At 42.8% G+C, this 70,628-nt stretch overlaps 6 protein-coding genes and 1 long non-coding RNA gene across 7 annotated transcripts in view; 5 read left to right on the top strand and 2 right to left on the bottom strand.

The window, feature by feature from the left end:
• Positions 1-30,110, top strand: part of LOC138966995 (uncharacterized) — a 36,771-nt gene extending 6,661 nt beyond the window's left edge. The window contains exons 4-22 of the mRNA XM_070339412.1: positions 1-114; positions 711-819; positions 2,422-2,582; positions 7,182-7,319; positions 8,186-8,306; positions 10,746-11,011; positions 12,315-12,401; positions 13,174-13,297; positions 13,711-13,884; positions 14,982-15,088; positions 15,679-15,790; positions 16,201-16,364; positions 16,852-16,921; positions 18,132-18,365; positions 25,394-25,636; positions 26,464-26,703; positions 27,148-27,186; positions 29,272-29,307; positions 29,758-30,110. The exon at positions 1-114 is cut by the window's left edge and continues 29 nt beyond it. Of these exons, the coding sequence (XP_070195513.1) occupies positions 1-114; positions 711-819; positions 2,422-2,582; positions 7,182-7,319; positions 8,186-8,306; positions 10,746-11,011; positions 12,315-12,401; positions 13,174-13,297; positions 13,711-13,884; positions 14,982-15,088; positions 15,679-15,790; positions 16,201-16,364; positions 16,852-16,921; positions 18,132-18,365; positions 25,394-25,636; positions 26,464-26,703; positions 27,148-27,186; positions 29,272-29,307; positions 29,758-29,909 (2,691 nt within the window). The 3' untranslated portion in view covers positions 29,910-30,110. The remainder of the gene's footprint in view (positions 115-710; positions 820-2,421; positions 2,583-7,181; positions 7,320-8,185; positions 8,307-10,745; positions 11,012-12,314; positions 12,402-13,173; positions 13,298-13,710; positions 13,885-14,981; positions 15,089-15,678; positions 15,791-16,200; positions 16,365-16,851; positions 16,922-18,131; positions 18,366-25,393; positions 25,637-26,463; positions 26,704-27,147; positions 27,187-29,271; positions 29,308-29,757) is intronic.
• LOC138966994 (uncharacterized) lies at positions 4,603-6,629 on the top strand. Its single transcript, XR_011455816.1, has 2 exons — positions 4,603-4,759; positions 5,240-6,629. It is a non-coding gene; the product is annotated as an uncharacterized lncRNA (long non-coding RNA).
• Positions 30,111-32,566: 2,456 nt separating the features above from the next.
• On the top strand, positions 32,567-49,150 carry LOC138966993 (large ribosomal subunit protein uL13m-like). The gene is made up of 7 exons (XM_070339411.1): positions 32,567-32,723; positions 41,934-42,057; positions 42,617-42,710; positions 43,366-43,426; positions 47,360-47,446; positions 47,769-47,890; positions 48,452-49,150. The coding sequence occupies exons 1-7, from the start codon at positions 32,703-32,705 to the stop codon at positions 48,525-48,527; spliced, it is 585 nt and encodes a 194-aa protein (XP_070195512.1). The 5' UTR covers positions 32,567-32,702; the 3' UTR covers positions 48,528-49,150.
• LOC138966992 (uncharacterized) lies at positions 33,111-38,959 on the top strand. Its single transcript, XM_070339409.1, has 4 exons — positions 33,111-34,572; positions 36,405-37,172; positions 37,709-37,789; positions 37,946-38,959. Exons 1-4 carry the CDS (start codon positions 33,801-33,803, stop codon positions 38,788-38,790), a joined length of 2,466 nt encoding a protein of 821 aa, XP_070195510.1. The 5' UTR covers positions 33,111-33,800; the 3' UTR covers positions 38,791-38,959.
• A 649-nt stretch (positions 49,151-49,799) lies between the features above and the next one.
• Positions 49,800-64,074, top strand: LOC138967749 (ATP-dependent DNA helicase pif1-like). Its single transcript, XM_070340405.1, has 5 exons — positions 49,800-50,410; positions 57,787-58,110; positions 60,658-60,763; positions 62,139-62,336; positions 63,972-64,074. The coding sequence occupies exons 2-5, from the start codon at positions 57,975-57,977 to the stop codon at positions 64,072-64,074; spliced, it is 543 nt and encodes a 180-aa protein (XP_070196506.1). The 5' UTR covers positions 49,800-50,410; positions 57,787-57,974.
• On the bottom strand, positions 52,696-57,024 carry LOC138966991 (uncharacterized). The gene is made up of 3 exons (XM_070339408.1): positions 56,570-57,024; positions 55,439-55,805; positions 52,696-53,119 (listed from the first exon to the last, which is right to left on the bottom strand). Exons 2-3 carry the CDS (start codon positions 55,697-55,699, stop codon positions 53,030-53,032), a joined length of 351 nt encoding a protein of 116 aa, XP_070195509.1. The 5' UTR covers positions 55,700-55,805; positions 56,570-57,024; the 3' UTR covers positions 52,696-53,029.
• A 1,209-nt stretch (positions 64,075-65,283) lies between the features above and the next one.
• Positions 65,284-66,357, bottom strand: LOC138967748 (uncharacterized; the record flags this gene model as incomplete). Its single annotated transcript, XM_070340404.1, has 1 exon — positions 65,284-66,357. A coding segment is annotated over one exon (1,074 nt), but the record flags the coding sequence as incomplete, so codon positions are not given.
• Between the last annotated feature and the right edge of the window lie 4,271 nt (positions 66,358-70,628).

The following is a 70,628-nucleotide window of genomic DNA, read 5'->3' as shown; positions in this document are numbered from 1 at the left end:
ACAACCGATGACAACACTCAGCTCTTTGGAATGAGCGCGGGCAGCTCGGCCCCCGGCTCCCAGCAACATTTGTTCTCCACCAACAAAATCCTCAACTTCATCAACGGGACTGAGGTATGTTTGATGTAGGCGCTCATAATTATAAGCTCACAGACCTTGACATGGTACGCCAATTATTTTTTACCCAGTATCTTGTTAACCCCAAAGTGTAACTAGGTACTCTTTGATCTTCTTCTTACAAAGTAACTGCATGGTTGGAGAACGATAATCCGATAAAACGCGTAAAAGCTATGCCATTTTTAATATTATGCTGACCATATATAAGAAAATTGCTTATTTTAGCATGTTGTTTGCATTGCAACTTTATTACTGTGAGCTACAATAAAAGGGTATCAGGCACCAGCGTAGAACTTTCAACTGTTTGCAACAGCTTTTCTTTGTAAGAACGCCTTGAGCAATTAAGAACAGCAAACGAAGATCATTACGGGTCGACAGTTTTGGACTTTGGATAGAAGGAAAAAAATCAAAATCGCTCTTCTGTAATGCCTCGATCGGTTGTTTTCAAACAATACTCTGATTCACAATAAAATAATTCATTAAGCTTATAGCCCTAATCGTGAATCCTTGATGTAGCAATATGACGTCATTTTGGCTTCCCACTGGTCTGACTCTTGTTCTTTGTTGATTTGTGTACGCTTTGTGGTGTTCAGGTGTACAAGGGGCAGGTAAAAATCGGAGGAATCCCGGCTAACAGGTTTTCCAGTTGTGTCTACTGGCCTCAGCTCAACGCCAATTTCACTCTTGAATACTATTTCACGCGTGAGTTTATTAAAATCAACAAAGAAGCGAGAATTCATTGAACTTAGCACATTTTATTTAAGCACATTATTAAAGAAATGCGATTTGTTCACTCACGTACTGCACAGTACATTCTGTCCGGTTAACACATTTGTGGAACAGTCTTTTTCTTTATACTTTCAATTTTTTCAATTTATGTTGTATATGAAGTGTCGTGTCTCACCATGTTTGTGTTTGTGTGTGCGTTGTGAGTATGTATTATTGTCCTCGAAAATAGGCTGACTTTGTTGTTTAGAGCGCAAACATAAAGCTGACAAAGTGTTCCCATTCGTTCGCGTTTTTATATTTAGTCAAGTTTTGACTAAATATTTTAACATCGAGGGGGAATCGAAACGAGGGTCGTGGTGTATGTGCGTGTGTGTGTGCGTGCGTGCGTGTGTGTGTGTGTGTGTAGAGCGATTCAGACTAAACTACTGGACCGATCTTTATGAAATTTGACATGAGAGTTCCTGGGTATGAAATCCCCGAACGTTTTTTTTCATTTTTTTGATAAATGTCTTTGATGACGTCATATCCGGATTTTCGTGAAAGTTGAGGCGGCACTGTCACGCCCTCATTTTTCAACCAAATTGGTTGAAATTTTGGTCAAGTAATCTTCGACGAAGCCCGGGGTTCGGTATTGCATTTCAGCTTGGTGGCTTAAAAATTAATTAATGACTTTGGTCATTAAAAATCTGAAAATTGTAAAAAAAAATAAAAATTTATAAAACGATCCAAATTTACCTTTATCTTATTCTCCATCATTTGCTGATTCCAAAAACATATAAATATGTTATATTCGGATTAAAAACAAGCTCTGAAAATTAAATATATAAAAATTATTATCAAAATTAAATTGTCCAAATAAATTTAAAAACACTTTCATCTTATTCCTTGTCGGTTCCTGATTCCAAAAACATATAGATATGATATGTTTGGATTAAAAACACGCTCAGCAAGTTAAAACAAAGAGAGGTACAGAAAAGCGTGCTATCCTTCTTAGCGCAACTACTACCCCGCTCTTCTTGTCAATTTCACTGCCTTTGCCATGAGCGGTGGACTGACGATGCTACGAGTATATACGGTCTTGCTGAAAAATGGCAGCTACTTGACTAAATATTGTATTTTCGCCTTACGCGACTTGTTTATGACTGCCCTCGAGAGATCGGCTTACTGATTTATTCTTTTCCTATTTGTTCGTGTATCCGTTTGTTCTGGTCATTGCTCTGATTTGCAATCAATTTGACTCAGTTTGCAGCGCTTCTTGGAAAGCTTGGAAAGCAATATTTCCTTTTCGGAATCAATCAATCAATCAATCAATTAATCAATCACTCAATCAATCACTCAATCAATTGATCGATCGACCGACCGACCAAACAACAACCAACCAACTATCCATCCATCCATCCATCCATCCATCCATCCATCCATCAATCAATCAATCAATCAATCAATCAATCAATCAATCAATCAATCAATCAATCAATCAATCAACAAATTAATCAATGAATTACTGTTGAATAACTTCCCAGTAAAACCACAGCCAGTTCCCGGTTGTTGAGATTGTCGCGTTGTTTTCACCAGTTCCGGGGTGGCAGACACCAAGCGGGCTGGATCAGATCCCGATCCGAGCTGAAATCACGGGCATCAGCCACAACAAGACCGGCTCCACCAGCATCTTTCATCACATCTACGAGTACGTCAACTTTGAGCCCTACGTCAACGACCCAGAGACCATCTTTGAGGTGAACAAATACAGAAATACAGCAAAGAACAAGTCGCGTAAGGCGAAAATACAACATTTAGTCAAGTAGCTGTCGAACTCACAGAATGAAACTGAACGCAACGCAACGCAGCAAGACCGTATACTCGTAGCATCGTCAGTCCACCGCTCATGGCAAAGGCAGTGAAATTGACAAGAAGAGCGGGGTAGTAGTTGCGCTGAGAAGGATAGCACGCTTTTCTGTACCTCTCTTCGTTTTAACTTTCTGAGCGTGTTTTCAATCCAAACATATCATATCTATATGTTTTTGGAATCAGGAACCGACAAGGAATAAGATGAAAGTGTTTTAAAATTTATTTAGAAAATTTAATTTTGATCATAATTTTTATATTTTTAATTTTCAGAGCTTGTTTTTAATCCAAATATAACATATGTATATGTTTTTGGAATCAGCAAATGATGGAGAATAAGATGAACGTAAATTTGGATCGTTTTATAAATTTTTATTTTTTTTTACAATTTTCAGATTTTTAATTACCAAAGTCATTAATTAATTTTTAAGCCACCAAGCTGAAATGCAATACCGAAGTCCGGGCTTCGTCGGAGATTATTTGACCACAATTTCAACCAATTTGGTTGAAAAATGAGAGCGTGACAGTGCCGCCTCAACTTTCACGAAAAGCCGGATATGACGTCATCAAAGACAATTATAAAAAAAATGAAAAAAAATCTGAGGATATCATACCCAGGAACTCTCATGTCAAATTTCATAAAGATCGGTCCAGTAGTTTAGTCTGAATCGCTCTACACACACACACACAGACAGACAGACAGACACACACACACACACACATACACCACGACCCTCGTCTCGATTCCCCCCTCTACGTTAAAACATTTAGTCAAAACTTGACTAAATGTAAAAAGGAAAGAAAGTACGACTCGAGAGCAAAAAAGTGAACCGGCAGACGGACAGTCAGTGCAAGCTCGCACGCACGCACGCTCGCACGCACGCACGCACGCACACACATACACACACACACACACACACACACACACACACACGCACACGCACGCACGCACTCACAGACAGTCTCCCTTGCGTAGGACTAACTTGTGCATCCTGAACTCAGGTCAAAATGAGTTCGGCTCATTTTCTCCCTGACAGGATGCCTTGAGTTTCCTTGTCTGGCAAGGAAACCGATTATTTTTTTTTTTTTTTTTTTTTTTTTTACATATTTAGAGCTTTTTGTAATGTAATATTGATATAAGCAGATTTGCGATCGTCGATAATGATTTTTCAGGGTGTTTTGTAATTTTTAAATTACAAAGGAATTGATAATGTAAGACAGTTTTAGGCGAGCTATTTTTCGCGGCTGTATTTACTGTGCAAACAACTCTAAATATGGCAAAAGTGTCACGTGATAATTAACCGTTTGGTTTCGGCGCTCACTGGAGCAGACGATTTTTTTTCTGTAACCATAAGTGATGAAACCATAATACGTATTACGGTCTCCTTCCGGCAGCAGTCCCAAAATTTCGACTTGTTTTGACCTTAGAACGATGTCTTTATCATAACTGTGAAGAACAGAACGGAGATCACTGTCGAAGTCGGCCAATCTGCAATCATTTTCGTCTCGCGAACACTGATCTCAAATTTAGATCAGTGCGCGCGAAAAACATATGGGAGATAACTCTGTATTCTTATTTTGATAGATTCGCGTAGGACTGTAGCGTCCGGTCAGAGAGACAACTGGCAATAGCCGTGGAGCGATACTTATCAGAATGTAACTTGTGTTGATAACATTAATTAGACCATTCTCCCAGACCTGCTCCCGCCAGATTTGTTCCCCGGAGTTCTTCTGACTACAGCAACCAATTCTGTCCGCGATGTGGGTCATCTCGATGAGATTTTGATAGCGAACAGATAGACAGACAGACAGACAGACGGACGGACGGACATATAATCTACGTTTTTCATATATGAATAGATTCCAATATGTATTTTTTTCTTAACAAGTACCGACCTTTATTACGTAGGGGAAAGTCCCCAAATACCGAACGGTTCCTAATACCGAACAGCTGATTTCTCGAAAACCAGAGGTGACTACTCAAATTGGACTGCACGAGGTGATAGAGTACCGTCCCTGATTATCCTGCACCAAAAATCATGGCGGATAAAGGCGGCAAAAAAAACCGGTGAGTGATTTTATGATTTTATGACTCTCAATGCTATTTCGACCCACAGCAGACTAGGATCATAGTATGAATTTGAGTTGCTTTTTGTGAAAAGTTATGGTTGAAATTAACAGTGTGATCTATCTGCTTGCCAAATATGTCTGTTTGAAAGCATTCGTCTTAGATCTTGCCTGAGCGCCCCGTGGTTTTAAAATAGTTAGGTAGATTTCAATTACCGAACACTCCATGTTTCAAATACCGAACAGTGTTCGGTATTTGAACTTGTGTGTTCGGATTTTGACTCTCTCTCTCTCTCTCTCTCTCTCTCTCTCTCTCTCTCTCTCTCTCTCTCTCTCTCTCTCTCTCTCTCTCTCTCTCTCTCTCTCTCTCTCTCTCTTCTCTTCTCTTTTTATTTTCTGTGCATGTGTATGCCAGAAGTAGATCTAGTTAGTACAGAGTGATGAGAGTTGTTAATACTTGGTGTACCGGTATATTGTGCAGGGCTACATGGTCAACGCAGTCACTGGCAACAGCCATGGCAGCTGTCATAGACAAGAGGCTTGGACTTCGAGCAGCTGCAAGAGCGTATGGAATCCCACCCACAACACTTAAAGATCATCTTGATGGAAAATACGAACATGCCATGGGTGATACAAAACATTTGGGGAGGCCGTCCATTCTTCCCCCAGCAATAGAAAAAGAATTGGTTGACCATATCATTAAATGTGAGAGGATGTTTTTTGGCCTGACCAGAAAAGACGTTATGTCACTTGCATACGAAATAGCGAGCAGAAATGGAATTCAACATATTTTCAATGAAGACAAAAAATCCTCCGAGCCAGCAGGTTCCTCATCTGAAGAAGCAGGACCCCCCTCTGAACCACCAAGACCCTCCGCTGAGCCTGTAGAACCCCCCCTCTGAACCAATAGGACCCCCCTCTGAACAAGCAGGACCCCCCTCTGAACCAGCAAGACCCCTCTCTGGGCGAACTGGACATCCAGTAGACCCACTTTCTGAGCCACCTAGCCCATGCTCTGAGTAAGACATAGGCCTATTTTTGGCACTTCCAAACAAAACAGTTATCCAAACCAATCCCGATGGACGCTGCTTTTTTAGATCCATTGTCATCAGCAACACTCCTGCGTTCCAAACTGCAGAAAGGGACGGTAATGGGTTACCTTCAGAGTGTCACACGAAAATACAAGAACAGATCCAAGCTGATGCTCTAAGACAAAAGATGACCAGTCACATGCTCAGCAACATTGAAGGCTTCCGCGAAGTGTCAGCTGCAATAAACTTTGACATGCCATCATCTTTCGCTTTTTTCTCCCTAGAAGAAAAGATTCTTCACATGGCTCATTCAACTGCTTCAGTGGGAGACATGGACATTTCTGCTACAAGTGAGGTGTTGCAGCAGCCCATCCACATCATCAATGCAGAGTCTGGGAACGTTCTCAAATACAACGATGACTCTTTGGCTCAACCAGTGACTCTCCTTTACTCACCTCATTTGTTTGTATATTTCGCTGCGAGTCCAGTATATTAGGTATTACTCTTAGTTTATCATCTCGCATGCAGTCACTCCCTGTTTACTCCACCTCATTGGGACAATGCAGGACACTATGACTGCGTCCTTGAGTCAGCTGTTTCAGTGGCGCTGATTTCTCAACATCTCAGTGTTTCACAACAGAAATTAGCGGCGAAACGAAAACCCACAAAAACAGAAGCTGAACTTTTCACGTCAAGTCCATACAAACGTAAACTTGAAGAGTGGCAGGCAAAACAAAAACCAACAAAGAAAACAAGCAAATCAAAGCCAAACACAGAGAACACAGAGAAACAGAAAGCTAGAAACAAGAAAACAAGCGTCAGTCATCAGCAGGAAGCTAGCTGGTTCTGTTTTTTTGTGCCGAGAATGCACCTGTGAGGACATGATTCAGTGTTTGGTGTGCTCAGAATGGGTACATGTGGATTGCGCTGGAACAACAGAAAGCCAAAGAGAGTACTTTTGCGATGTTTGTCAGTCAAAGTAACATTGGTTTTTGCTGTTCGGATTTTGAACCTCTGTGTTCGGAGTTAGGGAACAGGTGTTGTAATTCCGAACATATTCTAAAAAAAATAAATTTAAGATAACTTTCTTTTATGTTGATTTCTGTCCACAAAAAGTGGTATGAATGTTGCTGATCAATTACTTTATTAAAATTCACATTCAAAAACGGTCTGTCTTCTGTTGTTTTTGAGATGATGGCAGATTTGCTTAAGTGTTCGGTATTTGGGGACTTTCCCCTACACTTGTACTATTCTTTCCCAACAGAAATATCAGTCAATTCTTGTTTTTCTTTTTTAAGAACAACAAGTGAGCTATACGTTTGTCATATAATATTATTTATGGCATGTGAAAAAAACACCTTTTGCAAACATTCAATATTTTTCTTATTTCAGACTCCGCCCGGTGTTTACTGCCTGTTCCGAAAGCCGACAAGAAAACCACCAATGATCAACAACCATTTCTACTACAGAGAAGAGATCTCCAATCCTGGAAATGATGACGGAGATTTTCCGATGATCTCCGAGTCTGACGTCAGTATCTGAATTTATCTTCTGTACAGGAGTCAAATAATGTTATTTCTTGTGTTTTGTTCACGAGTGCATGTGTTAATCTTGCTTATTTATTTTTTTTGTAATGATGGGGCAAACATGAAATGACGTTAAAAGTTAAAGAAACCTACAACAAGAGGCGAAGCCTTCAAGGCTCACGTAAGAAATAGACAAACAGTAACACAAACTCAATCACTCCGTCACACATACACACCCACACACACAGTAAGCTTAGGTGACACTGTGCAAGAAAGAGAGACACTAGATCTAGATCTGTCTGTGTCTGCATGTAGCCTACTTACAGGGACACGACTGCCAAATAGTCTCGGCCCGCTCAAAATAACAATGACCGAGACCACACACACCACGCGAGAGAGAAAGACTACAGGGAGGCATGCCGTCATGATGCATTAATTGACGTCAAACACTTTTGACCGTGACGTAATCTTATGCGAGCTTTATCCATAGTCTTGGATAACCACTCACACATAGACTCGGAAATGTTAAAGTTTCTACAACAGACATACACACACACACACGCACACACGCACACACGCACGCACAAACGCACAGACAGACAAAGTTACGATCGCATAGGCTACACTTCGTGAGCCAAATTAGTAAAATAAAATAAAATTGAAGTAAACCGAACAAGTATACAATAATTCCCAAAAACAATAAACAGCCGCAGCTATACGTACATGACGTACATGTACTTCACACACGTGAACAACGAACGATTTCTCTAAAATTATAAAAAATAATACATTAGTCGATTAAGCCTCTGTGAGGATTTTGGTTAACCTATTATCTCTGACTTTTGTTAATTGTGTGGGTCGTTGCTACAGATCTGGTATGACTATGACCTTCAACTGGTGCGGTTTGACGAGAGGACGGTGCCAGCAGGAGTGTCCGCTGACTTTAGTATGTCCAGCGGTCCTTTCCGCGTCATTCATGACTATGGAGTTGGTAAGATATTTTCATAATTCGCTTTTAACATACGATGAAATAGTTGCCATCAAATTGAATGTTTGAATAATTATTTACGTATGCGTTCACAGGGGCGGATCTAGGGGGGTTTCCGGGGTTTCCGGAACCCCCCCCCCCCCCCTCCCCAGCCGAAAAAAAAGAAAAACAAGTCGCGTAAAGCGAAAATACAATATTTAGTCAAGTAGCTGTCGAACTCACAGAATGAAACTGAACGCAATGCAACGCAGCAAGACCGTATACTCGTGGTCCACCGCTCACGGCATAGGCAGTGAAATTGACAAGAAGAGCGGGGTAGTGGTTACGCTATGCTGCATAGCACGCTTTTCTGTACCTCTCTTCGTTTTAACTTTCTGAGCGTGTTTTTAATCCAAACATATCATATCTATATATTTTTTGAATCAGGAACCGACAAGGAATAAGATGAAAGTGTTTTTAAATTGATTTCGAAAAAAAAATTTTGATAATAATTTTTATATATTTAATTTTCAGAGCTTGTTTTTAATCCGAATATAACATATTTATATGTTTTTGGAATCAGCAAATGATGGAGAATAAGATAAACGTAAATTTGGATCGTTTTATAAATTTTTATTTGTTTTTACAATTTTCAGATTTTTAATGACCAAAGTCATTAATTAATTTTTAAGCCACCAAGCTGAAATGCAATACCGAACCCCGGGCTTCGTCGAAGAGTACTTGACCAAAATTTGAACCAATTTGGTTGAAAAATGAGGGCGTGACAGTGCCGCCTCAACTTTCACGAAAAGCCGGATATGACGTCATCAAAGACATTTATCAAAAAAATGAAAAAAACGTTCGGGGATTTCATACCCAGGAACTCTCATGTCAAATTTCATAAAGATCGGTCCAGTAGTTTAGTCTGAATCGCTCTACACACACACACACACAGACACACAGACACACGCACATACACCACGACCCTCGTTTCGATTCCCCCTCGATGTTAAAATATTTAGTCAAAACTTGACTAAATATAAACAAGTCGCGTAAGGCGAAAATACAATATTTAGTCAAGTAGCTGTCGAACTCACAGAATGAAACTGAACGCAATGCCATTTTTCAGCAAGACCGTATACTCGTAGCATCGTCAGTCCACCGCTCATGGCAAAGGCAGTGAAATTGACAAGAAGAGCGGGGTAGTAGTTGCGCTAAGAAGGATAGCACGCTTTTCTGTACCTCTCTTTGTTTTAACTTTCTGAGCGTGTTTTTAATCCAAACATATCATATCTATATGTTTTTGGAATCAGGAACCGACAAGGAATAAGATGAAAGTGTTTTTAAATTGATTTGGACAATTTAATTTTGATAATAATTTTTATATATTTAATTTTCAGAGCTTGTTTTTAATCCGAATATAACATATTTATATGTTTTTGGAATCAGCAAATGATGGAGAATAAGATAAACGTAAATTTGGATCGTTTTATAAATTTTTATTTTTTTTTACAATTTTCAGATTTTTAATGACCAAAGTCATTAATTAATTTTTAAGCCACCAAGCTGAAATGCAATACCAAAGTCCGGGCTTCGTCGAAGATTACTTGACCAAAATTTGAACCAATTTGGTTGAAAAATGAGGGCGTGACAGTGCCGCCTCAACTTTCACGAAAAGCCGGATATGACGTCATCAAAGACATTTATCAAAAAAATGAAAAAAACGTTCGGGGATTTCATACCCAGGAACTCTCATGTCAAATTTCATAAAGATCGGTCCAGTAGTTTAGTCTGAATCGCTCTACACACACACAAAGACAGACAGACAGACACACACACACACACACATACACCACGACCCTCGTTTCGATTCCCCCTCGATGTTAAAATATTTAGTCAAAACTTGACTAAATATAAAAAGGACAAATAAATAAATTTGAAAACAAAGAAAAACTGATGGCTCAGATTGCACCAGATTGCTCCATTTTCCTTGATTTTTATCAACATTTTCATGTAGTAGGTTCGAACGCTTCACGCCCTCTATTAAACGCTTCGCGTCGTCAAATTGTCCCTAAAAGAAATGTGCCCCCCTTAAAAATGATGTGATCCGCCCCTGGACGGTTCAACTCAATTAAGTAAATTGACGAATTCCCTGAACATTTCATGTCGTGTATAACCGTCGGAGACAGTTCATGTATTTTCTGACGGGTTCTTGAGATCCACGTGTATACTGTTTGACTTCTTGGAATGACTGTAACTAAACATAAAACTTACAGGTTGGTCTGGTCATCGCTCTGATTTGCAATTAATTTTTACACCACTCAGTTTGCACCGCTTCTTGGAACTTTGCTGGGAAAGCATGCTGACGCCGTCTTCATGATTAAAATGGACGATATAGCATTAGGCTTTTCCATGCACGGGAAACTCACTGAACATTTCTGTCTTGTGTGGTGGCGTGTCCAGGCGTACAATACACGATAGCCGTGGACATGAACGAATGCTCAGTGGACCCCATTCCTCTCGACTCCAAAGGGTTCGACGCCGTCTACAACATCACGCGCCAAACGCTGGGCATGCGCAAACCCATGCAGTTCTTCAACCTGAACGAGACGACTTACCTTTACGCCGGACAGAGGTTGGCTCGCGGTCAGCAGTGTGACGTTTTTCAGGCCGTGCTGACCAACATACCTGGACACGGAATCGTCGTCTACGAGGTCTACTTCCTTTCGGTGAGTATAGAGAGTGTGAATTGTCGTCTTTGAAGTCTACTTCCTTCAGTTAGTGGACATTTCTGTTTGAAACTGCTCAGACTTTTTTTTTTTCGTCTTTACCTGTTCCTTGTCCCGTTGTGCTCTCACACCGCCCCGTCTCTGCTTCGTTCCGCTGCCAGACATGTCGATTTTACAGACGCTCCGGGGGAGGGGGGATGTCGGGTCGCTGCGATGGGCTACCCTCGGAAGATGACACTGCACTTCTGCTGAGTCACTTCAACGGTGTTCAGTAGTGGGTCTGTCCCGAGCTAACGGACGCAGCCCACTACCTACTATGCCCCCTACTGACAACATTGACTGTTTAGTCGCGGAGCCAGACTGAGTGAGCGTCCCCTCCAGAGAGCAGACCGCCACCACGTCCCTCCGTCGACCCCCCAGAACGTCACATGTGGAAGACTGACAGCAGAACTACTATTCAGGGAAGGGTCGACCAGGAACACTGAGACCAAGGTCACCATGAGAACTCTGGGCATGAAGGGTCACAAGAGCAAGGACAATTTATATTTTGGATGATTAATGAGATGAGGATGATTATAATGATGATGCTTTGGATTTCCAATTCGCTTTGAGACTACGTGACAGGGCAGCACTCTACGCTTACTGTCATAATATATCCTGGCGTCAACCAGGCCCGAGAACTGCCGCACCTGCGGTGTTGGTCAGGTATACAGAACCTGAGCACCCTCAAAGTCGCATTCGTTAAGTGAATGACACTCGGCTGTGTGATCCCAGCCTTCCCATAGGAACCATATCACTTCCACCCTGATGGGATTCGAACCCACGACCTCCCGGCCCGCAGCCCGATGCGCTAACCACTGCGCTACGGGGGCCGGTTGAAACTGCTCAGACTTCGATGGTTTGCTTGGCATGCATACATGACGCAAGTCTGGTTAATCTTCGTTCAATTTCAAGGTCACATTAGGGTCGAGTTCGTGTCAAAAAGTAGGAAATATAATGTCCTTGACCGGTTCCAGAGTTTGGTCACCTCCAGGCATTACGCAAAACCTGGTTGACGCCAGTAGAATTTCAACGACACAGCAGAGTCGAGGTTTGGGAAAATAATGAAAAAATGTATGATTGTCTGGAACATTTTTCAAGCAGGTATACGCGTTGAAACTGTTCACACTCCCAAAATTTAGTGACTTCCATCTCTTCTCAATCTTTAAATCAAGCGGGGTCAAATTTGGGTCATGTAATGTCTGAATCGTATTACATACGACGAAAGTGAGTCGTTTGATCATTTGCCTTTCTTGTTCAACAGGGTGCGGATGACATCACAGACAGAGGGTCTGACAGCGACTACAATAGTATCAAAGCCATTCCGATGAGGATCATGATGTGGGAAACCGTTAGTAATCATTGTCCGTGTTGAGACGCTGGTTTTTGTGTGTCTACAAACGAATTGTGATCCTCGATCGAAATTTTCTATCTCATTATCTGTTTATGTCTCCGTTTTTTTGTGTCTGTATGTTCATGTCTGACCTTCTGTCTCTCCCAATGCGTGTGTGTGTGTGTGTGCGTGTGTGTGTGTTTGTGTGTGTGTTTGTGTGTGTGTGTGTATGTGTGTGTATGTGTGTGTGTGTTTGTGTGTGTGTGTGTGTGTGTGTGTGTGTTTGCAAGTGCGTGTGTGGGTGTGAGTGAGTGTGTATGTGTGCGTGCGTGTATGTGCGTGTGTGTGTGTGTGTGTGCAGGGGCGGACGAGGGGGGGGGGGTTTGGGGTATTAATCAGTGACAAAATCTGCTGCCTGAAACTGGTAATGATCATCCTCAGAATGCACCAGAATGCACCATTTTGCATCATTTATTTTTAAATTTTCCGGGGGGGCATGCCCCCGGACCCCCCAAGCAAGCTAGACGCTCTGCGCCGTCGGCTAGGCACTTCGCGCCGTCGGATCGGCGCTTCGCGCCTTCACACCCATATCTTCACAATATACTTTTGGAAACCCCTCCCCATAAAATGAACTGATCTGCCCCTGGTGTGTGTGTGTGTGTGTGTGTGTGTGTGCGCGTGTGTGCCGTAAACGCTATTGAAATGTATGTACATTTCAGGTTAGTTTAGTCCAACAGACCCTTCACACACATAAACACGATCAATGCAAACTGTATACACATTTATGCAGGGAACTCTGGACCAGCAGTATGAGATTCACGACTTCGATCAGGATTCTGCGCAAGCTAACGCCTTCGACGTGACGCCATGCTTCCCAGGACAATCTTCCATCGACTTTGAAATCGCCCTGAAAGGTCAGAGTCTTCCCTTGCTACTTTCCTCTGAGTGTAAGGGTACAATGCTTCATTACTTGACATGTAAGGGGCCGATGTGTTTTACTCATCGATGGACAGACCGAGCTCGGCCGAAAGCGGAGGTGCAGGACCCATGCGGTACCTGACTGCTGCACCACGTACCAAACGCTTCATGACAGTGAGCGAACGAGAAGAAGAAGACTTGATATGTGCATGCAAGGCTTGTACAACTGTTAAATTTGTTTCATTATTAGAAAGACTTCAAAACTGCAGCTCTGCACAGGGAACAAAAATCGGAGTGTGTTAGAATCAAATCCCTTCTTCTTTCCTTCCTCCTTCCTTTTCCTTTTGTTTGTTTTTCTCCCTGAGCTTTTCTAATAATCCTGCACGGACTGTCATTTTCTCCTGACCAGTGAAAGACACAAACCTGATGCCGCAGCTGGCCCCCTACGTCGGTCAGCTGATGCAGCTACAGGTGTCGATCGACGCGGGTATCACGCCCGTGCGCGTGCAGAGGACACGCCTCCACTGGACCAACTATAATGTCTACTTTGAGGGAACGTTGCTGGGGGCTGCACCTTCACTCGGTAAGGCCATGCCATAGGCAGATAATAAAAAACGTTTTGTTTTGTCAATAAATAAACGTTCCAACAACATACCTTTTATGTGTTGTTTTAAAAATAATGGCAAGGTAATAAAGTACAGGGGTTGCGTTTTGCGCCGGCAGTTGGCAAAACGCCATTGCCGCAAACATATATTTCAAATCGACGAAAACTTTGCCGTCATGTCAGCAAATCTGGTGAAACTTTCTTTAGGGCGGGGGAAAGGGGACGCCACGAACTCTATAAGTTGCACAAATTGACGAGACTTTAGTGGCCATTTCGGCAAATTTGTGAAAGACAAGAAATACTGTTCGCACTGATGATATTGTAACTGATGTGAGATCCTTTCCATAATAGGTTACCTTGAAATAGCTAGTGGACAGCTGCTCTGTTTACCTTTGCCATAATTATACCAAGACATTATTTCCGTCTTCGTCGTCGTTTTGGTCACTTTTTATGAAGTTTCTCAACTGTATGCACGTCTGTTATGATACCTATTATCTTTTACAAGCAACATTTCCATTTTCTTTTGAGTATTTCAGCTTGCTTGTGTTCTCTTGTTCTCCCCTTGCTATCTTTTGAGTGGAGAAAGTTCAGTTAATTTGTAACATCTAAACCCCTGGCATTTGCTGGTTCTTAACTTAATTCACAATTGTTCCTGTCTGTGCAAGGTAACGTTGAGACATCACTAACTCTCTGTTATGACATTAGATTATAATAATGTGGGCGATACATTTTGTGGGCATTTTCAGAAGTGTGCTTGGTAGCGCATAAAACAGTCCTTTTTTGACAGATTTTTGGCAGTTTCAGGACTGTGTCTCAAACAGTTTTATACAGCCTTTTGGTAGATTGTTTTTTAAATCTGTATTTTTGTTGTATGTTTTGTAAGCCCTTGTTATTTTTCTTGTAAAATTCTTTCAGTTGTAATTAAAAAAGAAAATTGTGCAAATCCCGACTGTTTTGCTTGTGAAATCGTTTTTCCTTGATTCATTTTCAAACGTTATTGTGACTTTTGTCTTATTTGTACAAAACGTGGTTATTTTTCTTGTGAATTTTTGTTAATTCCTTTTTAACAATTTCAGCCAAGTACGAGATATCGCCGGCTTCAGCCATGTCAGGCGTTGCCAGCAAAGCGTTGCAAAATATTGCGGACGCTATGACATGTGCCCAGCAGTGCGACAACCTCGATGTAAGCTGTTTCATTTCAGTTTCATTTCATTTGATTCCATTTCATTTCATACTCTGTCATTCCATTGCTGGAATTTCTGGGTACTTTCTTCCTGCACAGGATAGCTAGTTGATGGGTCTTTCTTCCTGTATGCAGAAGTTACTTGTTTTCCCCTATTCTGATTTTGTTGTCGAAGTTTATATGTCGCATCAATTGTGTGGGTACCCTCATTTGAGTAGCTATAACTTGACACATTTTCAAGACATTTAAAACAAATAAAATATAATGTATATAAAAAACTGTGCGAGATTCCCAATTGCCATTTAAGCTGATTGACTGACTGCCTGACTAAATTACTTAATCTAACTAACGAATTCACAAACTGTAAGCTATACAGGAGGAATCATTCTTCCGTTCAGTGTCTGTCAAACACGTCAAAACGTAACGCTGAATAACTATTTTGTGCATTTAGTTATCATACTGATGATATGTTATGTGTTTGCAGAAAACATGAAAAGGAACTAATGTCAGTTTTCGCCATCGTACGGCGATATTTCTGATATGATCAAGGTGTATTAAACGCTACCTTCGTGTCACTCTCTTGTATTCAGGAATGGAATTGCGTCCAGTTCGACTACTGTGGGACCAGCATGGTCTGCACTTTGGCCAAAGTCAGCAACCCTGCTACACTAACCAACACCTCCCAGTGTGACCACTACCAACGTCAGTATTAAGTGTACAAGCGTGTATACCGATTCACGAAAGAAATGCAAAGTTTGCTCATCGTTTGTGATTGTGTGTGTGTGTGTGTGTGTGTGTGTGTGTGTGTGTGTGTGTGTGTGTGTGTGTGTGTGTTAGTGCTGTGCGTATGTGTGTGGTACGTGCGTGTGTGTGTGTATGTTAGTGTGTGTGTGTGTGTGTGTGTGTGTGTGTGTGTGTGTGTGTGTGTGTGCGTGCTTGTGTGTGCGCGTGCGACAGTAACACTTCTTTATGTCTTGGGAGAAAAAAGTGGTACCTTCTCTCAACAGGCTTTGAAAGGACAATGGTAACGGACATTCTTAAAGAACCGCCGCATTCGTTGTAATTGTATGCAGCTACCTACATTAAGTGTTCTTGTTTCCTTGTAATCTCAGGTGTGCTTGGAGGAGGGTTTGACCAGCAGGCCCAACTAGACCAGGTGTGGACGAGTCTAAAGAATCGTGTGTATGGTGGTCAGCTGGTCATCAGTCTGCCTCTGCCTGATTCCAGTGGAAAAGTGGATCTCAGCATTGATACGACTACGTTGGACGATACGAAGGTGTGTTGCCGTCTTCGAAATAAGTTGGGGGTGAGGGGTGGTATAGGGTTGGGATTGGGGGAGGAGTTTAGAAATGGGGACATAATCTGCGAGCTGTGTGTGTGTATGTGTGTGTTTGTGTGTGTGAGTGTGTGTGTGGGTGTGTGTGTGTGTGTGTTTGTGTGTGTGTGTGAATGTGTGTGTGTGTGTGTGTGTCTGCGTGTGTGTTTGTGTGTGTGTGTGTGTGGATGTGTGTGTAAATATATATATATATATATATATGTGTGTGTGTGTGTGTGTGTGTGTGTGTGTGTGTGTGTGTGTGTGTGTGTTCGTGTGTGCGTGACGAGCTTGCTATGATATAACCAAACTCTCGCCGGGGGGGGGGGGGGGGGGGATGGGGACAGACAGATAGACAGACAGACAGACAGACAGACAGAGATAGGCAGAGACAGACAGAGAGAGAGACACATTTTACATGTGTGAAGTTTCGTTGTTTGTTTGCCAGAAAATTATTCTGACGGCCATCACGATCACGAACCAGGTTGTTTCCAATGTGAACAGAGACGGAACATCAAGTGAGTTTAAGCACACATATTGTGTTCATTGTGTACATATCATTGCCCTTTTGCCAAAGCGCACAACCGCTCGGACACACAGACACAGACAGACGCAGACAAACCGGCATACGGACATACCGACAATCAATCAATCAATCAATGAGGCTTATATCGCGCATATTCCGTGGGTACAGTTCTAGGCGCTCTGCAGTGATGCCGTGTGAGATGAAATTTTATACGGCCAGTAATTGCAGCCATTTCGGCGCATATTTACCTTTCACGGCCTATTATTCCAAGTCACACGGGTATAGGTAGACAATTATTAACTGTGCCTAAGCAATTTTGCCAGGAAAGACCCTTTTGTCAATCGTGGGATCTTTAACGTGCACACCCAATGTAGTGTACACGGGGAGGGGGGGAGTTCTGACACCGAAGAGAGTCTGCACACAAAGTTGACTCTGAAATAAATTTCCGCCGAACCTGGGATCGAACTCACGCTGACAGCGGCCAACTGAATACAAATCCAGCGCGCTAATATCCCCGCCCCACCGACAGACAGACAGATTGACACAGACAGGCAGACAGACAGATTGACACAGACAGGCAGACAGACAGATTGACACAGACACACACACACACACACACGCACACACACACACACACGCACACACACACACACACACACACACACGCGCACACACACACACACACACAATCGCACCTAAAAGACCCTGGTCACATTTTGTCAGAAATGCAGGTGGCTGATTTGTTCAGTGTGCTGTAGATAGAGACTTGTATTCTTTGTACAAGCTGTTGTGGAGGAAGCAATCCAACTGTCCTAGGTCTCCTAGCAATGGGGTTATAAGGTGTGATAATGAAAAACAAATGCTACTGAATCTTCGATTTTTTTTTAATGTGCTGCGGGTAAAAATCTTGTATTTTTTGTACATTCTTATGCAAATGAAACAACCCGAATTTGTTAGCAACGGGATGAAAAAGTACAAAAGAACAAGAAGAACAAGAACAAGAACAAGAATTCAATCCGGCATATAGCATAAAAGCCATTGGTATTTGTCCTGGTGTGGAAACAATTCATACATCCATACACTCCTTGAATCTACGATACAATCATATAATATAAAGAAAAAAATATATAAAAAAAAAGAAAAAAAAGAAAAGGGAACACATTGAAATGAAATGACAACCAGTCTCCATTCTTCGTTTGCAGCAGATGTCATGAGCCAGTTTCAGACCATCCCACAGAAGGCTGGCAAAGGGTATAAGACTATGCTGCCGGGTCTGTCGGTGGATGAATGTGCCTCCAACTGTGTTGGGGAAGAGACTTACAACTGTCAATCATTCCACTACTGCTGGGAAGCCGGCGCGTGCTTCCTGTCTAGACTCCATCCCGATGAGCGCCCTAACATGCTGAAGGACAACCCCAATTGTGATCTCTATATCAGTGAGTATCTTAGCTGGGTTTTTCCCCCTCAAATAATTGTAACAATCCGTAGAACGCTTGCTGTTCTACCCTGTCCCGAGAAGAGACACACACACACAGAAAAAAAAAGAGAAAAAAAAAGGAAAAGAAAAAAAGGTCCGACACTAACTGAAGGACAACGCGGTTTGTGCTCTGTATATTATATTCGTGAATATATACACAAAGAAAAAAGCCAAGCACCCCCCGAATGAATTTGTGATAATAATTGAGTCAAATTTGTTTTACCATTTTTTTTCTTCGTAATGACATACATGGGTTTCCATAATAAGGTTGGGAAGTTCACGCGTCAAGATTGTGTCGCCACTGCCTGTGAGAAGCACGTGCAGCATGCAACCCATGAATGTTAAAAAAGGCAGTATGCTCACGCTGCAAATTTCTGTATTTAACACTGGGCGACGACAATTTGCAAACATTCTCTGTGAACATGGCGAGAAGACGATTATCAGAGGCGATCCGATGGCAGATTATAGGAATGCATGCTACAGGAGCATCCTTCAAAGCGATTGGTCGTCAACTTGGCTACCACTACACCGTCATCAGCCGTTTGGTACGCAAACATCGTCAGACTGGTGCTGTGAAGGACCATCCACAGTCAGGGCGACCCGGTGTGACGTCAGAACGTGAAGACCGAGCACTTCTCCGAATAATTCGGCGTGAGCCATTTTCAACGAGTACTGTCCTGAAACGAGCATGGCTTCCAAATCGACATCTGTCAACCAGGACCGTACGAAACCGCTTGAAAGCTGCAGGAATGGCAGCCCGAAGACAGATGACCACAAGAGAAGACGCTTGGCACGGCAAAGATGGAACCTGAGAACGTGGAGGAGGATCCACTGGTCGGACGAAAGCAGATTCCTTCTCCATGTCACTGACGGCCGACTGAGGGTATGGAGGCACAAGAACACGGTCTATACACCCAGGAACATCAGACAAACTGTTCCATTCGGTGGCGGGTCAGTCATGGTTTGGGGTTGTATTTCCCATGACTGCAAGCTAGACCTTGTCACCATACGTGGCAACCTCACGGGTGATCAGTATATGCGACATGTCCTGGAACCTGTTGTCGTTACTCATTTTGACAACCACCCACTTGCCACAAGACCCGTGTACATGGATGATAACGCCAGGTCTCAGATCATCGATCCAGGGCAGTAGTGGACTACCTCCAGAACAACGCTGTAACAACACTCCCATGGCCGGCAATGAGTCCAGATCTTAATCCGCTGGAGCATGTTTGGGACATCCTGGGGCGTCGTATACAAGCTCTGCAGCCTCCTGTGCAGACATTACGTGAATTGGAGGCAGCTTTGCATCGTGAGTGGTTGCAAGTGACCCGTGAACAGATCCGACGTTTGACTGGAGGGATGAGACGCAGGGTTGACGCCGTCATCCGGGCACGCGGGGGTTTCACTCGATATTGAACTTTTGAATCGCGTATGCCATCTGAGCACTCTCAATTACATTTTTTTCATGACACATTTACCTAAACCTGTCTTTTTCAGCTTGCAGCTCCATACTTATCAGGGGTACTGTTTTAGGGTTAAAACGTCACTTTTTGGCAAGGTACCAAATCACGATTAAAACCAATCAAAACTGGAGTTTTCTTGTGTGATGTTATTTCCAAAGAGTTGCTCTTGTCGATAACATTTGTCAAACCGAGCTCCTGAACTTACTGTTTCCATACCAGAACTTTAAAAATCAGTCAGTGCGAAATTGAAGGGGGGTGCTTGGCTTTTTTCTTTGTGTATAGTTGACTAGAACTTTGGGTGTCCTGTTCATATTACAAGAGTCTACAGAAGTGTGAGTGCCCTTGTGTGTATTGTAGGAAACTACAGTAGTTTGAGTGTCCTGTGTACATGATATTGCAGGAGACTACAGGTTTGAGAGTCATGTGAACCATGGAGGGACAGTTTGACTGTCGTGTTTTCTTCGCAAGAGACTACAGAAGTTTGACTGTGGTGTGTACTTTGTAGGAGACTAATTTTGAGTGTCGTGTTTACTGCGCAAGAGACTGCAGAAGTTTGACTGTGGTGTGTACTTTGTAGGAGACTAATTTTGAGTGTCGTGTTTACTGCGCAAGAGACTACAGAAGTTTGACTGTGGTGTGTACTTTGTAGGAGACTAATTTTGAGTGTCGTGTTTACTGCGCAGGAGACTGCAGAAGTTTGACTGTGGTGTCACAGTAATTTGTAGGAGACTAATTTTGAGTGTCCTGTTTACGTCACAGGAGACTGCAGAAGTGTGACTGTCGTGTACGTACTTTGCAGGAGACTAATTTTGACTGTCCTGTCTATGTAGAATCAGGTGGTCAAGTGGTTTGAGTGGATGGATGGTGGTGTGTGTATAAGAACTAGATTTTAGCATTCACACGAGTAGGACAAATAACAGGAACACCATGTGGCCATTACAGGAAGTGTCTATTTACCCAAAACTCCATAGTCTTAATATAGTACACAAACCAAATAACACTACATCTCCCCTAATTAAGAATGGACAAAACTCAGCACAAAAACGCTTTGACTAGAATAAAACTCGAATCGAATATGAAACTAAATAGACGACGCGAAAACGAACGCGGAACCGAAAACGAACGCGAAACCAAAATCGAACAGTTTGCACTTCACGGAAGTCCATGTGCATATCTGTTTTCAAAGATCGAGTCTTTCTCGTGGCTTCACAATGCGTCCGGATCTTGTTCGGGCAGCGTCTCCTCCAAAGGCTGGTGTGTGGTCCAGTGGCTCTTGGTCTGGGATGCGTTCCAGGGAGAGTGGCAGATGACCTTGGGACGTCACTCTGGTGTTGTTGCTGGCGACTACGGCGACGAAGCTGGTGGCGGTTCCGTCTGGTCATTGTACCGGCACTTGTCTTCACAGGGTAAGAACGGGTTGGTGTTGAAGGTGTTGTCACTTCAGCTGGACAAGGCCTTGGGTGTTTGATCCAGACTTGCTGACCCGGTGGTAGTGGCGACAGGGACCTTGCACGATGACGTCTGTCAAAGTTGGCCTTCTGCTGCATTTTCTGGTGATAGTCAGCTTCACGGAACTTCGTTTGATCCAGGGGTTTCGGTATGTACCGAGAAGGATGTGTTGGGATCCTAGTCCTAAGTTGCCTGCCGTTTAATAGTTCAGCCGGACTTAAGCCTTGTGCCAACGGTGTCGCTCTGTAGTTCATCAGGGCAATGTACGGATCTTTAGCTTTCTTCAGAAGGTTTTTGACAGTCTGTACAGCTCTCTCTGCTTCTCCATTCCCCTCAGGGTGGTAGGGACTGCTCGTCAGATGGGTGAAGCCGTACTCCTGGGAGAAGAGTCTGAACTCCCTGGAGTCATACTGAGGGCCATTGTCGGAAACAACGCACTCAGGGATCCCTTGACGAGCAAAGATGGATTTCATATGCTCTATTGTGGCTTGTGATGATGTCTTCTTCAGATGAGCGATTTCGACCCATCTTGAGAAATAGTCCACAATGGCAAGGTACTGGTGTCCGTTCAGTTCAAACAGGTCTGTTCCAATACGTTGCCATGGGTAGTCAGGAGTTGGTGTTGGTTTTAGAGGTTCAGGGTGAAGTGTTTTCCCCTTTTCACATGTTGCACAGTTTTTCACCTTGCTTTCATCAATTGACTTCGAAAGTCCAGGCCACCAGACACTGATCTTGGCGAGAGCCCGGCACTTGACTATTCCTTGATGACCTTGATGAAGTCGCTGCAGGATGTCTGACTGGAGCTTTTTAGGTATGACCACTCTACTCTGGAACATCAGCAAACCCTGTTGGACGGTGAGGTCATGCCGAGCTGTCCAGTATGCTCTCAGTTGTTGATCTTTCCTTGCTGACTCTGGCCATTTGTCGGTCTTGCAGCAGTTGGCTATCTTGCTGCAGATCTCATCTTTGTTTTGCTCCGCCCTTATCTCCTCCATTCTCTTATCTGTAGCAGGAATCGACTCAATGACTGACTGGACGAACATTATTGTCTCGACCTCCATTTGACGATCCTGTTCAGCAGGAACACCACCAGGAGCCCGAGACAGTGCGTCCGCAGTCACCAGGTTCTTTCCCGCTGTGTAGATAATGTCGTATGAGAAACACATTGTTCTCATACGAAAGCGTTGGAGGCGAGGAGTGAGCTCATCAAGCCTTTTTGTCTTCATGATAGCCAGGAGAGGTTTGTGGTCTGTTTCAATCGTGAAACGTGGGAGTCCCCGAAGAAAATCAGTGAACTTCTCACAGCACCAAGTCATGGCAAGAGCTTCCTTTTCAACCTGAGCATATCTTTGCTCTGTGCTTGTGAGTGACCTTGAGGCATAGAAAACAGGCTTCCAATTCTCTCCTTCCTTCTGTAGGAGCACACCTCCCGGGCCGAACGATGAAGCATCTGCAGAGATCTTCAGTGGCCTCTTTGGGTTGTAGTGTGTGAGTACTGGCGCGGAGCTCAGCGACACTTTGAGATCTTGGAAGGCTTTCTCTTGAGGTGCTCCCCATATCCAGTCATTCTCCGACTTGAGAAGTTCTCGTAGTGGCTTTGTGTTTTCTGCAAGGTTGGAGGTGAACTTGCCAACATGATTAATCATTCCCAAAAATCGACGTAACTCAGGAACGTTCTCTGGTCTTGGGAAGTTGTTGATGGCGTCAACCTTGTCAGGGTCAATCCTGATTCCTTCAACTGAGACAATGTGTCCAAGGAACTTCATCTCTTTTGTTGAAAAGACACATTTGTCATTGAGGGTGACACCGGCTTTCTGAAGTCTTTCCAGGACTGTGTGGAGTCGACTGTCGTGCTCCAGCTTGTCTTTCCCGCTGATGAGTACATCATCGATGTCCACTATGATCCCTGGAATCCCTGCTAGGATGTGTGTCATCTCACGGTGGAATATTTCAGGTCCGGAGTTGATTCCGAATGGCAGTCGTTTGTAGCAGTACCTCCCGAATGGGGTAATAAACGTGGTCAGCTATTGGGACTCATCTGCCAGTGGTATTTGATGGAAACCACTGTTGCAGTCCAGCTTGCTGAATAACGTGGCTCCTGCCAGCTGTGAGAGGAGTTCATCTGTGGTGGGAAGAGGAAAGTTTTCCCGTCGCACTGACTCGTTGAGTTTGGTAAGGTCAACGCAAACTCGTACTTTCTCATTGGCCTTTGGTACGACCACAATGGGTGCACACCATTCTGTTGGTGTAGTGACAGGCCTTATTACGTCCAGTTCCTCAAGTCGCTTCAGCTAATCTTTTACCTTCTGTTGCATTGGCAGGGGGATGCGTCTGGGTGCAGAGACTGCATAAGGTATAGCGTTTTCCTTCATTGCGATCTTGTATGTGTGCCCAAGTTTTCCAAGACCCTCAAACAGCTTTGGGAAGTCATCTTTAATGGATGTCTTGGGTGTTTCCACAGTGTTGATTCTCTCAAGGAGTTGAAGAGCTTCAATCGCTGGTCTCCCCAGTAAAGGTTCCTTGAGGTTTTCAATGACGTACATATCTTGTACTGTGTTGGTCTTCTTTGTTGACAGAGTAGCCGTGAACTGTCCAACAACGTTTATCTTTGTCTGTCCTGGGCCGAAAAGTTTCTTGCTTGTTTTGGACACAGCTGTAGAATCTTTTCTGAAGTAGCGCTCTGGGACGACTGATACATCTGCTCCTGTATCGACACGGAACTTGACACGTTGTCCATTGACTTCAATGTCGGCATGCCAAAGATCTTCCTTCAAACTGTTGACTGTGGCTGTCTCATTGGATGTTATGGATCCAAGAATGACGTCATCATCGTCTTCTTCCACCTGTCGAACAGAGTTTTTCGAACGGCATACAACGGCATAATGTCTTCGTTTTGAACATACTCTACATTATGCTTCTCGTGCGGCGCAGTCTTTCCGGTTGTGCTTTGGTGACTTTCCACATCTGTCACACTTGTTCCCGTTCGACTGAGGTTTGCTGCTGTTGCTTTGATATGGTTGGTGACTACGACTCTGACCCTGCTGGCCTTTGTCCTTTTTGGGGAATCTTCTTCCTCCTTGTAGTCTCTGGACTTGCGCAGAATCAGCACCTGACATGGACTGCATCTGTTGTTGCGATGTCTCATGTGCCCTGCCGATCTCCAAGCAGTCACTCAGTGAGAGTTTCTTTCTTTCAAGTAGCTTCTCTCTGAGTTTGTCTTCTCTGACACCAACGACGATCTGATCTCGAATCATTCTGTCTGTTTGTGCCTCGAAATTGCAACTCTTGGCAAGCTGGCGTAAGCAGGCAATGTAGGCTTCAATAGTCTCCCCTTGCTCTTGCTTTCGTGAATGGAATTTGTATGACTCATACGCCTCATGAGCTTCCCCCACGCAGAAATCTTCAAACTTCTTCAAGACAACTGCGAGGTCCTGTCTGTGGCCTTCTTCCTCAAAGTGGAGTCCATCAAAAATGTCCATAGCATCTTCACCGATAGTGGCGAGAAAGACAGCACACTGGAACGCGTTTTCCTCCTTAGACAGACGACTGGCAATAGCATAATTTTCCCACTGCCGTCTAAACTTCTTCCAGTTGTGTGACAAATTTGATCCAACTTCCAGCTTGGTAGGGGCTGGTACACTAGCTGTGAACTGTTTCACTGGTGCTTGTTCCTGTGGCATGTTGCTTCAGTGTTTGTTACAACTGAGTCAGTCAATTACTTCTCATGCCAAAACGAAAACTCTACTCACGCAAATCTTCTTGTTGTTTACTGTCTGACACCATGTAGAATCAGGTGGTCAAGTGGTTTGAGTGGATGGATGGTGGTGTGTGTATAAGAACTAGATTTTAGCATTCACACGAGTAGGACAAATAACAGGAACACCATGTGGCCATTACAGGAAGTGTCTATTTACCCAAAACTCCATAGTCTTAATATAGTACACAAACCAAATAACACTACAGTTTACTTCGCAGGTGGCTACATGAGTTTGACCGTCGTGTATACAGATATTTCCTGTCTAGTTTACTTTGCAGGAGACTGCAGTAACTTAACGGTCGTGTTGTTTTGCAGGAGACTATACGAGCAACTTTGATAAGTTTGACGGGCAGACGGTGCTCTCCGGGTCCAACACTATCTACCAGAACGTGATGTCGGCCAGCGAGTGCGCCAAGCTGTGCACCTACTATAACACCTTCCACTGCGAGTCCTTCGACTTCTGCACAGACGTCAACACCTGTTTCCTTGGCCAGACCCACTACTACGACGCCCCCAAGGGCAACATCAAACAGGCTCCCTCGTGTGCCCATTACTCGCGTAAGTTGCTTGGTCAAGGGATTGTACAGTGGAACCCCCCTTTTAAGACCTCCAAACATTTAAGAAAATCAGGTCTTAAAAAGGAGGGGGTCTTAAAATGGGGGTAAATTTACAGAGGTTCTGAACAGAAAGTCTGATCTGAGAAAACAAGGTCTTAAAAGAAGGGAGTCTTAATTTGGGGGGGGGGGGGGGGGTCTTAACAGGGAGGTTCCACTATTGATTACAATTGACAGTGGAATTTACTTTTTGTCAAATTTGTGCATGGGAAAGAGAGGGATTTCACTGTCAAGGAACTACCACAATAAGCGAGTTTAGAACAGGGATAGTAGAAATGTACAGTGCACTGTGGAATTCGCGTATTAATTGTGACATTCTTTTATAAGAAAGACGGGACATTTTATTTTAAGCAGACTACCATAATGACACTAAGCAAAACAACACAAAATAAAACAGGGGCCGCTCTGACTTTGAGTAATTTGCGTAGATTTACGCAAAACAAGACCTATTTTGTTAAGCGATATACTGACTAAAATACGTATATGACACCTGAAAAATGCCAAATGTACTCAACACGAGTTTGCCACAATGAGCGCGGCGACCGCTGCAAAACACAACACACGAAAACAAACCGAAAGTTCAAACAAAACAAAAGAAGTATGTGAAAACTGCTTACGTTTTCAATCTTCACAAATGTCACAACGGCATCAGTTCTTCATGGGCTGAAACTCCCACGGTCTTTACCCATATGACCGTTTTACCCTGCCATTTAGGCAGCCATACGTCGCTTTCGGGAGACTGCTTCATTACATTACTCCATTCTATACTAGGTGCCTACCTTCAAGACTTCGTGGCCAAGTCTCACAAGCAGGTGCGGTTGCGTGATAACCGCGTGATCCAGGGCGTGAATCCACAGCAGTGCGCTAAGCTTTGCGTGGAGGAGGGTAGTTTCACGTGCAACAGTTTCGACTACTGTGGCAACTATTCTGAGTGTCGCCTCAGTGACGCGTCTGTCTCCAACACAGGACAGGTCACTTTAGAGTCCAGTGCTTCCTGTGACGTCTATAGTCGTGAGTATAGTGACGTGTGTTTGGGGTGGTGGTGGTGGTGGTGGTGGTTGTGTGTATGTGTGTGTGTGTGTGTGTGTGTGTGTGTGTGTGTGTTTGAGAGACGTGGATGCGTTGCTACGAGCATGCCGTGACGTGATGTGTGTGTGTGTGTGTCAGTGTGTGTGTGTGTGTCTGTGTGTGTCTGTGTGCCTGCGTGTCTGTGTGTATGTATGTCTGTGTCTGTCAGTGTCTGCATGTGTCTGTGTGCTTCCAGTGTTGCTGTTGTTTCTTTGAAACAAAAGAAGTTATAATGAAGTCTTGAACACCATCACGGTTGTGCCCTGACTGTCTTGATCTGTGTCATTTATTGTGGGCCGGAGCGTTACGTTTTTAGCACTATGTGTTGCTGTCATTTTGGGAATACAAAAAGGGTTGTTGACACAAGTAACTGCTTCTGTTCAATAGGTCAGTATTCATCTGGTCAAACCGCAGCACAGACATCGGGTAAGTGAGAGAGAGAGAGAGAGAGAGAGAGAGAGAGAGAGAGAGAGAGAGAGAGAGAAGAGAGAGAGAGTGAGAGAGAGAGAATTGAATTGAATTGAATTTGAATTGAAATTTATTTTACGAGGGTGACAGAATAAGCAATGTATACATGCTTTTTTTCATCCGGCCCTCGCCCATTGAGGGGTAACAAACAAGAAGAAATAAAAGATAAGTTTAACTATAGTACAAATGACATATTTACCATAATTAACATGTCAAGCAACCAATAAGACATTTTAAGATGCATTAGGATTCTTTAGCAATGCTTGAAAATTATATATAACAGAGAAATATGTGTTTGTATATAAAATAAATTAAAAAATCCTTCATGAATTATATATAATCATGTTTTTCAATTCGTCGCGATATAACCTTCGTGGTTGAAAACGACGTTAAACACCAAATAAAGAAAGAAAGATATAATCATGTTTTTTTCAATATAATCAGAGAGTACAGTTATATTTTGCCAGCTGCTTGATAATATTTCTTATAAGTTTTGTAAAAGAAACAGCATGTAATATTCCTTGAATGATGTTTCATGAATTCGTAATTTAATTATATTTGGAATGGCGTTCCACATAATTGCTCCAGAATATGATAGACTCGACTTGTACAGGTCAATTCTTGGAGTTGGGGTAATTAATTTGTTACATTTTCTATAATGATTTATTTTGAAATTTGAGGCAATGAGTGTAGGTGCATTCCCTGACATAATTCTATACATCATCACACCTTTGTTATATGCAAATCTATCTTTGATAGGAAGAATTTGCAATCGTTTATAATCAGTCATGGAAAGAGATGTATTTTTTAAAATAATTAATTTAACAGCTCGTGGAAGCATAGTCAATAGCTGACTGAATATGTGCCTGAAAAAACAGTTTTCTTGTGCGAAGGTCTAGAAAGTGTTTGATTTGTGATAACTAGTATTTTTTTGGATGTGTTTTTACAAAGTGTATCTACATGTTTTGACCAAGACAGGTTATTGTCAATAGTTATTCCCAAGACTTTATGGCTATCAACTTCGGTAACATCTTGATTTCGTATTAGCAATGTCGGAAATCCAGATGTTAGATTTGGGTTTTTTTGTCTCGTGGTAAGTAGCATGCATTTAGTTTTATTTGGATTCAGTGACATACGGTTTAGTTCTGACCATTCAAGTAATCGATCAATGTTTTCTTGGAGGATATTTGCTAGTTTAATAAGATCTTGGTGACTAGAATGAATTGTAGTATCATCTGCAAATAGTTCATACATGCATCTGAGAGAGAGAGAGAGAGAGAGAGAGAGAGAGAGAGAGAGAGAGAGAGAGAGAGAGAGAGAGAGAGAGAGAGAGAGAGAGAGAGAGAGAGAGAGAGAGAGAGAGAGAGAGAGAGAGAGAGAGAGAGAGAGAGAGAGAGAGAGAGAGAGAGAGAGAGAGAGAGAGAGAGAGAGAGAGAGAGAGAGAGAGAGAGAGAGAGAGAGAGAGTATTGTCCCCAAAACAAAACAAAACGGTCATTCTAACACTGCCAGGGGACCGGCATGAATTGTGGATTGTTGTTACACCCCCGGTATAGGGGTGTGTATAGGTTTCGGTCGATGTGTTTGTGTGTTTGTGTTCGCATATAGATCTCAAGAATGAACGGACCGATCGTCACCAAACTTGGTGAACAGGTTCTATACATTCCTGACACGGTCCTTACAAAAATTGGGACCAGTCAAACACACGGTTAGGGAGTTATTGGTGGATTAAAATTATACAAGGACTTATAGAGGGACATCTTAATGGTCAAAGGGAAATAACCATTCTCACTCAGTCACTGCCACCAACTGAGAAGGTTATTTCCCTTTGACGGGGGTGTTTTTCCTACCTCGGAGGAATTTCTTGTAAGTTTCTTCTAAGTTTCAAACCTTACTTACAAGACTCGTGGTAAATTTGAAATGATAGAGGATGGCACTTTCAAACCTTAAAAAAGTCGTTGTCTAGATTAAAAAATAAAAAACGCTTAGGAGATAGAAGGTACAAGGTACAAGTATATTATGTTTGAAATTTATTCTTTTTGCAGATGGAGGTAGTAGTAGCAGTGGTGGATACTCCACAGGTAAGAGTACTAGATACATATACTTCACATTTTTGTTCTGTATGTGTTTTCTTTGTGTGTGTGTGTGTGTGTGTGTGTGTGTGTGTGTGTGTGTGTGTGTGCGTGCGTGTGTGTGAGGGAGTTTGTGTGTGTGTGTGTGTGTGTGAGGGAGTTTGTGTGTGTGTGTGTGTGTGTGTGTGTGTGTGTGTGTGTGTGTGTGTGTGTGTGCATACGCGGTATGTCACGTGTGTCTAACAGGAGTTACATTGATTAAGTCAATTAATTCAAGTTCATTTCCTTTAATGATTGAGTGGGAGCTCAAGATGCCCCATATAGTTTTCTTTCCTCAGTTAACCAGTCAAAGTTTATGGTTAACGACCACGGAATTGTTTCGTGGCTGATGTATTCATCTGTTACAAACCTTCAAAGACTTGAATTATTCCTGACTGAATCTTATCTCTCCATATCCAGGTGCCATGGCTGGTCTTGGATTCGCAATGATTGTCGTTGGTATCATTTTGGGCTTGGTGGCTCTGGTTGTCTACGATAAATTCATCGCCAAACGTGGAGGAGGTGACGGCATGGCCATCTCCTTCTCCAAGCACGAAAACTCTGAGTCCTAAGACAATGGCGCCACTAACGGGGCAATGACGTCATTACGATGTGACCGTAAGGTTGTTTGCGTCACGGGGGATAATTAACAGGGTAGGAATTAAACGGGGGAGGCTTGCGTTATCATGGTTCCTAGTGTACTCTAAGCTGACCGACATTCGTTGGTTTTAAAATGTGTTTAAGATAAGCCGAATTATTGGTTGTAGACTATTATGGGGGGGGGGGGGGGGGGGGGGGGGACACAAGCGATGAATTTAGGAAGGGGCGGGTCACTTTAAATTGACGAATACGTAAGCAGTACTTAATGAAAATTATTTTGCATTGGACCTCAGATCGTTGATTTCGTTGGCTATGATATAAAACTTGTGAACACTTTTCGTTTTTCTGTTTTGACTTTCATAACTCATAATGTAACATTCGTCGTTGCACTTGTCACAAGTGGGTTGTTTGTTCTTGTTTTGCTGTATGCTATTATTTCATGTCATTACTAGAGGTTAAGACGTCGTTTTGATAATAATCTTTCTTGGATTTAGTTTTGAAGAGTTGAAGTCTTGTTCCCTTTACAATGTTTCATGTGCAATACGTGTGAAGTATGAATACTTAATAATCTAAAGCAGAGCAGCTATCAGGGTACAGCTCCTACTGAAATAATGTATGACATCGCCCAATCCATTTCACTGGAAACAAATCACAACAATTTTTTTCTCTCTCTGAAATATGGATTAAAGTTATGCAGATTATCCTTTATTTCTTGGACTTACAATCATTTTATTTGTTTGGAAACATATCGCATTTCATGATATCCATGCTTGATAGCAGAGAACAATACTCACTCATAATATATAATCTTGTGTTTTAAAGCATGTCTTGACTGTTTCTGTTCATATGTCATGGGACATTATTTCATATTCATTTTGTATGTCTGTTTTATAGTTTAACTACGTATGAGTCAGCTTGGCTTAGATTTTGAAAATCCGTTATTTACATGGAAATAAGTTGACAATATATTGTGTGCAATAAAATCTGCGCTGGTCACATTATCATAAGAAAATGAGTTTTGTTCGTTGGTGTACCTAAGTCACGGTGTGATTGCGGAAAAAAGGAAATTGTTGCACATACGAGTTTCGTTGATATTATTCCCTGCACCGCTTGTGACTAGCTCAGTGGTACGATTACACTGTTTGTGCCCAAGCACACACAAACACAGACACAGACACCCACACGGACCCAGACGCTGATACACACAGTCACAAACACATGCGCGCACGCACACACGCACGAACGAACACACACACACACACTTATGACGGCTTACTAGCGCCAAAACTAAAAATTAGTAATTAACCCGTGAAAGTTACTAATTTTCACGAGAAAATTACAATTCTGACCGGAAAATTACTAATTTTCACGTGTTAATTACTAATTTTCTAGTGTTAATAACTAATTTTCAAGTGTTAATGTCTAATTTTCAGTTTTGGCTCGCTTCCTGACGGCTTACTAGTGCCAAAACTAAAAATTAGTAATTTTCACGCGTTAATTACTAATTTTCTTGTACCTCGTGACTGTGGGGGCTCAATGCGCATGCGCGACTGTTTCACCTGCCAGACTGAGCAAAACATCCTTCGATTCGAAACTTTTCTGGTCCATAGTTCTTTAATTAGATGTAAATTAGCACTAAGAGCTGAGCGCATGTGTAGATAACCGTGACATACAACTGTCTGTCCGAAAACTTGTTGAATAACGAATTCTATCGAAAGATATTTGTGAAAGTGTGTGAGTCTCGATGAAGAGATCCGTCTGCTAGTCGTCGGACCTTTTGCACATGTCCGACCGGCCGCCATTTTTCCTCTCTCGGTTCGAACATTTTCGGATCGATTGTCCTTCCCTAATACACTTTTAAGCAAATGTATGAGTGTGGTAGTGGAAACAAATATGAAGTACAGCTGTCTGCCTGACAACTTGTCGAATAAGGAATTATATTGAAAGATATCTGTGAAAGTGTGAGACCACAGCCGATCAAAAGTCCGTCTGCTACGAACAGCTTCGTTTCGAAAGTTTTCAGGGTCGATTATTCTTTTCTAAGATACCCAAAACAACGTTTAGGATAGCGCTATTGCAGAAAACAGTGACACGCATCTTCCCGTCGAATTACTTGCTCGATAAGGCCTTCTATTAAAAGATATTTTAGAAATAGTATGAGAGTGATGTTTGCCGGGCGTTAGCCTCTCAGTGCGGACTCTTAAAATCCGACTACTGTGACCAAAAACGAGGCAAAAATGAAAATTAGTAATTAACACTGTTAATTACTAATTTTCACGTGAAAACGATAACCCTAGGTTTTGGCACAAGTAAGCCGTCATACACACTCACACACATACACACACACAGTGACTGGCTGTGACAGACACACCACACACACACACTGGCACAGACACACTCACACATGTACAATGTGACACACAGAGGCACACCCACACACACAGAGGCACACCCACACCCACCCGACACACACACACACTTTGACATTTACACACACCGTGATACACACACATAGCAACCATGATTTAACGCCAGTCTCAGTCGGTACCCCCGGGTGTAAGGCACGACCAAGTCAACAACAACACTGCAACGACTGACAACAACAACAACAACTATCCAACGACCTATGAAACCGCCGACTGATAACAAAAGTCGCAGCAGATGCAGAAAACTCATGCCGCGTATAACGATCCTTGAGCAGCTGTTGCATCTTTTTGAGCGCCTGTGCCATCTCGGCGGAAGTGACGTCGCATGCCAAAGTCAAAATGGCGACCCAGCGTGTGTTGGTAAGGGCATTCGTTAACCTTTCCGAATTTAGTGCCTTTCCAAATCTAAGCTTTTGATTGATTGCTCCGATACTTTGTGTGTATGCATTTTAAAAAGATTTTTATGCACATTGTTTCCGATTTTACGTCGAATAACGGAAAACCTATTAGGGTACTGATGTGTGGAAGTGCACGATTTGAAATGCGTCTGCTACAGACATGATATGAAATGATGATATGATTTGTTGACAGATTGGTACTTTGGCTGTTGAGCCTTTTTCTGATCTTTTGATCAGTTGATATCCTAGCCTAACTTTGGGCTAGGTAACCTACACGATCTTTTGACCGTGGCCTATTCTATCAACTTTTTCTTGGCTGGTGGGAATTTGTAGTGAGAGGCATACTGACATTTGGGCTTCTATATATATATGTCACAGGGGAAACTAGAATTCAGTAGGATCCGGAATCCTACTAGTAGAGACTGGAATCTCAGTTTCTACTAGTAGATACTGGAATTCCAGTCTCAACTGGACTTTTTCAAGTTCAAACTGGAATTCCAGTATCTACTAGTAGATACCGGAATTCCACTTACAACTGGATTTTTTCCAGTTGAAAGTGGAATTCCGATATCTACTAGTAGAAACTGGAATTCCAGTTTCAACTAACAGCCAGTTCATGTTGGAATTCAGTTTAAATTGGAATTATTTGAAAACTGAAAAAGAAACTGGGATCATATCCACAGAGAGGGTTCAACTTGAAAACAAAGCTTAGATGTGACAATGACTTCTTCACGTGAATCTGAGTTGTTGTTGCAAATAAAGTGACCAATGTTCTCCAGCCAGAGTAATATGGAAATTGGAATTATTTGAAAACTGAAAAAGAAACTGGGATCATATCCACAGAGAGGGTTCAACTTGAAAACAAAGCTTAGATGTGACAATGACTTCTTCACGTGAATCTGAGTTGTTGTTGCAAATAAAGTGACCAATGTTCTCCAGCCAGAGTAATATGGAACAACCGAGGCCCTTCTATTCACAGTGAGTCTTGATCAGTTGATCAGAGTGAAGTGTCAGTGACAGACAGCAGTCAAGATTGAAGATGGAGTCCGAGTCAGAGGATCAGAAAACTCTGTTTTATTCTCTTTTAGAAGCACACATACGGAGTCTTGATGACAGCAAACGAGAATGTTTCTGCATTGCCCAAGAGAAGTACACAAAAATAGTGAAAGCTCTGCAACTGAACAAGGGCCAGCAATGTCCAGAAGGTGCCAAATTCAAGTACAGGTGTGCAAAGCATTATAAATTACAAGTTGTGGGGGCAAGGACAATGCTATGTTGCCAGAAAACCAACTGCCCGGTTGTGACCAGAGAGGAATTGTTTGCGACAATTGCGCGATGTCACGTTCATGTTGGCCATGGGGGAAGGGATAAAACGTGGGCGGAAATCAAAGCAAACTACGCAGGAGTCCACCACTCAGCAGTCAGTGTGTTCCTGAAGACCTGTCCCAGCTGCAGGCAGCGCCAGGTGGTGAAATCACTTCCATCTGGAAAGGCAATGATCAATCTGTCTTTTCTACTCAGAGTCCAAATCGACCTCATTGACTTCCGCAGCAGGCCTGACAGGGACTTTAAATGGATCCTGCATGCAAGGGACTGTTTTTCGAAGTTTTCTTGGGCCTATCCCTTGGAATCCAAGACTGCAGCAGAGGTAGCAGGTCATCTGTTCGACCAATTCTGCACCTTTGGACCACCACGCCTCCTGCAGAGTGACAATGGCAGAGAATTCACGGCGAACGTGATACGTGAAGTGTGTGATCTGTGGCCTGGAACAGTGATCATCCATGGACGCCCAAGACATCCTGAAAGTCAGGGTAAGTGTTCGTTTTTATTTGTATTTTTTTCAGAAATGAAAATTAACCCTTACAGTGCCTACAAGACGGGTATACCCGTCCTGCACTCTAGCCAGTTAGAGAAAACATTCTTGTCGAAGAGTGACCATGCATTGAAACACCCCGGCAGTGAAAGGGTTAATGAGGCAGACCTACCGGTGGTAACATGTTTTGTCTGTTGCATCTGTCAAAAGATAAACATTCAGCTTTTTTCGTAATCGGATCATTTTTCACATTTTACTGACATTGAATTGAAACACCCCGGCAGTGAAAGGGTTAATGAGGCAGACCTACCTGTGGTAACATGGAATATGAAACCGAAATTTAACGCAATAGGTCTAATCTAAAATTTCCATAGTGGTGATTGTGATTGTGATTTTTTTTTTTACTGGCGGTATAACAAGCTAAAATGGGTATGAACTGAACCGCTATGATGTCCAGGTTTTGAAAACTAATGTCGCAGTTGCAGCACTTTAGTACAACATGCTAGATTAACCCCTTGTTACCAAAACCAGGAAACTTTGAAGTTTTCACTCATTCCCCTAGTTTTGGAAAACGGCACTTTGAATTTTAATTTAAAAACATATTATGAATCTGTTTGACTTCCTTGACCTTTACAGATGTATTTTAAGGCATTTTGAGAAGGGATTGCGTTATTAAGACTGGGAATATATCAAAAGTATTAAAAAAAATTATGGAATTTGAGCAATATTTGGTAAAACGTTCTCATCACATCAGTCAAACTATGGATTAACATGGATAAATAGATGTTATTTTAACCGTCTGGGGGTGTAAAATTTGAAAAGTGATTTTGGTGTGCCTCAATTTTACATAAAAGTCCAAATTAACCTCTTGTCTGTGAAATATGGAAAAAATGCCATTTTTCATTTTTCCAACTTATTTTTTCTTCAAAATTAACGATATGTTATCCAACGTTACCGATTTGGGTCTGTTTGATCTCCTAAGCCTGTCTAACTGCATTTAAAGTGAAATACACAGTGCCATTTTTAAAAATTAGGGGAATGAGTGAACTTTTCAAAATTTTGACGTTTTGGGGCAACAAGGGGTTCATTTGGCATGTTGTACTAAAGTGCTGCAACTACATCACTTTTCAAAAACTACACACCATAACGGTTCAATTGATACCAAATGGTCGAAATGGTCATGGCACTTAAAGGGGTATGAAAGACCTAAACCGGAAGTAGAAATCTTTGAACGGCAGCTGATACATTACCTTATCAACTCTCATTATCCAAAGTTTCAAGCCTGTAAGTCCAGTATTACTTCAGAAACATCGGAAAACTCAAAATCAAATTAAACAATTATTATCCGGAAGTGGTCCTAAAGGCTGAATCTTATCATCCCATGTGATGGGAGAAGCCTGGAAGATTCCAACTCAATGTCCGACGCGAAGCCACACTTCCCTTTTGATAATAAAACGTTGTTTTTTTACCACTTCCGGATAAGGATTGTTTATTTTGATTTTGCGTTTTCCGATGTTTCTCAGCGAATACCAGGCTTTCAGGCTTAATTTTCTGGATAATGAGAGTTCATAGAGTAATGTATCAGCTGCCGTTCAAGGAATTCTACTTCCGGTTTAGGTCTTTCATACCCCTTTAATGGTACTGTGACAGTACCATGAACCTTTCGATGAATGATACACTCGACTTCTCAAATTAAAACTGCTCTAGCAGCTTTATAAATCAGCTTTACAACCTGAAATATGGGCTACAGACATAGTGCAGTGGCCTAGGCTTGAAAAGGCCTCTATTTAAGGTGACAGTATCCAACTGGGATTGCTTCACTGTGTGCAGGGTGCATTGAGAGGGGGAACGGAGACCTACAATTGAAACTAGGCAAATGGATGGATACCAATGGCCCACAATGGAGCAGGGGATTAAAGTCTGTGGTTCACTCAATCAACACATCAGTTTCAAGTGCAACTGGGACAACACCGTATGAACTTGTATTTGGTCAGAAACCACGTTCGGACCAAGCTGTTTGGGAGGAATTTGCAGCTCAGGGTATTGTGCGTGAAGAAGATTTGCCAAATGATCTGCTTGTTATGCTTCCCACAATGAGGCAGGAAGGTGCAGTCGTGCAGTCAGTGAGTGAGGAAGATGCAGTCATTGAGTCATTGAGTCAGGAAGGTGCAGTCGTCGAGTCATTGAGTCAGGAAGGTGCAGTCGTCGAGTCATTGAGTCAGGAAGGTGCAGTCGTGCAGTCAGTGAGTGAGGAAGATGCAGTCGTTGAGTCATTGAGTCAGGAAGGTGCAGTCGTCGAGTCATTGAGTCAGGAAGGTGCAGTCGTCGAGTCATTGAGTCAGGAAGGTGCAGTCGTTGAGTCATTGAATCATGATGGTGCAGTCGTGCAGTCAGTGTGGCTGGACAATGTGGGGCGTGTAGTTCTGAGTCAAGAAGACACAGCCGTGAGTCAGAGAAGTGCAGTTGTGCAGTCAGGGAGCCAGAGTGACATCAGCTGCGAGGACGACGAGAGAATCACTGTGTGGAGTGAAGTGGTCTTTGATACAGTTCTGCAGCCAGTCAACAATTCTTTGCCAACTCCCGGACCTTCAACTGCTGGTATGTGGTATGCTTCTATCTGAATTGGTTTTAAAAATCTTGTGTTTTAGAGATATTGGCCATGCAACCATTGGACTAGTTGACGCCCATTACTGTATTAGTCGTATTAATAGGAGTAACATTCCATTACATTAACCCTTTTGCAGCCATAACAAACTAATGATGAACACAATTTTGATAATGATAGACAATGCAGGAGACGGGAGGTGCACTGGCAAGGGTTAATGACTCTGGGGATTAATGGCAGATTTGATGCAAATACAACTACAGTTCATTTGTTTCACAGGTGCTGACCGTTCTTCAGAAGCAGTCAACTTTCAAAAAAAACTTTCCTGTCAAAATGGGTCAAGTGTATGTTTTTGCAATGAATTATTCAGAATTTCTTCCTGTATCACTTCAACGTCGAAACACTAGTACACAGTGATTAATGTGTACACATACATGCCACATTATCATGTCACATTTCCCAACAGAGAAGAAGAAGAATGACTGCAAATGTCTGTTGCAAATACAACTGCATTTTATTTGTTTCACAGGTGCTGACCGTTCTTCAGAAGCAGTCAACTTTCAGGATCCTCTCGGACCTTCTCTCAGCACTCCTGAGCAGCATGCCACTGGTAAGTTTCTTCACACTTCCCTCAACACACTTTCAATGTGCCATATTTTCTATCAATTTATAAAGACTAGTTTGAAGATGTTAACAGGTTAACCCTTACACCACCTTTCTTGGTTTTCACACCAGCGTAGACGATTTTAATTTGTTTGTTTCACAGGTGCTGGTGGTTCTTCTCTCGGCATTGTAGAAAACGTGGATTCACCAAGTACATCATCTACTACCTGTACCAGCCACAAGCGAGGAAAGGAGTATCTTCTTTTGAGCGACAACGTCATCGTTTGTTCTGGCACAGAGCACACAAATCTTGACGTTGTGCATGGTGTGAAAGTGACTAAAACCACTCATGCTGTGTTTTCTGTTGACGAAGTGTTCGTTCCTACACATGTGCCTACAATTGCCAACCCTATGAATGAACCATTAGAAGTAGGACAGTTTGTGTTGTGGAAACGCACTGCAACAGTGCAAAATGAAGAAGGGAACACGGCTCACAAGGAGAAGCGACTTGTTGCCAGAAATAACTATTTGAAGGCTGCCAGACGTCAAGACACGAGGTACCAAAAGAAGGTAAAAGACGTGACCCAATCATTCCAAAACGGGCACACTGTCGGAGTGAAAATCCACAGTGCCGACAGGACCAACACTGACGTGCGGCTCTTGACCTGCAAGATTCTGGAATCAAAGATGAGGGGCGGTGATTCTGTCTATCGGGTGTATTGCCCGACTGGAATTGTTAAAAACTGGTTTCGGGGGGTGGAGCTTGTGGACATGAGCAGTGTGGTCCTCCCACATCTCAATGTGGTAAACCCACAGACTCTTAAGGAAGTGTCCCTCATTCAAGCCTCCAGGTCATCAACTGGTTGGCAAAACCGTGGAGCTGTCGCCAGGTCCGTCTGTACGTGCACAGGCGCGTGCATGACAAAGAGGTGTCCGTGCAAAGATGCCAAACTTGCATGTGGCACCAAATGCCACCCGCACAGCAAGAAATGCAAGAACATGTCCTGAAGTTGTCTGATGTGATTTTCATTGATTTGACTATGCAGTTTGTGGTGTTGGGTCTTTTTAAACAATGGATTTGCTTTCAATAAAGTAGTCAACTGTTCATTTTAAACAAAAAAGAAACTACATTCATCTCCATCGCGAAATTCCAATTTGAACTGAATTCCAACATGAACTGGCTGTTAGTTGAAACTGGAATTCCAGTTTCTACTAGTAGATATCGGAATTCCACTTTCAACTGGAAAAAATCCAGTTGTAAGTGGAATTCCGGTATCTACTAGTAGATACTGGAATTCCAGTTTGAACTTGAAAAAGTCCAGTTGAGACTGGAATTCCAGTATCTACTAGTAGAAACTGAGATTCCAGTCTCTACTAGTAGGATTCCGGATCCTACTGAATTCTAGTTTCTACTGTGACATATATATACGACTAGTGTCTGTGTGTCTGTCTGTGTATCTGTCTGTGTATCTGTCTGTGTGTCTGTGCGCGATGCACGGCCAAAGTTCTCGATGGATCTGCTTCAAATTTGGTGGGCATATTCAGGTAGACCCGGGACACTCTCACCTATCTCTATATATTTATAGATACAGATATGCATATATATATACGGCTTCTCTGTGTGTGTGGGTGTTTGTGTGTGTGTGTGGGCAAAAACCTGTGTATTGTAGAGTTCTGTTTGTGATGTGGTGTAGCGGCTTTTGTCTGTCTGTATGTTCTGGCATGTGAGAAGCCACAGCAGATAATATAGGGCCAAGAAATAAGCTCTAAAATTCTCAATCCCGTTTGACAGGACTTCGCCTTCAAAGGTGATTGTGGTGAACTGCCACGCTGTCTGTCTCTGTCTCGCGCCGTTCACCCCAAATTCCCGTTTCTGAGTAACTATTTTTAGAATGTCACTGCGCTGTCCAGAACGCTTCCCTTGCACCCGTAAGTTGTTCTTACTGTCAAAGTGAAAAGGTCGAATCAATTTATAGCCACGCGAAAAATACACTCTCACCTATCTCTATATATTTATAGATATAGATATACATATATATATATATACGGCTTCTCTGTGTGTGTGTTTGTGTGTGTGTGTGTGGGCAAAAACCTGTGGATTGTAGAGTTCTGTTTGTGATGGGGTCTAGCGGCTTTTGTCTGTCTGTATGATCTGGCATTTGAGAAGCCACAACAGATAATATAGGGCTAAGAAATAAGCTCTAAAATTCTCAATCCCGTTTGACAGGACTTCGCCTGCAGAGGTGATTGTGATGAACCGCCACGCTGTCTGTCTCTGTCTCGCGATTCACCCCGGCGAAGCCGGGTATTCCTCTAGTTTCATATATAGTCTTTCAGTGCATTGTCAAAGCGATTTTTGAAACTGTTCATTGTCGGCGCTTCTACCACATTCTTGTCTAAGGAGTTCCATGTGTCTATGATTCTGTTCGTGAAGAAAGATTGTCGGAGAGCTGTTCTGCATTGTTTCTTCCTGAGCTTGAACTGATGTCCACGGGTATTACACAGGCTATTCAGCTCCAGTGGGTTCTTGCAATCGTAGTATCCATGCACGAATTTGTATGCTTCAATCATGTCTCCCCGGATACGCCTATAGCACATGCTTGAAACTTCCAAGACTCTCAAACGCTCTTCGTAACTCAAGGTCTTCAACCCTGGGATACACTTCGTGGCTCTTCTTAACACACTTTCAATCAGATTTTTTATCTTTCTCGAGTCGGGGACTCCACACCACATTTGCAAATTCCAGATGAGGCCGTACAAGTGCAACAAAGAGAAGTCTTAGCGTTTCTGCGTCCAAATGCTCATAAGACCGTCTACTGAGACCCAGGATTCTATTTGCTTTGTTGACTTGTGTTTCCACGTGCTTTGAGAATTTCATTTCACTGTCTACATTGACCCCAAGGTCCTTTTCTGCACTTGAGCTTTCCAGATCAACTCTGTCCACGCTGCCAGGTTTTCTCATATTATACACAAGTTTCTGATTTTTTTGTACCCAGCTGTAATGACATGTACGACTACGTAACCAGGACAAGACCTCCCAAGCCCAAGGCACATATATAAACAAAACAAATCAAATACAGACTCATGCTCCATGTATGCCAATCAACGCCTGTTACAAAAAACACACCTTGTCTTGATTTCTTTCGATCTGGAGACCTGCTTCTTATCCAATCCAGATCCAGAGAGAGACTGAGAGAACTCGAACTCGAAAACTTTATTACTGAGGGATGATAGCATTAGGTCCATATGGTCCTTCAAAGGAAAAATAACTCTGTCTGGTTTGTATGTGGTGTGGGAGAGTGACCTATATGGGGAGAGAGAGAGAGAGAGAGAGAGAGAGAGAGAGAGAGAGAGAGAGAGAGAGAGAGAGAGAGAGAGAGAGAGAGAGAGAGAGAGAGAAACATTGAAACATTGAACTTTATTACAGGAAAGATAGCATTAGGTCCGTAGGACCTTTCTTACAGCTAGTCCTGATCTAAGCAAAATGGTTATAATCGAAATGGGAATACATAGGAACAAACTTTTTATGATGAAACGCAGACACACGCAATAATAGTAATATAAGAATAAGATCATTTTTTATCGACATGTGATATACAGATATACAACCATACATTATCAGAACACACACACACACATATATACACGCACACACACACAGAAGATCAACTAACTTATAAGGCAAGCCAACATAACACGACACACTAACCAAATAAAGGATCAGGTAGCAAAGTTTAAAAAAAAAAAAAATAAAAATAAAAATAAAAATAAAAATAAAAACCGTTCATGACCTAATATATACCATCTTAGATTATGAAGGAATCACCATGCCAATATTAAATGCAGTAATACTATCTTAGATACTAGAGAGCTAGCTAGCTAGCTAGCTAGCTTGTGATAGCATAATCATTATGATGATGGTCAACAAAACTCGATAGGCGATGCATGGGCCTGGCTAAAGAATTAGTTCATATTCTTGCTGTACTTAAGAATTTAGTGCATGCTCAATCAATTGTGTTTCTAGATGTGCCTGTGATAAAATAGTGTGTGTAGATGATACGTGAGAAGGTGTGTGCAGAGCGGCATGTGTACAAGTTATTATTACAAATATTAGGTAATATTGTCATTTGAGTCTGCATTTTGTTTTGTAGCAATGGAGGGCGTTTGCACGTACATGGTGGCTGTATGATGCTGCTAACCAGTGTCCATTCGTCTCTGCATATCGTGTTGTGCCATACCTGCAGGGAAAACATAAACCCATCTTCCATCCGTTGAGTAAGTAATTTTAAGTTTGTTTGTTTGTTAGTTCATGGGGTGAAACTCCCACGGTTTTTACGTGTATGACCGTTTTTAGCCCGCCATTTAGGCAGCCATACGCCGCTTTCGGAGAAAGCATGCTGGGTATTTTCTTGTTTCTATAACCCACCGAACTCTGACATGGATTACAGGATCTTTTTTGTGCGCACTTGGTCTTGTGCTTGCGTCTACACACGGGGGTGTTCGGACACCGAGGAGAGTCTGCACACAAAGTTGACTCTGAGAAATAAATCTCTCGCTGAACGTGGGGACGAACTCACGCTGACAGCGGCCAACTGGATACAAATCCAGCGCGCTAGCGACTGAGCTACATCCCCGCCCGTAATTTTAAGTAAAACTCTACATTTAATGTGAAACTGTCCGTTTGAAAATAGCTACTATAAATTATATAGCCCACGCTCAAGCTGTCAAGGCCGGCAGACAACTCTGCAGAGCTGCAGTGAAGGGAGACTACTGCATCACCCTGTCACACTTACTTTGTTGGTTTGGATAATGGCAGGTGTGTTTTTGTGTGCAGGTGATGTGGGTGACCATGTGGTTGTCATCAACACAAAAGACATTGCCATGCAGGCCGACTACTGGCGTACCTTCACGTTCTTTCATCACACAGGGTAGGTAATCCATCCTGCACTGATTTTAATTTTGTCCGGTCCGGAAAAAGTTAAGCTACAGCCCCATGAACTCCTCTTCAAACTTATACTTTAGTGTAGAACTTCTACTTTAAATCTATGATCCTTGCTTTACAACAGAAAATTGCTGAATGTGAATGATAATAATTGGTATCTTCTGTCTTTGTAAAGGAGTGCAAATCAGGATCACAACATTTTACCATAGGGGAAAAAAAAAAGGGAATGAATGGAAATGAAACCATAATTTGCATTGACAATGTCTGCTTTGTTAACTTACTAGTACACAAGGAAGTATTCTTAAGCTCATGCTAATAGACGAAAAATAACTCCGTCTGGTTTGTATGTGGTGTGGGAGAGTGACCTTTTCTCGCAATACCTCTGCGAAACTTTGAAGGGGCCAATCACTAGCGAATGGAGAGTGGGAAGCAGATGCTCCCATCCACGTGTTTTCGACACACCTCTCGCTAGTGATTGGCCCCTCCAATGTTTGGCAGAGGTTTTGCAAGAAAAGGTCACTCCTCCACAACCCATACAAACTCGAAGGAGTTATTTCTGAAAATTGTCTATTGATATGTGTTCTTTGTCAGCAAAGTTTTGCTGGTGTTTCTAACTGTTGTGCATAACTGTTGATTTTCAGGTACCCTGGAGGGTTTAGCAAAGCGTCAGCATGGAGAGTTCATGAAATCGATCCTACAAGGGTGAGCAGGATCAACAGATTTTAATCTGTGAATGGTGTGTGCTTTGCGGTATGAATCAATGATTTAGTTAATAAGCTGTGGGTAGATACCATCATGTACATGCTTACGTGGTTTGAGCTTAACCCATCATGAATGGGAATAGATTAATTCAGCAAATATCTCTGTCAGGTTTTTATGGGTTGCGGTAGAGTTGTTTTTCCTTGCAATTATTGAGTCAGTCACATCCGCAATGCCGATTGTCAGCTCCGATGATAATACTTTCGAACAAAAAGAGCATTATAATGACCGGACATTGCAATAAGCATACATCGGAGGTATATAATCCTCACTGGGATGTCAGTAATTCGCATGATTTCACTGGCACACCACACGTTTGTTTGTTTATTTGTTGCTTAACGTCCAGCCGACTACGCAGAGCCATATCAGGACGAGGAAGGGGGGGATGAAGGGGGCCACTTGTCAAGCGATTCCTGTTTACAAATGCACTAACCCATTACTTGTGTCCCAGCAGGCTTTAGTAAAACTAAATTAATACCTACTGGAAGATTACCAGTTTCCAGTATGTTAAAATAGGCTTAACCTATCTACTGCTGGACTTACATCAGAACACTAACAGATTAAACTATACATGAATCGCGAGACAAGCGGCAAGAGAAGAGATTTTTGGAAAAAATACAGGTGAATGAGCAAGAAGGCAGAAAAAAGAAAAGAATTCATGAAGAAAAAGAGAGCATGACAGGAAAGAGGAACCAAAAATCTACCTAACAGCAAACTAGAAAGCTCCTGCGGTTCCAAAAACAGGAGGGGCCTTTAATTTCATAACCGCAGTGCCCCACTGCGGGAACACCCCACGTTGTCAACGTGTGAGCGAATAGACAGGCTGTTTGCTTGAATGTGATATGCCTACAGTGTCACGTGTAGCTTGACTCAGTGTTTCTGTGGAAAAGCAAGGGAAAGCAACTCTTCCACAAGCCATCAAAAACTTGACATAGTTATTTCCGAACGTCCTCTATCAAAAATGTGGATGTGCTTTTTGACTCACATGCGAAGCAAAAGTGAGTCTATGTACTCACCCGAGTCGTCCGTCCGTCCGTCCGTCCGTCCGTCCGTCCGTCCGGACGTCCGTCCGGAAAACTTTAACGTTGGATATTTCTTGGACACTATTCAGTCTATCAGTACCAAATTTGGCAAGAGGGTGTATGATGACAAGGCCCCAAAAAACATACATAGCATCTTGACCTTGCTTCAAGGTCAAGGTCGCAGGGGCCATAAATGTTGCCTAAAAAACAGCTATTTTTCACATTTTTCACATTTTCTCTGAAGTTTTTGAGATTCAATACCTCACCTATATATGATATATAGGGCAAAGTAAGCCCCATCTTTTGATACCAGTTTAGTTTACCTTGCTTCAAGGTCAAGGTCACAGGAGCTCTTCAAAGTTGGATTGTATACATATTTTGAAGTGACCTTGACCCTGAACTATGGAAGATAACTGTTTCAAACTTAAAAATTATGTGGGGCACATGTTATGCTTTCATCATGAGACACATTTAGTCACATATGATCAAGGTCAAGGTCACTTTGACCCTTATGAAATGTGACCAAAATAAGGTAGTGGATCACGACCCGACCCTTCCGGATAAACTAAACAGTTTCTACTGTAGGTTTGACGAGAAGAATCCAAACCCAGGTTATCGTCCCTCTTTGCCGGATGACCCCTCACTTCTGATCCCACCTTTCACTGTCCAGGAGGCGGAGGTGAAGAAGCTGTTTAAACAACAAAACGTCAGGAAAGCCTCGGGCCCGGATGGTGTTTCGACTGCTGCTCTTAAGTGTTGCTCTGATCAGTTAGCACCCGTGTTCACAGACATTTTTAATGAGTCCTTAGAGAAGCATTCTGTCCCCCGCTGTTTTAAGTCGTCGGTGATAGTCCCTGTCCCCAAGAAACCCCGTGTCGCCCAGCTTAATGACTACCGCCCAGTCGCACTCACATCAGTGGCCATGAAGGTTTTTGAGCGGATCGTTCTGTCCTACTTAAAGGCATGCACTGGTGCCTCACGTGACCCTCTCCAGTTCGCTTATCGGGCAAACAGATCGGTTGAGGACGCTGTAGCGCTAGGTCTGTTCCACATCCTGCGTCATCTGGAGAAGCCACGTTCATACGCTAGAATCTTATTTCTCGATTTTAGTAGTGCTTTTAATACAATTATCCCCCACATGCTGTTTGACAAGCTGTCAGCCCTGAACGTACATCCGTCCATCTGTCATTGGGTTTTAGACTTTCTCTTAGACCGTCCACAGGTAGTCAAGGTGAACGGTTCATACTCTTGCTCAGCCACGCTGAACACAGGGGCACCCCAGGGGTGTGTGCTTTCTCCACTTTTATTCACACTTTTCACGAACGACTGTGTATCATCAGATCCATCTGTGCTGGTTCTGAAGTTTTCAGATGACACGACAGTTGAGGGGCTGATTTCCAACGATGATGAAAGTGTGTATAGAGAGGAGGTGGAACAGTTGGTTGGCTGGTGCTCTGACAACAACTTAGAGCTCAATGTCTCTAAAACCAAAGAAATGATTGTAGATTTTAGAAAGAACAAACTCGCACTCACCCCTTTAGAGATCAACGGTGTAAGTGTTGAGCAGGTCGACTCCTTTAGATTTTTAGGCACAATCATCTCGAGCGACCTCACATGGGACAAAAACACAGAGCCCATCATCAAGAAGTGTCAGCAGAGGCTTCACTTCCTTAGACAGCTGAAGAAATTTAGACTGAACCAAGCCACCCAAAAGCAGTTCTATAGGGCCACTGTAGAAAGCATTCTGTGTTTTTCAGTCACCGTGTGGTTTAGCGGTGCCAGTGCTAGGAACAAGGAAGAGCTGGAGCGCATTGTCAGACAAGCGTCTCGTATTGTGGGTTGCGAACTTCCGTCAGTCGCCTCACTGTACAGCTCACGTTTAGCAAAGAGAGTTAGGGGTATAGTGGCAGACTCATCTCACCCAGCCGGCCATCTGTTCGAGCTCCTCCCGTCAGGCAAGCGCTTCCGCGCTCTGAAGAGCAGGACTTCTCGTTTCAGAAACAGTTTCTTTCCTGAGGCAGTCCTTGCGGCCTCAATGGTGGATCGTTCTTAGATCTGTTAGATCTGTGATATGTGTCAGTTAAAGTTTTGAAATGGATCGAGTATCCTTAAATGAAATATCTTAATAGATGTAAGGGTTGTGTCCTTTGAATAACTGTGTTAGCATGTACTCGGATTTATTATATTGATGACTATATTTTTAGATATGATTTTTAGGGAATTCATTTATCTTTATCCATGCAACCTGTGATTGCTCCTGTCAGATTGGTGCTAAAGGAACAACCAGTCCGTGTTGAACTGTCTGGTTGGTGTGCACACGTAGTGGGCCCAGTGAGATTGAACACTTTGTCTGCACATAGTTGTTGTGATATATGCGTGTGGAAGGAGTGTGAAGTTTTATGCATACACCATAACAAAATCATGTGCTTTGCATTTGGTAAATAAACTGTTTGACTTGACTTGACTTGACATATCTCATGGTAGAAAGAGCCAATAAGCACCATTGTACTTCCTATGTCTTGAATTAACAGCTTTGTGTTGCATGACCTTAGATGACCTTGACCTTGGGTCAAGGTCACATGTATTTTGGTAGGAAAAATGTGTAAAGCAGTTCTTAGTGTATGATGTCATTGCTAGGTTTAGTTATTTGACCTTGACCCTGAAGGTCAAGGTCATGTCAAGGTCAAGCATGTGAGTCGTATGGGCTTTGCCCTTCTTGTTTTCTCTCGTTATCTCAGATAATATCTGTGTACTTATCTGTGTAAATTACGGCAAGATATCCATTTAAACGACACCGACATTGAGCACACTGAGCATGATGAATAATCTTGTTATATATATATATGTGTTGCAGGTTATGCAACTGTCTGTATACAGCAGAATTAAAGGGAACCTATTGAGGAAAGGGCTCATGAGGCGACTTCATCTTTTCCCTGATGATGTAAGTGCTAAACTTTGTTATCTGGTCTTTTGTGTGTGTACTCAGTTTTTAAGGTGGCTTGGTTAAATTCCCTTCAGAAGTGCACTAAATTTTACCTCCCAGGAGATTGTTAGTTGTTGTCACGCTGACTGTAATCGTAAGTGCCGGGCGGTAAGTCTTCTGAAGTGTTTGTAAATCTTCACATGCCTTTTGTTCTGTTTATTGATAATCAATGTCTTTGAGAAAAGTAGTGTGGAGGGTGGGCGTGGGAGAACGGTTAGGTGACAGCAAGCGACATTGTGGAAGACAGGTTTCTCATTGCCTGCATTTTTTTCTTGAACAGAAAATACCAGATGAAATCTTGGAAAATGTATCGGACCAAATACGTCAAGTGCAGCCTGTTGCCAAGCGACTGGACCAGTATTCAGAGGAAGAAGTTACAGAGTTCCCCAAGTTCTTTGACTGGTAAGTAAATTTTGCTTGTGAAAGGTTCACGGAACACCTTTTGTGGAAGTGGAGTAAGAGGGATAGAGCAAATATTTTTAGATTGATTTCTAACCTGTGGGTATCTTTGGTGCTTCACCGTCTCCAGACATGCACTGGCTCCTAAGAAATTTAAGTTAAACCTTTTATCAATTTGTTTTGGTAAACAGGAATGACAGAAGGATTTAATATTTCAAACCTTACACACAAGATGGTTGAAAGACACAGAAGTTTTGTTTGTAGCAAAAGGTTGTGTGCACTTGCCGAAACGTTATGTGAAAGATTTACGCATTTGGAAAGAGGTACCTTTGTCAACATGCTTTGCTTTTCTTGTGAATAATTCATTTTTGGGGTATCATGAGGAGGCAGCTGTGTCTTTTTCATTTAGTTCAGCTTGGAAGAACTGTCAATTTCCTCAATTTTTACTTGTACTGAAGCTGGTTTAGAAAATAAGAAACCAGACAAGCATGAAAAAAAAACCCACGTACACACTGTAAATATAGACCAAAACTACCCCTGAGTGTTAATATTATGTGTCTGCAGGCCAGAGGACTTTGTCAAGGATGGATACAAAAGACACATGACCAGGAAGAAACCCAAACGGAGATACACTGTGTGAATGTGTGTGTGGAGATCACCATTTTACGTTTTTCTTCTGTTTCGGCGACTGTTTCTTTGAGTGGTGTCTGAGTGTGTGTTCATGTAGACCAACAGTGTCTGAGTGACAAGATTTGTGTGTGCGTGAGCATGGGTGCATGTGTATATCTGTGTTGGCATTCACTGTAAAGTTACAGTACAGGTATTTGACTGGTATTTTGTGGCAGAGTACTGTAAAAATCTGAGTGTGTGTTCATGTAGACCAACAGTGTCTGAGTGACAAGATTTGTGTGTGCGTGAGCATGGGTGCATGTGTATATCTGTGTTGGCATTCACTGTAAAGTTACAGTACAGGTATTTGACTGGTATTTTGTGGCAGAGTACTGTAACAATCATCAATCTTATTAGTTTTGATTGCATTTGACAAGTTTTCATATCAAAATAAAGCATTGTCATTAAACTTGGTTATACCGATAGGCCAATGGCCATTACTGCAGTTGTTTGTGTGTGTGTGTTAGAGAAAGGAGCGAGTGTTTGTGCTTGTGTCAAATAGCTGGGGTTGTAGATATGGGGTGATTGTGTTTGTGGTTATTTGTGGTGGTGTACATGTTGGAATGTTAAGTGAAATAAAGGAAACTCCTTTGACCTTGCTGTTTTGAGTGGCTTATTTGTTGTGTTGAATGTGAATGAAACACGCACACACACACACAACCACACACAGAACTCAATGCCATTGGTAGATTCTAACAGAGATCTTGACAATAGTGTTTTAAAAGCAAATATACACATTCCAATAGATTAAAGCGTTTATGTGATAAACAAAAATATATCTGCATAATTTATTATTTATTTTTCGTATAATTATAAGAGGCACTGTAGAACATTGAAACCACCAAGACTCTACAAAAATATATTTATGTAATAACCATGAAGATTTTTGTGAAAATAGACTCCTCTTTCTGTTCAAGAGCGTTTACTTAGGCCAAAAAAAAAAATAGGTGTGGTTACGGTAACATAGCCAAAAAAAATAGGGTAGGTAGGTAGGCAATCACTTTTTTTTTTTTTTAACTTTTTTTTCTAATGTGTACAAATTAAACTTACTTGACAGGGAAATAAGTGTGCGACACGGGCGCTTTCGCTTTCATTGCGTTTTTTGTACTCGTTTTTTTTTTTTTTTTTTTTTTTTTTTTGACAAATGTAATAAAAAGTTATAGGATCGGCCCCTAAAAATAGGGTAGGTCGGGTTACCGTAACCACACCTATTTTTTTTTTAGGCCTTATGAGAAGAAGTAAAAAAGGAATATAACGCAGTGCTCCGCACTGCCGACTCGCTCCGTTTCAAGCTTTCTACATCACTTTCTGCACCCCCTTCCCGAACGCACGAAACTCACACACAAACAAAAATGATTAAGCTTTCACTTCATGCAACAAACTCGAAATAACCATTCACCAACTTCGAGAAGTTTGTCAAGAACGGGCTCGGTGTCCACACCACTCCATGAGAGGAACCTGGAGCCTCGACAAATCGAAAGTGCAACTCGCGCCGATGTTTTCCGCTTTTCGTACGCTCTCAAGGGTGTACAGCATTCTAGCGGCCTGCAATTAGTCCACTACAACTGACGAGTTACACAGCAGCCCCCAAACACGTGAAATGATACACAAAACATTCTCTTTGAGCTTAACATTGCGAAGATCGAATCCTACCGGCAGTTAACCAGGTTCAAAGGCCACAAAAGGTTACATCCGGAGCGTTCCGCAGTAAAAGTTTTACAGCGCATGCTCAGAAAACCGTCTGCTCCGGCATTGGGCGTTCTTCGACCGCCCTTTCGACTTGTCCACTCTAAATGGAAGAAGCACGTGAATTAGTCGAGCTTGGACACAACGTCATTATTCTTGGACAAGCAGGTATGTACACTTCTTAACTTTACTTTTGTTGATGAATAGGCTTTAAACTTACTTGAAGTTTAGATAAAAAGAGAACTTTGACGGTTTACCAGTTTTCGTAACATGAACTGATGAAGACCTAAAGAAATGTTGGCTGTTGTTGATGTTGTTGAAGAAACAGCAAGCTGTAACTTAAAATGTAGTTCATTCCTGGTTTATTATGCCCCCAGGTAAACTCAAGAACCACAATAGGTTTCCAAAACGTAATGTTTGTCTGCAGTGATCGTTTCACTTTGTAAAACGCGGTCGTTATGATTATGGCTCCTCCCACTGTTAGCCCCGCCTCTCCGGCCGTCTCTTTGTTAGCGAGAATCAAGATTCAAGATGGCTAAGAAAAGAATTGGTGAAGGAATCGAGTAGCAGCCCCCTGCTTAGTTGACCTACTTTCATGGACAAGCATACGATTCTGACTGGAGGGTTGGAGTGGTGGTTAGTTCAAGAATCAAGACAAGTCAGCTAGTTTTTGGGTGACATCAGTCACTTGTTTTTGTTACTTTGTTTGTTTGTTTGTTTGTTTGTTATTAGATTTAAAGATTATATTGTAGACTGTTGCATGGAAAAATGTGTTTTAATGCGTTTTATGTCGTGACACCACTTATCGCATATTTACACATATATACACACAACTTCCATCCTCATACCGCACAATCTAAGACTTCACCCTGGTAGTAACAGTTCCAACATTTATTGAGCTGGTATATACACATGTGTATCCACACATCAACAAACTCCCCTGGCTGGGGTTCAAAATTCCACTAGCAACAAACTTGCTGCTGTACATTCCTCTTAAGCAAAAACACCCTGACCAGGGTAAAAAAGTCTATCCATGTACAACCAAACATTTAGCTGTTCTGAGACACTATTCCTCTGCCACAAATACAGAAGTTCAGAACAAACCTATTGCTGTTCTATCAGGTTATTACTTTTTGGCATAATCGGGCGCAGAGTGGGGAGATAGACATAACCACAGGCAGTAGTTTCCACTTTTTTAAACACCTAATTTAGAAATGCACCCCCTCCGCTTCTCTGTATCCAATTGCCCTCATCTGTACCAGCAAATCAGCAGGCCCCTGGCTGACGTCTCAGCTCTGTTTTGCCCATTACGTACTATACTTGCAGAAGTAATCTGGTGGTGTACACCAACCAAATCACTCTGTTTAGCACGCCAACCCCTGGCTCTCACAGGGTGAGAAAGACTAGCAATGGATACAGGTCGGTAATGGTGCAGCCACAGGACCCTCCTCCACTGAACCAGACCACAACAACATGGCCTTTTGTACGGGCTCAATCCTGGGAGGATCCTGCAGATATCGTTAAAGTTACTGATCCTGCAGATATCGTTAAAGTTACTGATCCTGCAGATATCGTTAAAGTTACTGATCCTGCAGATATCGTTAAAGTTACTGAATAGTGTGTGCTTCCAAGCAGAATTACTTTCGCCTGTGGCCATGTCTATCTTATGCCAACAAATTGCTAGCAATTTACCCCACTTCTGCCTGCCCTAATTATACATGTTAGCTCTCTCTCTAAGTTCGCAACAAAGAGTTTGTTGCCCCACTCGCTGAGGTGTACACCATCTGCGGCGAGGCACCAGCTGTCGTTGCTTATGTTACAGCCACTGCTAGATTAAATTAACATGAAAAGTTATTCTATTTGTTTACGAAACCTGTGAAATTCCGCCATCTTGTGCCACTGGATCCCCAAAGTTATTCCCTTATGTATACCCGTACGGCTTGTGATTTCCACCTTCCCAATGTTTTTACCTCCTCCATTGTCATACCATTTATGACAGCTGTCGTTGCAGCTCCAATACGGAACGAATGAGAAGAAAATCGGCTTACTTGCCAGCCCAGGGTGGCCGCACACTTTTTCAAAACTGCCTGAAATTGGTACCTTGTTAATGGCGCGCCACTAAAATGTTTAAACAGAAGACCTGTTCCGGCTGGCCTCGCACTTAAGTAAGCTCTCATGCACCTAACCGGGCACACCTGGCGATGACTACCTACTGTCTTCAACTGTATCACTGAACCCACCCCTAGCTGATCTGTTTTTGAGCCTAGTATTCTGACAGACAGCTGTGATGTCAGCTGAACGTCCGACAACTTGAGTCCTTCACGCCCGGAATCCCCTTGGCCGACGATCTCGCTGACTCTCAGGAGCGCGAAGAATGCCAGAGTGAAGGCTGCCGCAAACAAGTTTACCTCAAACTGATTCGTACATATATGCTAGGCAAGATGTTGATCAACTGCTTTAGCCTATCAAAAGTGATGGGCAGCCGGCTATCCTGTCGTTGGCCCTCCTTGGCCAACCCCTGCAACAATTTCTTAAGTACAAAATTGTCGGTGGGGTCCTCCCAACCGTTCAGTTTGTGTTTACAGCTTACACCCGCTAAGTAAGTTCTAACTGTTGCTGGCGCACAGTGCTGTAAAGACAGAGACGCTGCAAAATGCAATACCTGTGATTCTGGTGCAGGCCAGCTCTGGGGCAGCCCAAGAGAGTCCCTAAATGCCTCGAACCGGTGTACACCTTGTTCATAAGCAGTATGGGTAGATGGCGCCATGGATTTTCGCACCAATCTTTTTATTTCTGCAGCAGTACCTGCCAGATGGAGTTGGGTACTGGTGTTGCCCTCAGATCTGCTTCTGGCGCCAATAATCTGAACCTGTCCAGCTGCAAACGAGACAACGCATCAGCTAAGTTGTTGCTGCGCCCTGGAATATGCTTCGCCTTAAACAGGATGTTTCGCTCCAGACAGGCTAAAACAAAAATACGCACCAACCCCATTGAGGCTTTGGATCGTGAGGACTGCTTATTGAGGACATGTACCACTGCCTGGTTGTCGCAGTGAAACAGCACCTTTTTGTCCTTTAACTGCTCGCCCCACAACAAGACGGCCACCACTATTGGGAACAACTCCTTAAATGTTATGTCCCCATTTTCAGCTAGTCCTGGTGGCCATTCTCCGCAAGCCCAGTGGCCTTGGAAATAAGCTCCAAACCCCACCGCTCCAGCGGCGTCGGTGTAGAACTGCACCGATGTGTTGTCAACCCAATTCTCACTCAGCAGAACTGACACCCCGTTGTACTGTTGGAGGAAGTTTCCCCAGACGGCTAGGTCATTCTTCATGGCTTCTGTCATTCGGATTCTATGGAACGGTTTGCGTGCCCCCATTGTGGCATCAATCAAGCGCCTACAGAAAGCTCGCCCTGGCACCACTGCCCGGCATGCGAAGTTAAGCTTACCAATCAGCGATTGAATTTCTCTTAGCTTTACCTTCTTCCGCTTGTACATGAACTCACCAATGCTATCTTTTAGCTCGTTCAACTTGTCTTGAGGGATTCTGACCTCCATGTTCTGGGTGTCCACCATTAGCCCTAAGTACTTGAGGCAAGTTGTTGGCCCAACCAACTTGTCAGGCGCCACCGGAACCCCTAAGTCCTCGAATAATCGCAAGACTTTTTCAAATCCCTGCTGTGCCTCTATGTATGACACCCCTCCCCCACAGAAGTCATCCAAATAATGAATCAAATTTTCTGAACCTGAAGCCTTATGTCCACACCACTCTAGAAAGGTACTGAACTTTTCAAACAAAGCGCAGGAGACGGAACAACCGAAAGGGAGCGCCTTATCAATGTAAAACTGCCCATTTACTTGCATACCCAGCAAGCAGAAATCATCAGGGTGAAGCGGCAGCAGGCGAAAAGCTGACGTGATATCAATTTTAAACAGATGAGCCCCTTTACCGAGCCGCCTCATCATTTTTGTCACCGCGTCAAATGGAGTGTATTCTACTGAACTGTATTCGGTTGGTATGCCGCTGTTTACCGATCCCCCATGCGGGTGTGACAGGTCAAAAATTAACCGATACTCCCCTGGTGTACTTTTTTCCACGAGGCCTACGGGCGATACAATGAGATTATCCATAGGTCTGTGGTCGTATGGACCGGCAACCCTCCCTAACTTGACTTCTTCTTTCAGCTTGTCCATAACAACACCAGGAAGCTTACGCGCGGAACCATGATTTTCTGCCCCCCTGGCTACTCTCGGCCCGGTATAAGGAATCCTAAAACCTTCAGCAAACCCTAAGCGCATAAGGTGTGCGTCTTTGGCATTATCGTACTCCGCCAGCCAACGATACAGTGCTTCAGTTTTTATTGGTGTTGCCGCAAGTGAAACCAGAGGGTCCTGTGCTGGAGGGGTGTGGACCACCTCACGTTCACATGTCCCTTGCTCTGGGCCGAAAGGACTGCCCTCCGCTGGCTGATGTGGTGGTAGCCTCCCCTTTCTTGCGACAACTGACTTCTCCATGGGAGGAGCTACCACAGCTTGAACAGGCGTGTTTGTATGAGCAGTTGTCGCGAGTGCATCCCCTTTTTCTGTTGAAATAATGGCACACGCCCTTACCTCTTTTGGCACTGTCCCCCCCTCTGGCAGACTGAGCTGGAGGTGACCTAACAAGGGATGAGGTCACACTTGCTGGCTTACAGAACAGCTGCAACCACAGCTGGTTGTCGATGTTTCCCCACGGGCGTGTTGGGTCTGCTTCCTTTACTGTGCGGAACTGCTGGTCATAGAGCAACCAGCCATTGCCCGGGAAATCCCGGGCCGCTCCTCTGATTAATTCCGCATATGCCAGCATATCCTGCAAACATTCAGGGTGGGCCACCAGGTATACCGACATGTATATGTGGAACGCACTGGTCCACTGCTCTAGGGACATTTCTCCTTTTCCCCTCTTTTCTTCCTTTGGGACAAGGCGCCCCTGGTCGTCCAGGACATAGGCCACTGTCTGCCTGTCCTCTTGCCTGTCCATAAAGGATTTGGCAAGGAGAATTGCCAGGTCGATCGATTTCCCCTCTACAATCTTCCTTCTGACATCATGAGTCACTGTTATAGAGAGGTGGTCCATTCTATGACCCCTGTGTCCCCCCGCCCCGTTCACGAAAGCGTCCTCTAAAAATCTTAGTCTCTCCAGTAATTCCCTTGTACCTGGATCGGTTCCGTTCGTGGGCGCTGAAGCGTGGACATCCGACGATGCTGTCGCTTCCTGTCTCGCCTCTCTTTCCTCATCCCACCAGTCTCGCTGGCTTGTTCCAGGCTGCCCATGGCCACAGTCTCGCTGGCTCGGTCCCGGCTGCCTATGGCCACAGTCTCGCTGGCTCGGTTCCGGCTGCCCATGGCCACAGTCTCGCTGGCTCGGTCCCGGCTGTCCATGGCCACGGTCTCGCTGGCTCGGTCCCGGCTGCCCATGGCCACTTGGCCCTGGTCGCTGCTGCACTGGGCTGCGTGACCTCGACCTCAGTCTGGCTGGTCGCCTGCCTGCCCCCCGGCGTTGAGGTCGTCCTCTCCCCGACATCTGTAACACTCAGACTATAAATAGTTGAATTACCATGTTATAACCCCGTGTTGTTTTTCCTTCGTCCGTTCCTGTAGTGGCAAGGTACAGCTCTATATGATCAAAGCTTTAGCCCCACCTAATTATTTAATGTCCTTGTCCAATATTTTTTAGTAAAACTTTCCCCCCCGAAATTCAACAATTAAATAAAATGTCTGAGTTTGATATTTAACTTCTCAAACTTGTTGTGATTGCTTTACCTTAATTATTTGTAATCACTGTAAAGTTCTTTCCTCGAATTCCTCAGATCCCACTGAAATCGGTACAGCACTACATGGGAGGTAACTTGTGACCCCCTATGATGAGTACTCTGTTATCCGGTAGTTACCTCCCTTCCCTTAATTTACACTTGCATGGCAAAATGAAACCGCCATGTTTTCCAAATAGTCTGTGTTGCACCAAAATTGTCTGTGTTGTACATCTCTTATCCTTGTTATCGTGACCAGACAAATTACAACATTCCCCAGTCATTTTACTAGCACCAACTTCCCCCCTTTTCTTGCTGCAACTATTATACATGTGTGGCCGCTGACACGATCCCTTCTTCAGTGTGCGGAAGACGGTCAGCTCCCGGCATGTATCACCCTTTTTAACAAGCTGACATAATATTTTGCTACAAATTACACAAGCTAAAAGGCGACTGCTGAGAAAGTTGTGTTATCACTGAGATTGGAGTCCCCATGATACAGTGGCAGACAAAAGTATTGCCTACCTTGAACACTTACCACACCCCAGCAAGAAAGTAGGTCACGGACGGTGGCGTGTACACTGGTTCCGTTTTCCTTTGTCTTCCCCTCGACTCGTCAGACACTACCAAAAAAACTTCGTTCTCCTCCTCGAATCGATGTAAAAACGAAAAACAAAATCGAATGCACTTACTGCTTTTAAATTGAAACTGCTATGACTAGTGTTGTAGGTCGAGCAAAACCAAGGTGACTAATATAGCTAGACAAATTGAAGAAAACTGGAGCTATAAAATTGTGCCACACGTTCGGTGCTGGCTAGACATCCGGGGTATTTTGGTTCCAGACTAAGCTGTCTGAGAATAACCCAAATATGTCGCCCTATTCTAGACCAAATGCTGACACAGTAGCCTGCTGAATAGGAATAAACCAATTCAGAATACAGGAGTACATCGTTCGCCCGACATAACAACATTTACGATTGAGGCTTAAATGTCTTTATTGTTGTTTGCTTGTTTTTATAAACTAGCTGTGCTGGAAGGTGAAAGTTGTAGCTTTTTATGTCAACTAAATTATGTGTGCATTGTATTGAAATTGTAAATTGCAAAATTAATTTGCCCAGAGAATTTTTTTTATTTCTGTGGTTGAGTTCAAGTACAAATGATTTATTCTCTAAAACATTCAAAGAGTCATGAATTAACTTCAAGTTTAGACAGACCTCACCAGTCTGTTTCTTAAAGGCGAGTGGGGCGAGGAAGTACCGTTTCTTGGGCACATCTCACCGCGAGTGACGCTAGAATTCTCGCCTCAAACGCTAGGTAGCTTTAGGCTTGCTCGCTTGGCGAGAAAATATGGCGGTCACTCAGCTGCCCATCCAATTGGCTGTCCATGGTTTTTTACCGACCAGTGCAGACGACCTTTTCGGAATCAACCAATGGTGTTTAATTCTTGTGTAGCTAGCCACAAAACCGTTTCATAGACAATCTCGCCTCCTAGCTTCGCGAGTGGCTAGCCGAAAGAATATCTCACCTGAAAGAAACACGCGACAGAACTCACACATTCAGAAAAGAGTAAATTCTTTGATTTTAAACATATTTATTATATACATATTTATCACAGGTTTAACAGGTATATCAATTTTGAAAATGTTTTTGATTATTAGTACAGTATTTACAAGTGGTTTTATGAAATTGACCCCCAAAATCATGATCTTATAAAATGTACTTGCGATTCTCTTTAATTATTTGTGTGTTTGACAGGCACTGGGAAAACAACACTCGTTGCAGAATTATGCCACAGTCTTCGGTTATCCGGGCGAAAAGTTGCAGTGACAGCAACAACTGGCATCGCTTGCCAGAGCCTACCAGTGGGAGCCATGACTCTACACCGCTGGTCAGGAATCGCGGATGGCCGACACAGTGTGAGAGAGACAGATTAATGTCCAGTTATGCTGATCCGCAACATAAGCGACCAGTTAGTCAACGGCAGTCTTGGTCATGTTGTGGACCTCCACCATGACAAAGTGGTTGTCCACTTCGAGAAGACCAACATGACAGTGGAGTTGAGCCGTATTGCTTTCTCAGGTATGCCTGTGTTTTTTTGTTTACCTGAATTTTTACTGAGTTTACATTTTATTTTGTCATCATTTTCATTTACAGTGGGCACCCGCCACCCCAATTTTTTGAGACAATTCAAAATCTGACACAATTTATAGGTCTTAAGAAAAGAGGAAGGGTAAATATACAGAGATTATTAACCCTTAGGCTGGTTGTCGCGACATATGTCGCGCTACTTTACCTATACTGTCACCTGGTTGTCACGACATATGTTGCGCTACTGGCTCAGTCTGTTTGGTCGGTTCCGATTACCTTCCATGGATGCGAAAACCTATATGACCGTTTTTTGTTCTTTTTCTCTCTGTTAATTCACCAGTGGCTATGTAACATGTGTTACAGAATTGCACCAGTGTAAGGGTTAAAGAGAAATCATGGTCTTAAAATGGAGGAATAAGTTTTAGATTGAGGGGTCTAAAATCTACTGTAAAACAACCTGGGTAAAATTTAAAAAAACAACCATCCTCAGTTCATAAAGATGAAACAAACAACAATATGCTTCCCTCAAACAGGCTAAAACGCTGGTCGGGCAAGAAACCACCATTCATCTCACATTGTTTATGTGGATGGAATATTTGATATTGTTAATTATTACACAATGTACTCTGATTTATCTTCAAAATGGAACCTGACTTCTAAAATGTTCAACATTTTCAGAAAAACAGGTATTGGAACAGGAAGGAGTCTTAAAATAGATGTGAATTTTGAGAGGTTATGAAAAAAGAATCTGCAAAATCAGCCTTATAGCTTACTGTACTACGTACAGCACACATACAATCAGCCTTATAGCTTACTGTACTACGTACAGCACACATACAATCAGCCTTATAGCTTACTGTACAACGTACAGCACACATACAAACTTTAAAGGCTTCCTGATGTAAGACTTCATCCTTTTTGACTCACATGCGAAGCAAAAGTGAGTCTATGTACTCACCCGAGTCGTCCGTCCGTCCGGAAAACTTTAACGTTGGATATTTCTTGGACACTATTCAGTCTATCAGTACCAAATTTGGCAAGATGGTGTATGATGACAAGGCCCCAAAAAACATACATAGCATCTTGACCTTGCTTCAAGGTCAAGGTCGCAGGGGCCATAAATGTTGCCTAAAAAACAGCTATTTTTCACATTTTCCCCATTTTCTCTGAAGTCTTTGAGATTGAATACCTCACCTATATATGATATATAGGGCAAAGTAAGCCCCATCTTTTGATACCAGTTTGGTTTACCTTGCTTCAAGGTCAAGGTCACAGGAGCTCTTCAAAGTTGGATTGTATACATATTTTGAAGTGACCTTGACCCTGAACTATGGAAGATAACTGTTTCAAACTTAAAAATTATGTGGGGCACATGTTATGCTTTCATCATGAGACACATTTGGTCACATATGATCAAGGTCAAGGTCACTTTGACCCTTATAAAATGTGACCAAAATAAGGTAGTGAACCACTAAAAGTGACCATATCTCATGGTAGAAAGAGCCAATAAGCACCATTGTACTTCCTATGTCTTGAATTAACAGCTTTGTGTTGCATGACCTTGGATGACCTTGACCTTGGGTCAAAGTCACATGTATTTTGGTAGGAAAAATGTGTAAAGCATGTGAGTCGTATGGGCTTTGCCCTTCTTGTTTAGACTTTACTACACGTTATTTGAATATTTTACCAAAATATAACATTTTACACAGATCGAGACAGTCAGTGTTCTTCCAAGACCGCGCTAGCAGTCGAGGTGAACAGTGACTGTCAAGATCTGAGTAAAATGTCATATTTTGTTCAAAAATACAAATGAAATTTAAGTTGAGGAGTTTAGTGACAGGCCCCAAGACCGATCCCACTTTATTTTGAGTCCACTGGCCTAGTCCACCTTTCTTGTCATGATAGATTCGCTATCAAGGGTCAAGGCCACTTCTCAAAAGGGACGCTACAACACTGACAAGTTTTTTCATCGAAGGGGAGATTCGACTTGGTTCGAAGGAATAAGTACTGAATTTGATGTTTTTATGTGGTCAAGTTATACCTCGTAAGGTGCAGGGGTGCACACTGACACAATTTGTTTGGGAAAAACTGTGGTTGATCAGTGTAGTTAGCGCTGAGCATAACTCCAGGTCTTCGTTCCGAAAACAATGGCTAGATCAGCGAAATCTGGGTCATCCTGCAAGTGTGGAAATATCATGGTGTACGGTCATTCGTTTGTGCGAAGACTTAGCGAGTTCGCTGAGTCAGGGATGGTGTTGTGGATAATCACTTTGGATTTCAGCAATGCATGTGCAAGGTGTCCAGGAAGGGGGTCGGAGGCTGGAAGATAACAAAATTTTTTGAGGCTGCCGACCATATTCACAGCCGGTGTGTGTGCAAACTCTTGTTGGCAGCCTATGCCCAGGGCGAGGTCAAAGGCATAAGTAAGTAACTTTCTTGTAAGTTACTCACCCGTTTGGTGAGTTAAAATTTCGAGATTTGGCCATCCCTGATATGTATAGATGTATTGATAAGATTGTACTTTCATTTTGTTTGTAGTCCATGATCCTCGACAGAAGAAGGACATCGCTGTGAGGCATCAGTTTCAAGTAGTTCCTAGCTTCGCACTGACCATCCACAAAGCTCAAGGACTGACACTTGAAAGGTAGCTTGCAATAGACAATGTTTGGAAATAACTCTACCAGGATTTGCATGTGTTTGAGACTTGCATCCCGCTTTAGTGATGCCCGGTTCCAGAGAGCCAAACAATACCAATATGTGGTCAACCAGTTAAAACTGAGCACCTATGTTTCACAAACTCCCATGATCTCAACATACACATATGACTAATAGGTTATTTTCTGCAATTGCTTTTTTTTTAACTGCATGGCCTACAAAAATTGTGTGCTTTCGCTTGCAGGTCAATATATATTTTTTTTAACTAAACAAATCTGGTACGACACAGCAAACCATGTATTATTCTCTTTTTTTTGCCCTCTGCTTCTTTCTCTCTGTAAACTTGTATGGCTAGTTATGTAGAGGTTACATGCCAAGTCTCAGTGATTATTAAAAATAATCGTCGAAGTTAGCGGATCATGAAAAATGCGATGTTTTTCATGACCGCGAACTGAGACCATTATTTTTGATATTTCCTGTTCTTGACTAAAATCAATTACACAGTTATGTTGTTATTCTGCTGTGGCGGTAAAGTCAGATAGTGTGTGTTCTGTTCATGTTTTGGTATCGCTCAGGAAATGTTCTTTCCTTGAATGTGACTAGCAGACGAAGTTTTACACCCATGTTCAAATGTTAAAAACTGTATGAAGTTCAGTTTTCTGGGGCAAAATAGGGTGTGAAACTGCTGCATGTTCTTTACATTGATTAGATGTTTGCATTTGATTGGGTGTGATCTGTTTATAAAATGAAATATTGTTGAAAACTTACCGTCGGATTGCAGTCTCTTGTCGTTGCAGCTAAAATCTGAAAGGGGAACTACTCGTGTTGCTTGACAAAACATGAGAGTTACTTGCCTTGGAATCGTGCTAGCTATAAATGATTGTGCACGGCAGATCTGAATTCAGAAAACAACCAAACTCATGGAATTCATATTGAGATTCATATGTTCAAGCCTGTAGTTGCTGTATGGTTGTATTGTTTGCTCCAGAAATGTATATTTTGTACATTAGAGTGTTCTGAACTTTTGAGTCGCAAAAAGTAGATCCACAATGTGTACATTCTCTACCCATGAGCTATCAAGGATTCCGACCCGTTGTGATTTTGGTTGTTGGGTAAGTTACTGAAAAATAACTAGCCCTACAATTTAAGTTTACAAAGAGAAAGAAGCAGAGGGGGGAATCATTTTCGGCAACTTACCCAGCAACAAAAATGTTATTACCCAACATACATGTTTAGGAGCTAGACTTTGTGGGATCTACTTTTGTGATTGGAGCAAACAATTCAAACATACCGCATTTAAATCGTAAATAAAAATGTTTGATTGTGTGATAAATAGAACTAGAAGGTTGGTTTCTTCATTCAAGGGTGGAGATTGACTGTGAAGAAGTCTTCCAACCTGGCCAAATTGGAGTTGCCTTGGGTCGAGCAAGAAGCATTGAAGGCTTGCGAGTGGTGAACTTTGACACAAGAAAAGTTCTTCCTCAACCTTCTACCGTGCATGACTACTACAAAGTTGGTTCCGCTGAAGTCAACGAAAATTTGACCTGTTGCAGGCACAAAAGGTAAGTTCATTATCTTGTCTCTGTTGCCACTCATAAACATTTTTATCATCAATCATCATGCTACTCTTGTACAAAGGGTTGATAAATTAGTGATGCATACTCCAGGTTGATAAACTACACTCTGAAATTAAAAGTGTAGCGTGAAACTTAGCTTCGTTGGAACTAAACAACAGAGTGTCACAAAATGTCACATAGGATGTGACCTTTTTGTCCCAGGAGTTATCTCTCAGTTGAATAATATGTATGTGTTGCTTTCTTGCAAATAAGATTCAGTTATAATGAGCAAAGGACAATCAACAAAATACCAGAAGTCCAAAGGTTTGAGGCAAATAAACTTTTTCTTACTGTTTCTTTTGGACGATCAAAATGGACCACTCTAAATTTACGTCTTCCAATATGCATTACTTATGGCACCACCCAGTATGCTCTCCAGCAAAAGACAGCAAACATTTTTTCTTGCAACCAAATTTGTATTCATAAAGCAATCATAAAACAATGATAATGATCACATAAAACCATATTATTACGAGACAACAACCATGCAACACAAAAACCACCCTTGGCATCACAAATGACATTCTATCCCAATCACTATCCTACCACTGATCCTCCAGTTGTGGTATCACACATAACCTTTTTTCAACTGGGCGATCGCAGTTAGGATACCAATCCAAATAACCGTTACAGTTATGCTGGGCCAATTATACTTTGTCAATGCACTTACAAAAGTGATGATCAGCAATTCGCTCTACTATGCCAAGGGAGGTAAGTTGATGACACAAGAGGTATGAACAGTTCAATACACATTTATTCATGTTTTTCCACATGTTGCAATCTTTGTATTATACATGTTTGGCATATGAATGGGCACGGATAGGTAGCAGATAGACATGGTTAGAGTGAACACTATTAGCAACCCCTTCCCCCCCAGTTAGCTGGCCCCAGATTGACTGACCAGCAACAGGTCTTTCTGACCATCCTAGCACTACCTCAGCTAGCATGTGGGTGATGTAAACCAACCCAGTGCTTTCTTTAGGCATACATGCTGCTGTTTTTGTAAGTGCGCTGCTCCCAGCTCCTCACAGAGGAATTCTAGGCTTTCAGGCTATCTGGAGGTGACAGGACCCCGAACCGCACCACATCCCGTGGCTTGTTAGGGCTCACACTGGGGTCCTGCAGTACAGCTACGAAAAGCTCTAAAAGGTTTCATTTTCACTAGAAATTACATGTTTTAAAACTTTAACAAACTGAAATAGACAGACATGTAAAGTGTTCCCCTTTTCCATGCCTATCTTCCGCCACCTAACAGCTATTCTATAGATGTTTTTCGCCAATCCGTACCCATTCCAGCCCCCTTTTAGCCTAAAATCATAGCTGTTAATTGCAGTTCAAAGTCAGCTTTGAACTGGTCCAGCCCCTTGGTGCTCAAATGCACCCCATCTTCGGCAAGGTGGCTGTGTTCAAAATTTGGGTGGTAAACAATCCGTCCCTTTTCTTTCTCTTGCATAATGCGGCCTCTCGCCTTTCGGTTTAATTTTTTGCGGGAATTTTCTCCCCCGTTGGAAAAGCTTTCATGTCTCCACGAATTTCGCGGGAGCATGTCCGACCAGACAACGGTCGCCTTCGGGCAAAAAGCCCTAACAAAGCATACCAGTTCATCGAGTTCCTCACGCCAGTGCCTCTGGTCAACCCGGCACACGTCGTTCCCTCCGACGTGGAGTACCACATAGCTCGGTGAGGGGGCGTCCTCCAGTGCTTCAATCAGCTTGGCCCGAGCCCGGGGAAACCCAAGGCCGGACTTCCCAGCCCACACCACCGGCAGCGGTAGCTGAAGCCCAGTGCCTTTTGTACTGCAGAACTGCTGAAGCCTGACCACCAGACTTGATCCCAGGATAAGGACTCCTGGAACTACTATAGAAAAGGTGGATTAGGACTAAAACATGAACTCATTTCTATACATGTACCTTTTGTCGTCACTACTTGGAGGTGACAACCTTCCAAAGCAGTAACTCTGAAATATTAAAGAAAAACACAAAGTAAAAACAAACGCTGCAGCGGTGTGAACCAGCCTCATACAAACACACAAAAATTTTTGGCGGTGAAAACCTGACCACTATTCTATTTACACAAGACCCATACTATCACTCCAAGTATATACATACTGCCCCAATACGAAATGAGTGGGAAGTGAACCTGTTTACTTTCCAACCCAGAACGCTAGCCCCTTTCTTTAGAACCGCCTGAAATTGGTATCGGGTCAGTGATGACCCATCAAAGTGCTTCCACAGCGGGCCCGGTCCACATGGTCTAACCCTAAGGTAAGCCTCCATCGCTCTCACTGGGCAAACTTGGGGATGCCTCTCGACTCTACGCATCACAACCTTTTCGCCCTTGTTTGCTTGGTCTGTTTTCGACCCCGCAATATGGACGGTCAGGTCTTCTCCTAGTACCACATCAGCATAACTGATCCCAGTTCGCCCTCCCTTTACTGCGTTCCCTTGGCCCACTATTTCACTGACCCGAAAGAAACCAAAAAAGGCAAAGCAAAAGGCTGCTGTAAACAGTGCCTGTTCAAAAGTATTAGCACACACCCCCGGGAGGACACCAATTAAATCCTTGAGTCTCTGAAAAGTGATAGGTTTCCTTTGATCCTGTCGTCTATCTAGCTTAGCCATGCCCTGCAATAACTTCTTCAACAGGAAATGCTCTGTGGGGTCATCCCATCCATTCAGCTTGTGTTTTGCACCAATCCCAGCCAAATAGGTGCGAGCCGTTGTATGGGCCCTTCCCGTTAGTGAGAGATGGGCAGCAAAATGAATAACATGCTGTGACGGTACAGGCCACTCATGCCCCAAACCATGTTCCCCTCTAAAAACCTCAAAGCTTTCAATCCCTTGCTTGTATGCTGCCTGCGTTGCTGGAGCAAAGGCCGCTGAAACAAGCCGCTTCACTTCTGCTGTAGTTGCCGCAGTAAGGCGTGCGGGACTTCTGTCGGTTGGGTGTCGGCACCCGGAACAAGGGCCCTGAACCGCTTGAGCTGCAACCGGGAAAGAGAATCAGCAACTTCATTTCTGATGCCTGGTATGTGCTTTGCCCTGAATAGGATGTTATGCTCAAGGCAAACACTGACCAACGTTCTCACAAGTCCCATGGTTGGCCTTGAGCGGGTAGTTTGGCGGTTGATTATACAAACAACTGCCATGTTATCACAATGAAATAATACTTTCTGGTTACTCAGCTCTTTTCCCCACAGGTGAATTGCAAGGACAATGGGAAAAAGTTCCTTGAACGTTATGTCTGGGTCATTGCTACGCCACTCAACTGGCCAGGCCCCACATGCCCAATGCCCACAGAAAAAAGCCCCAAAGCCTACACCTCCTGCCGCGTCCGTGTAGAGGTTAAGGTGAGAGGTGTCAACCCATCTTTCTTCCAGCATGATGCTGATCCCATTGTGCATCTCCAAAAAGGAGCTCCACACTAGCAAATCCTGACGCATGTCCGCAGTAACCCGTATGTGGTGATGTGGCTTCTGGACCCCTCTTGTGGCATCAATCAGTCTCCTGCAAAAAGCTCTCCCGGGTACGATTGCCCTACAGGCAAAGTTCAACTTTCCAATCAAGGACTGTAACTGACGAAGAGTGATCTTCTTCCTGCCGTTCAACAAGCTCGCGACAAGCTCTTTGAGGTCATTTAGCTTATCTTCTGGGATGCGCACCTGCAGGGCAACAGTATCAACTTCTAGTCCGAGAAACTTGAGACATGTAGTAGGACCTTCTACTTTTTCAGGAGCTACGGGTACGCCTAGCTCGTTAAATGTGTCGAGCAGGCTGTCTAACATCCTTTTAGCCTTGTCCTCTGACACACCGCCCCCACAAAAATCATCCAAATAATGAATCACATCACTGGACATGGAGGCTTGTTGTACACACCACTCAAGAAAGGTACTGAACTTTTCAAACAAGGAACAGGAGATGGCACAGCCGAATGGTAGAGACTTATCCACAAACAAGTAGCCGTCCAATCAATCAATCAATCAATCAATGAGGCTTATATCGCGCATATTCCGTGGGTACAGTTCTAGGCGCTCTGCAGTGATGCCGTGTGAGATGAAATTTTATACGGCCAGTAGATTGCAGCCATGTCGGCGCATATTTACCTTTCACGGCCTTATTCCAAGTCACACGGGTATGGTAGACAATTATTAACTGTGCCTGAGCAATTTTGCCAGGAAAGACCCTTTTGTCAATCGTGGGATCTTTAACGTGCACACCCAATGTAGTATACACGGGGGGTGGTTCGGACACCGAAGAGAGTCTGCACACAAAGTTGACTCTGTGAAATAAATTTCCGCCGAACCTGGGATCGAACTCGCGCTGACAGCGGCCAACTGAATACAAATCCAGCGCGCTACCAACTGAGCTATATCCCCGCCCCTGTTACCGCATCAAAACTGGTGTATTGCACAGTGCATAACTCCGCTGGTATCCCGTCATTAACAGACTGCCCATGCGGGTACGAAAGATCAAATATAAGCCTGTATTCCCCTGGGCCCGTATGCATGAACTAGAAGTAAGAAACACTGGAAGTAGAGGCCTCTTTTCGAAGTGGGAACTCCCGAAGTCAACTTTCTAACGGTTCACAATGCATGAACTGACTTGAACGCCAAAGTAGTGACAGCGAGAGTATTAAGGTCAAGGTCGGGGAAATTGGGGGAATCCCTACTAATACGCATGCGCACGTTTCTATCAACATGGCAGTCAACGAAAATGGCAAGGCACGTGTGCCGCTCAAAAAGAAAGTAGACACAGAGGGGCGTTCTGCGCCTTTTTCAGATGGTGAAATTGCTGTACTCTTGACAGAAGTGTTTTACGAAAGAACGGTTATTCTGTCCAAATTTCAGAACAGTCTAACTGTTAAACATAAAGACGCTGTCTGGTCCAAAATTGCCAAAGAAGTGTCGCTCTCTCTCTCTCTCTCTCTCTCTCTCTCTCTCTCTCTCTCTCTCTCTCTCTTACGACACACGCACACACAGACAAACGTACACTCATGCACATACTGACACTATGACACAAGTGACACTGACGGCACACATAAACACACACACACACACCACACACACACACGCGCGCGCACACATATACACACACACACGCACCCATACACGCACGCACACAGTCACAAACAAATAACCACACACTCACTCTCTCTCACTTTCTCTCATTCTCTCTCAATCTACACTCATACACTCACTGAAACTATGATGACACAAATGACACGTCACACACACACACACACACACACACACACACACACACATACACACACACACACACACACACACACATACTCACCGTAGTGACACACATATACACACGCGCGTACAGTTGAAAGTCAAGACATGATATGATTTTTTCAAAGCATAGGAAGGTTTCTTTTGCAAATGAATAAAATTAACACAGAGGCAAAACCCGGTTTTTGCAGCCGGAAAGCAAGTGCGGAGGCTTAAAAAGGAAAAGATTAATAAACAAGTCGCGTAAGGCGAAAATACAATATTTAGTCAAGTAGCTGCCATTTTTCAGCAAGACCGTATACTCGTAGCATCGTCAGTCCACCGCTCACGGCAAAGGCAGTGAAATTGACAAGAAGAGCGGGGTAGTAGTTGCGCTAAGAAGGATAGCACGCTTTTCTGTACCTCTCTTTGTTTTAACTTTCTGAGCGTGTTTTTAATCCAAACATATCATATCTATATGTTTTTGGAATCAGGAACCGACAAGGAATAAGATGAAAGTGTTTTTAAATTGATTTGGACAATTTAATTTTGATAATAATTTTTATATATTTAATTTTCAGAGCTTGTTTTTAATCCGAATATAACATATTTATATGTTTTTGGAATCAGCAAATGATGGAGAATAAGATAAACGTAAATTTGGATCGTTTTATAAATTTTTATTTTTTTTTACAATTTTCCGATTTTTAATGACCAAAGTCATTAATTAATTTTTAAGCCACCAAGCTGAAATGCAATACCGAACCCCGGGCTTCGTCGAAGATTACTTGACCAAAATTTCAACCAATTTGGTTGAAAAATGAGGGCGTGACAGTGCCGCCTCAACTTTCACGAAAAGCCGGATATGACGTCATCAAAGACATTTATCAAAAAAATGAAAAAAACGTTCGGGGATTTCATACCCAGGAACTCTCATGTCAAATTTCATAAAGATCGGTCCAGTAGTTTAGTCTGAATCGCTCTACACACACACACACACAGACACACATACACCATACCTTCGTTTCGATTCCCCCTCGATGTTAAAATATTTAGTCAAAACTTGACTAAATATAACAAGTCGCGTAAGGCGAAAATACAATATTTAGTCAAGTAGCTGTCGAACTCACAGAATGAAACTAAACGCAATGCAACGCAGCAAGACCGTATACTCGTAACATCGTCAGTCCACCGCTCACGGCAAAGGCAGTGAAATTGACAAGAAGAGCGGGGTAGTAGTTGCGCTAAGAAAGATAGCACGCTTTTCTGTACCTCTCTTCGTTTTAACTTTCTGAGCGTGTTTTTAATCCAAACATATCATATCTATATGTTTTTGGAATCAGGAACCGACAAGGAATAAGATGAAAGTGTTTTTAAATTGATTTGGACAATTTAATTTTGATAATAATTTTTATATATTTAATTTTCAGAGCTTGTTTTTAATCCGAATATAACATATTTATATGTTTTTGGAATCAGCAAATGATGGAGAATAAGATAAACGTAAATTTGGATCGTTTTATAATTTTTTTAATTTTTTTTTACAATTTTCAGATTTTTAATGACCAAAGTCATTAATTAATTTTTAAGCCACCAAGCTGAAATGCAATACCGAAGTCCGGGCTTTGTCGAAGATTACTTGACCAAAATTTCAACCAATTTGGTTGAAAAATGAGGGCGTGACAGTGCCGCCTCAACTTTCACGAAAAGCCGGATATGACGTCATCAAAGACATTTATCAAAAAAATGAAAAAAACGTTCGGGGATTTCATACCCAGGAACTCTCATGTCAAATTTCATAAAGATCGGTCCAGTAGTTTAGTCTGAATCGCTCTACACACACACACACACAGACACACACACACACGCACACACGCACATACACCACGACCCTCGTTTCGATTCCCCCTCGATGTTAAAATATTTAGTCAAAACTTGACTAAATATAAAAATATATACCTCCCGGCGGAACTTGAACCCGGAGCAAATGAACGAGAGTCCGGAACCGTTACCACTGCACTATGTTACTCGTGTAGAATAGAGGCATGATGAAAAAAGGCATTCTGAGTTATTCAGTCGTGCTGGTTTGAAAGCTCGCCACCTTCGCCGAATGACTCGAGCACGTTTTTTTCGGTCAGTAACTGATCGAACTGTCGCTTTTGAGTCACTCTGTTTTAAGCATTTCACCTAAATTAAACAAGAATGTCACAGTCCGTGTCTATGGTGCAAGGTAGGAGACCGTCTCATTGTAGCCAAGTTACGACAGTTGCTCGATTGACGCATTTCACGTCTTCGATATTGTGTCTGAGATAATTTCCCAATGAGCTGCCTTTAAAAACGGAATGTCCTGCAATTGTAGTATGCGCTGGAGGTTTCTTTTGGATGGGTAAGGACCCTTGAGATGCGATATCGTCATATAATTATGTCAAGCGAGAGGCCCTTGACATTGGAAGTGGGAACTTCGAAAGCAAAGTTGCCAGCTACTCGGTATGCACGAGCTAAATTGAACGCCGAAGTAGTGGCTTCGAGAGTTCTGAGGTCAAGGTCGAGAAAATTGGGGGAATCCCAATTAGTGCGCATGCGTTTGTAAACGGTAGGCTTGGTGACCAGAAGAAACAAATCTCATCGCGAGTTCGTAAATGGGCAAACGTTGATCGCGCTGTAGCTTTTACTATAATTGTTGTTTTCAACTGGTTGAACGAAAGCTGTGATAATTGTCCTTAAATAGAATGACTGTCTATAATAATAATTTTGTTGACCAGAATGTTGGGGACAATAAAAAAAAGGTTGTTTATGTGGTAGCGAAGTCGGTTAACTTAAAACTCTTTTTGTAGTGTTTTTTTTAATGATTGTGTATCGGTAAAACTGCTGGACAAAAATAGTTTGGTCAGAGCGAATGTTTGTGTTACTGGTAAATTTAAAAAGGCAGAACTCCATTTTTTGGGAATCAAGATATAAGGTGTAGTGAAAAGAAGATAAGTTCAGCGAATTTCATATTATTTGAGAAAATGTGTGTCCGAATT

The sequence above is a fragment of the Littorina saxatilis genome, linkage group LG5 (assembly GCF_037325665.1).
Source record: "Littorina saxatilis isolate snail1 linkage group LG5, US_GU_Lsax_2.0, whole genome shotgun sequence".
Taxonomy (NCBI): Eukaryota; Metazoa; Mollusca; class Gastropoda; order Littorinimorpha; family Littorinidae; genus Littorina; species Littorina saxatilis.
This window is presented reverse-complemented; position numbering and strand designations above follow the sequence as displayed.

Bases quoted from the DNA above. Each gene is read 5' to 3' on its own strand.
- LOC138966993 (XM_070339411.1), top strand. From the start codon at position 32,703: ATGGCGACCCAGCGTGTGTTG. The intron at 32,724-41,933 runs GTAAGGGCATTC...TTTGTTTTGTAG, and splicing joins TGGCGACCCAGCGTGTGTTG to CAATGGAGGGCGTTTGCACG. The intron at 42,058-42,616 runs GTAAGTAATTTT...TTTTGTGTGCAG, and splicing joins ACCCATCTTCCATCCGTTGA to GTGATGTGGGTGACCATGTG.
- LOC138966992 (XM_070339409.1), top strand. From the start codon at position 33,801: ATGGAGTCCGAGTCAGAGGATCAGAAAACTCTGTTTTATTCTCTTTTA. The intron at 34,573-36,404 runs GTAAGTGTTCGT...CACTGTGTGCAG, and splicing joins AAGACATCCTGAAAGTCAGG to GGTGCATTGAGAGGGGGAAC. The intron at 37,173-37,708 runs GTATGTGGTATG...TTTGTTTCACAG, and splicing joins TCCCGGACCTTCAACTGCTG to GTGCTGACCGTTCTTCAGAA.
- LOC138967749 (XM_070340405.1), top strand. From the start codon at position 57,975: ATGCTGATCCGCAACATAAGCGACCAGTTAGTCAACGGCAGTCTTGGT. The intron at 58,111-60,657 runs GTATGCCTGTGT...TTTTGTTTGTAG, and splicing joins GAGCCGTATTGCTTTCTCAG to TCCATGATCCTCGACAGAAG. The intron at 62,337-63,971 runs GTAAGTTCATTA...TCGGGCAAAAAG, and splicing joins ACCTGTTGCAGGCACAAAAG to CCCTAACAAAGCATACCAGT.
- LOC138966991 (XM_070339408.1), bottom strand. From the start codon at position 55,699: ATGGGCAGCCGGGACCGAGCCAGCGAGACCGTGGCCATGGACAGCCGG. The intron at 53,120-55,438 runs GTACAAGGGAAT...TCTCGTTTGCAG, and splicing joins CACGAACGGAACCGATCCAG to CTGGACAGGTTCAGATTATT.